Consider the following 63,142-nt stretch of genomic DNA (forward strand, 5'->3'; position numbering starts at 1 on the left):
TGTTTTCAGGCTGAAGCATTTTTGAAACACTTTAAAAATGTAAACTGTCCATAAATGGAAACTAATTGCAAATCTGCAGCTTGAAGCAGAGGCAACAAGAAGCATAACCCCAGTGCAATTTATTTTAATAGGTTTTGTCCGTTTCCATTTAAAGCATTTAAATAACCACACTGGTACCTCTACACCCACCTGGTATGCACCTGCTGCTACCCCAGCCCAGCTCTCCAGCTGCCAAGAGCTCCAGATATTTCAGACCTCAATGTACAGTGTTTCTTTCAACATCCTGCCTGCTGGAAGCCATCGTCCTGCAGCACACCAAGTGTTGAGGCTCTGGACTGCTTCACTGAGCTTCAGTTGCTTGAGACCAGGCATCACCAAGACCAAGCTGCCATTGTTCACTTAGAGGTGTGGCTTGAGGTACATAATTTCCCAGTTTAGCTAGGAAGGCAGCTCAAACTCTGACAGAGTGGGATCCCACATATGATGGTAGGGCTTCAAGAGAAAATGCTGCTGACAGTGGGCTCACTCTGTTTTCCCATTATCCAAGCTGCATGCATGGTGACATCAGGGTGATGCTCCAGGGCTGAGACTGGGAAAGAGCAGGGGGTTGGCACGTGGTGGTGGTTTTCATCTGGTGTCCCCTGCCAAGCCCTCCCTGAGCTGTGAGCCATTTTCTCCTCAGTTAACTCAGTTTGACAGTTCCAGCTGGTCCCAAGCCATCATAATTAATGCCACATCTTCCCCATTTCTCTCTGGCTTTCAAATACATGCCCAGGCTCCTGCCAGCTCTCATCAGCCACTCCCCTGGTGCCAGCAGAGTAGTATCAAGCCAAGGAAAGGACCAAGTGGTGCGAGGCCAGGTCTGGATGGGACTGGTGGGTCACCTCCCACCTCAGAAGTTTGCTCTTGAGTTGTTGCAAAAGTGAGATTAAAGCCTCTCTGCTGCAAGGCAGCTTCCCTGTCCTCTTCCATTGTTTTCTGGCCAAGTCAAAGGACCATGGAGAACCTGTGGGTGTACTGGCCTTGCTCCCCGTCCTTTATCAGAGTTGTTTCCTCCTTGAGATGTTTCAAGCTCTCTACCCAGAGGACCTCTGCCATGCAAGAGGGTTATCTCAGTGCAGCCACCTTTGTTCCCCTTTATTCTCCACATTTACTCTCTCTCCTCCCATCTTCAGAGACAGTGTAATGAATAAAAAACCCTACCTGATTAAGGGTTTCATTTTAAGGCACTGTAAAAAAATTGTGGAGTAGAACATGTTTTGCTGTGTTTTGTAAAAGTGGAGATAAAATCTGTCCAAACTCATTCCGCACCTGGAGCTGAGAACTGCTCCAGGACTTCTCTGCAGGCATTCAAAGAACTGATTTATGGCTCACAGGTTTTAGGTGAAACATTTTGTTCTACCTGATGGCAAAAGTGAAAGAATAATCCGTCCAAACTCTGGCTCTTCCCAGGCACATTGAGGAAACAGATATATTCCTTTCACGTTTGGGGGTTGATGTTTCAACATCAAGTTCAATGCTTGGATTTTAAGATTTCTTTGGCATCTGGCTGGGAATTTTATTGGGGTTGAAAGATAGAGCTTGTGGGTGTTTTATTAGCTGGTCCTTTACCTTTGAAGGGAACATCTATTGTTTATCAGTTTAAGAGAAGTACAAACAATACATTGAGTTCTTGTTTAATAACTTCCCCCAATGCTCCAACACAATAGCAACTTAATCTCAGCATAGGGTCCTCTCTGGAGCTGGAGAAGATTCCAAAACCATGGGAAAAAAAGCATGCAAACCTCCATTCCCTTGGGCAGGAGAAGCCTGTGACAGAGATGGTTGCAGAGGGGCTGCGGACACTGGTGGTGGGGTCTTGTACAGTGTCAAATAATTTTGACTAATAGCTGAATATGTAAAAAAAATTATGTCTGGGTCTCCTCGTGGATAATTCACAAGCAGTAAATTAAACATTATTTTGCTGGGAACATCTTGCCTCATACTTTTTGTCACATGTATCTTGTGTATGTTGCCACCTGGAAGCTTAATTTTGTGCATGTATTTGATACCAACATCTCTAAAAAATCCAAGGAAAATAAGCTGTGAAGAGCCAGTGAGCTTTTAAAAGCGGAATGCTTTACGGAGATAAAAAATATGGCACTGAAAAGACGTCCAGCAGATACTACTTCTCTTGGGCTAGTTATGGTTTAAGATTTATTTGTTATGGGAGTAGTGAAGTTGGATCCAAGTTATTAATCCAAACCAGAGGGAGAGTGTTCAACTGAGAAATATTTTCCTACCAAACTTCCCCCCAACATCTAGAAAAGCTGTCTCCCTGCTCGTGCAGTTTCGTTTAGCTGTACTTTGTATCTCAAGGGACCTATGATTTTTTAATTTCTCAGCAGGATTTAATCTTTAAATTCTCTTCCTTTGCAGAGGAAGAAAGAAAGGAGAAATCATGGTGCTTGTGAGAAGGACCACAAGTGAAGGATCTCTTGGAGGGATCTAGGACAAAGCCAGCCTTGTTGAGGGCTCCCTGAGCTCTGGTAAGGTGATGATTCCAGATAACACAGTCTCACTTGGAAATAGGTGTGACCCCTCAGTTCCAGCATCCTCATAACTGAGACTGGGCTGAGCATCTGGGTCAGGAATAACGATTCTGTGGGAAGATTAGGGAATAGGAAGACAACAGGAGTTGAATGGAAATATTTGTTTTGCCCAAGGACGCCTGGAAAAGCTGCAGCAGGCTCATTAGAAACCAGCTCAAGAATTGGTTTAATCTGCAGTCTCCTTTGCTCTTCTGGAAAGGGGGTGTTCCACCTTCTCCCCACTGCAGCCTAGTTCCCCAAACACTACCTACAGAACAGAGATGGGGGTGTTTTGTGATGTTTAAGTTAACTATTTTTAAAATATTTATTCATTACACGTCTGTTGGTGCCTCATTAGGGTGTTGGCTGAATGAATGATTTAATCTTTAAAGAAAAAAGATGGGGAATATTTTCTCTTCCTGTCTAAGTGCTGATTAAAATTAATCCCAGCACTGTGGGGGGCTTATGCAGTGGAGCCTGGGCTCTCCGCATTATCTGGGTACCACACTAGCCCTTATTAGCCCATTTCTTACAAATTAGCTTGTATGCCCTTAGTTCTAGAATTTGCACATCAGACACCTCATACCAGCCCCATGAGCCCTGCCCAAACCTTTAGAGAGATCCAGCCCAAGCACTTCCATGGAGATACTGTACAGAGTAACTCCCTGAGGGTGTGTAAGGGGCAGGAAGGTGGGGGACAAGGGGGCATTTCCTTTATTGATTCCCCAGAGGCCATGCTGCCTCTGTGCCCTCACCCCATCCAGTTCACTAGTGTGTAGCCCAGCTGCAATCTCCACTGCACTGCAGAGGTGGGGAAAAAAGATTTTGTGCAAAATGAATGATGGGTGCCCCTACTTGTGTGAACCAAGGATGCAGTTTGTATCTGCAGCATGTCAGAAAATGCTGACAGGAGGCACCTTTCTTCTCCTACACCCTTGCAAGGGCTTAAATTCTAATGGCATCACATTTTAAAAAATTAATGGTGGCATCATTATAACTATATGATTTGGGTTTTGATGAGCTGACAGTACTTGACTCATCCCAGGATACGACTGCTGTCACCACCTTCTTGTGATGTGATGATACACAGCCTGGGAGGATGCACTTCTTTTGTGTAAAATGGCAGAGGTGAGTGACCTGGAACAGCTGTGAGGAGCCATCCTGCCTGGCAAATCTCCTTTTTGAGAATGGAGGAGAAGGGGCAGTGATTTGTTTCAAAGTTTCCAGCAGGTAACACTGGGCTCTGTCTGCTCTGCCCCTGCAAGTTCCTCTGATGGGGGTCAAAACTTGGGAATGCCAACTAATAAATAACCCTGTTTTTAGAAGCTTTGCTAAGCTCTTTTTTGAAAAAAAAGTCCACAGAGGCTGTGGATAAAAGAGCTATACTCCCCACAGACAGGCTGTGATCAGCCTTGCCATTTGTGCTTGGAGGGTATTGCTTTTTTAATAAACCAACATGATTTTATGGTATTGTTCTCATATAAGGAAGAAGAAAACAGATTATTGATTCTTTACTCACAAAGAGGTTGCTTTGCAGCCTCTCTGTAATACCTGCAATGATTTTGCAATATATATAATGATTTGAAAAAAGGGACAAGGACAGTTCACCTGTGCTGGTGACCATCCTAAGCAGTGCACTTTTATTGTTGTAGGAACACACCGTTCACCTTACAGACCCGTGTAAGGATTGTACAAGACCAAACAGAGTCAGATCTTGTGCCACTTCCCTCCCTGGCTCTCTCCCTCACTGCCCACTGCAGCCCACTGCAGCAGCATTTGGAACAAATGTGTTATCCCCAGGAAGCCTGTAGCTGCTGGCAGTACCAGAGGAGATGGAAACTCCAACAGCACCTCTGCCATCTGTGGCTTCAGTTTTTATTGAGTAAAACTGGAACTTGGAGATGCCTCTCTTGGTCCTGACTCAGTGGTGTCCTTCATTCTGGGAGCCTCCCTGCCCACGCTGGATGCAGATATAGGATACACTGCAGAGTGAGTGTGCTAGGGAGGGAGGTGAGAAACAGATCTGCACTTACCTGACCAATTCAGGCATGGCCTAAGATATTTTCCACCATCAGCCAGGAAATCTGTGAGACGGGGAGAAATTGGATTTCAGCCTCCCTGGTATGAAGCTGGAGCCCTAATCACTAACCTATCTCAGAAATGTAAATTTTGCAGAGTAACTCCTGCAGACCTGGTTTGCAGCACTCAGCTGGAGACAGACCTCTCCCTGAGATGATTAAAATCTGATTTACAAGGCACAGTGGACAGATGGCATCTGTTTTCTGCAGTCAGTGGTCCCTACAGAATAAAAGAGGCAAACTTCAAGGCCATAGCTCTGCAAAGACAGAGAAATTATTGTCTATATCCATGCAGGTGCCTGCACTGACACATCTGCTCCCACCAAGCCAGCAGGTACCTGCTTACCCTCCTTCCCCTGCCTCTCAGCACCCAAATGTTTCCTATTCCCAAGCCATTCCCCTGCCCCACATCCCCTAAAAGCAAATGTGAGGGCAAGCTAGGAGGTGGGAAAAAGCAATTAAAACAGAGGACAGTGTCTGGCTGCTTTGTGGAGCATGCAAGAAGCAGCTCCAGCAGGCAGGGGCAGGGAAGGGATAATGCTGCAGCAAAAAAGTGTAGTGTCTATCTAGACCAATCAAAATGCCTCAGGAAGATGAGATTTTTTGGAAGGGTAAGTGCAAAAGCATCATCAGGTGGAAGAAGCAGGGAAGGGCTGAGCAGATTTTCTCTCTGCACAGTCTGGGGCCAGGCTGGAGTGGAGCCCCAGGATGTGAAGCCCCAACCCAGGGGCTGTCACCACAGAAGCACGACTGTGCCTTTTTGGAGCTTTTCCCCTCCAAATCTTGAACTGTAATCAGGCTTGAAAAGGCCATGCCCAGCTGAAGTAGAAAGATCTCCCACACATTGGTTGTTTCCCGTTTCTGGAAGAGGAGTAAAAATAAAGGCAGAGAAGAGGCTGCAGCTGATACCATGCCCCTGCATGGGCACTGAGTGCTACTTTCAGTTAAGCTCCTCAGCAAATTGCTCTGGCCTTCGGTAGAAGCCTTTGATCTCTGCCCTCTTAGTTTATAATTTTGACTCAAATGGGCAGGATTAGGAACACCTAATTATGGCTCTTTCCCTGGGATGTCATGTTTCATGCTCAGATAATAAAGCAAGAGGTATCTGACCTAACCTGTCCGTTCTGTGCACAGATGTTGTGCCACCTCTCCCCAACACTCCAAATCAAGTAAAACCAAGTAAGACTGAATTGCCTTAAATTTAATATAATCACCAATTCCCTGCTCCCACACTATTTATTGTTGGCAAGGAGTTGAGCTGACAGACCTCGCTGAAATGAACAAAAGCCATTTTAAAAGATTTGTCCCAATTGTGGCAAATCTCAGCCTCCTGGTATCTTGTTGGCACCTAGATGCACTTCCTAGAAGCCCAGATCTGCAGCTCAGCTTATTAGACCCCTTTTTACCCCAAGATTTAACTCAGAGGAGCCAAGAACTTGTTTCAGGGAAGGTCAAGGCAATAAACCTCCAATTGTTTATGTGCATAAAGAGCCCTGGGATGTAACACGCTTTGCTTACTCCAAACTTTCCCCAGATGCCTGGAATGGGCAATTAAAACCAAACAACATGCAAAAATATGGCAACGTTTACAGTATAGCCTGCACCACTCTCTATCCACTCACCTCATCCTCAATAAAAACTCCATCCCTGCTTAGATGCAGCCAAACATAAAATCCAAGGGAGCAAAGCTCACTCAAAAAGCAGGACTGGAAGAGGTGGTACCATACCTGCTCCAGCAGAGAGCCTGGCCAGCAGCACCATGGAGTCATGCTAACCTCTTGCCAGGGAAATACCCCAGTATGGGCGCATCCTGTTCCATTTCTGTGCAGAGTCAGGATTCAGGTTTTCCTTGGCCTCTTCCCTGTACCTGGTTTGAAACCCCACCACATTCATCTGGCTGGACTGGGGACAGGATTGAACCATTGTCCATGGAGAATTTCTCTTTGCTTTCCCGGCGCTGAGCATCTAGTGGGAAAAAATCTTCACCCACCACTTTCAGGTGCTTCCTGAAGGCATCATCACATGCTCCCTCCTCCAGACAGCTGGGGAGAGGCCAGGCAGCCCCTTTTCTGTGTTAACAGCTCTGCAGACTGACATGTTAGTTCCTGGTATTGGCAAGACAACTCATAGATTGAAAGAAAAGAGCTGATGTCTCCGTCACCAGCAACACCAACTACAGCCTCCCATCCCAAAAGGAAGTAAAATGGCGAGTCCGACTGCCTAACCTGGAACTTGGATGGGGACTGAGGAGGAGAAAAAGCTCATGTGGTATCCAGACCCAAGCCATGATCAGAAGTTGGAGGGACATGCATTGCCTCACCACCCCTTGCAGGGGGGCACAAGCAGCACTCTGCCTGTGGCTGGCAGCATGGGGTCCCAGGAGGGTGTCCAGGGTGCCAAATGTAAGAAATCCCTTTGCACTCATGTCATCTCTTGGATTAGTGATGCTGGGTGTGGCCCAGGGGAATAAAAACTGGCTCAGCTCAGAAGAGGAGGAAACATGGGGCAGGACCTTCAGTCAGGAGTGAAGCAAAAAACCCATGGAAATTCCCAAGGACCATATGGTGATAGTCTGGGATTAGAAAACTACTCCTGTTTGGGAGAAACTGTTCCCATCTTTGGCTCACCTTGCTTATAAACCAGTGGATTTCAAAGCCTCAGAGCGTAGTTGGATTTGTGTTATCTGCCAGTTGGATGCACACAGCTCTAAGAGATGTATCTTTTTCAAATCCATCCCAGGGACAGCTGCAGGCCCATTCAAAATGTCCTGAACTTTATGAGTTCTCTGGAACAGAGACAATCCTAGCAAAGCAGCAGCTATCCAAAATAGCTCTAGGGAAAAACTCCTGGACTTGACCACCATTTGAGATTTGCAATACAAAAATCCTGTGGGTGCTGTGCATTTGGTCCACATTTGGGTCCACACTAGAGTGGGGAGAGCTCTGGGTCTTGTGGCAATTTGTTCTTCAAGCAGCCACTTGCTCTGTCTTGCTCCCAGCATGGAGCAACACTCTGCTTCCATAAATCTAGATTTTTGTTGGAAAGAGAGTAATGTAGGGGAGAAAGGTGGTGCTGGTGAAGAGATATAAAGTACAGCTGGGAGGATTAGGCTGCAAAGGAATTAGGGACTTAATGATGCTTTAGCAGCTTGAAATCTGTCAGTTCAGAGATGAAACTTTTAAGACGCTCTTGGCAAGCACAGGGAAAAGGCAGCCTGTTGAGCCGATGCCACCTGCTGGAGACAGCACTCGGACACCAAGATTCATGGCACCAGTTAAATTCATGGGTTTTAGTAATCCTTGTACCCAAAATCCCTCTTCTGAAGCTTGAAAACCTGAGCCCATGTCTAGCGGGGCAGAGACCTCGGGAACCCGCACAGTCCCACTGGCATCCCCAGGAATGTTTTGTTTCTCCCAGGTTCCCTGTCTCCTTTCTTCCATTTGCCTTATCTGGCAGGTAGTTATCCTTCCAGAGGTAATTGCTGCAGGAGCTATATGGGATCCGTAAGTTGCTGATGCTGGGGGATTTTTTACAAAGAATCATAAGACCTGTATGCTATTGTTGTTGATATTGGCATGATTATTACAGCAGCCAAAATTGCCAAAATAGGTTGCAGAAATGGTTACAGCAGCACAGAGATGAAGACTAAGTTATCATCTCTGAAAACTTAAGGGTTTTTAATTGAGAAGAAATCATATGTTCACAAGATGAAATGAGAGAGTTACAGAATAAACCCAAACCTAAAGGGAGGGAAGGAGGAGGGAGGTGAGGCTTCAATGTGGAGATTACCCCACTGGGATTTGGGAAGCAGCCGCCGACAGTGCGGCAGATCCATGGGGGGGGCTCAGCACTTCCCTGTGTGTGTACATGGTGCTTATCTAATAAGCCATTTCTTGAGCTCCAGTGATACTGCTACTTATATCATAAATTCAATGATCTTCACTTTACTGGCCATTAATCTGCTTCTTTTCCTGACAATTTTATACTCCTTTGATAAACTGTTTGTCTAACTGCATGGAAGAAACAATGTCAAGAGCTGTACCTTAGGCGTTTGCCCAGCTAATGAAGAAAATCCATCACAAGGAGAGTTTATCTATTGCTTTTCTGGATGTAAATAAAACATCAGGCTAATTTACTTCCATTAATCTCAAAGACTGTTGCTACAATAATAGCCCTATGTCAGACCAGACCTTTTTTCCCCCTTTTTCACATAAATATTTAAGTAAGTACTGAAAACATAAATAAATTGCTTTCTAAAAGCCAGATTATTTTTATATCCAGAGATTTAACAATGAATTTGGATTTACTTGCTAGCTCTTGCCTTTCAGGCAGCAGTCAGCCCACGCTTCCCCTGTGCGGCACGGGGATGCTTGGGTGGGGTTTGCACCCTGTGGGGTCTCTGAGGGGCACCTGTGATAACCCACCTTAAGGGCAATGAAGCACAAGGGTGGGTCATCATCTTACCCACAAGTGCCACCCCACTGGTGTCACCCCTGGCCATTGGGAGGGTTCAATAAGTGCTGGGGCTGCAGATAAGACCCCTTAGTGTCCTGTGTCCAGCTCTAGAAGTGGCCCTTAAATGCAGTAAGTGGGCATTTAGTTTAAGAAGGGTGAGACCAGCAAAGCACTGGAGCAGGCTGCTGGGGATGCCTGGGGATCACCAGTTTTGGGGAGGTTAAGATCAGAAGCAGTGACACAGACCATGTTTGCATGTATGAGTGCGTGTGCTCAGGAGGTTGGAGCCAATCTGACCCCTGCCTTCCAACCCCCAGCCCTGTTTTCTGCCAGCTGAAGGGCTGTGCACAGCCAGAGAGCTGTTAAACATGGATCATATCACTTGGATCATTGTGGAATGAAGCAGTTCCCTCCTGGTGGAGCTCCATGGAGGTGTGTGCCCATGCTCCCAAATGCTGTTCTCAGAGCTCTTTCCAAGGTGCCAAGAGTGAGCAGGAGGGTGCTGCAGGGATTCCCCGCAGTCAAGGAGCCCTTGTCTTTCCACTGCTCTTTCCCTTTCTTAGCTGTTGTTACTGCTGTCTTAAAGACAAAGCCATCCTGCATCCAACTTGGACTATCTTTTTTTTGTGACCACACCCTAACACAATGTGTGTGGATATGCAATAAAATTTGGTAAAACAGCATCCCTGCTCAGATGAAATCTAGCATTGTCAAGCATGGCCCCACACAAATGTTTATACTATAAAGTAGTTATAACCATAAAAGTAAGTTTGTCTTGGGAAATACACCACGTTGATAGCTGGAGCAAACCAAACCCAACATCACATGGTAAAGGCTGATGCCAGCAGTCCGCAGGATTCCTCTGAATAGCCATGACTGCAGTTTAGAGCCTGTGCTGGTTACATAGGCAAGCCCATGGAAAAACAGACTAATCAGAGAAGATTAATGATCAGTCTCAGCAAGATCTTGGCTTTTGCTTCTCTCATTTATCCATACATGGCTCTTTGTAAAATCATGAGGGATTTATATTCACATGTATAACTGCTTACAGATGTTCCCACATGTGTTTAGGCAGCAAACTCACATTACAACTAAAGAAATGCAAAAACAGTCCCACTACCTTGTGCAATGTTAAGGTCAAGCAGATGCAACCAGAGGCAAGGCAAGAGCTGCTGGTCCAGCTCAGCAATGACCACGGCTTTGGCTACTGCACAGACCCCCCCATCTCCTAATTCTCACTGAGACCTTGGCTTACATGGGATGAACACCTTTAATGAAATTTCTCACTTTAATGAGAAAAAGAAAGACCCTGATTGATGCTGTACATCATAACTAATGCTCTTGTTACCTCACAGTTTTTCCCCAGCATATTTTTTGGATTTAATTATGTTACATTTAGTATCCTTTACTCTTACACCACCATGCTTTTCATAGGACCCGGGATGAGTTATTTTGTTCTCTTTCAAGTTTACAAGCTAAGCTCACCTCCCAGTAATAAATCCCCATGATTCAGTCTTTAGCAAGGTTTCCATGACCGTCATCCATCTCATGGCACAGCAAATGGGGTGATAATTCACAGGGTGGATAGAGTGCTGGGGGAAACGAACTCCCTGGTTAATTGGAGGGCAGGACTCCGGGAACAAGCTGATGGTACTTTGGATGCTGCTGTGCCTGTGATGCTGAATGCTGATGCTTCTTGAGAGCATTTGTGCTTGCTTGTTGATTCATGTGGCCCATGTTTCACTTCATCCTCTTTTCAGCAAGAGGGAGAAGGGGAAAAAAGGTAATTGCCTGTGTTATCAGCATGGGTGTTACAGCATCCCCTTGCAGGTTCTCAAACTGATGTAGTGCTGAGAAGGATGAGGCAGGGAAGGTATCTAGACCCAGCTTTTCCTCTCCCACAGCATGAGTGTCTGTGTTCTCCAAAGCTATTGCAATGGGATAGCTGGACCATGGTGCATCTGGGTACCCATGCCAGTCTCACTGAGATTTTCCAAAGGCACAGGTGAATTGGAGTGCCTGAAGCATGGATGCTTTGCCTGTAAAACTGGAGAAATGGGGGCCTTTAAAAAGGCTTCTGGTGGGAAACCATAAACCCACAGGCCAGGAACTGATTGCTCCAGGCATGCCTCAGCTGGGAAACACACTGTGTGGAATGATGGAGCCCATCCCTGCATCTTTTTTCCTCCTGTTCATTTTGATTTTCAATTATTTCTCAGCCCTGACACTTGAGGACCTGCCTAGCTGGGATGCTGCTGTGCTTCATCAGAGTGGGCTGCTGGGCAAGAGCCTGAGGGGTGACAGGAACAGGATGGGCTCTGCTGGAGGTGCCAGCACGCTCAGAAAGCATTTTGCACTTGACTGCCTTCTGCTGAAATAGCCTGGCATTTTTGTTAAAACATGTTTCTGCAAGCCTGCGGAAGAGCTACATGCCCAAGAGAGCAGCCAGGAGTGTTTTTCAGAAGTGGGGTAGTTTTGCCTTTAATCCCCTGGCAGTGAAAGGAAGGAGTGAATGAGAGATTTAAATCTTCAAATCCAACATTGAGAGCACTGGCAGCAGCCCAGGCCCACCAAGTCACATGCATGGATCACGGCACATGGCACACAGCATGTGACTCTCACTGGGGATGGTACCATAGGCTATGTGAGGGCAGCTGCTGTGCAGTGCTGCTGAGTTCCAAGGTCCTGCCTACTCTCAGCTTCAGGTAGTGGCTCACACTCACTCCCAAGCACACATCACTTCTTCTGCAGGGGAAAAGGCAGAGCTCAGATCTAGTGTCTTGTCTTGGTTTAATCCACTTAGAAAGCTCCCCTCTTCTTTCCCCCACCTCTCTGTCTGGGATGTTTTGGAAATAGTGAAGACATCATCAAAAAGCCCAGTACAAGTCATGGAAAGACTGCCAGTGACTTCTTCCACTGCTTCTTTAACTCTTTCCAGGGTCCCTGTCAGCTGTTCAACTGTCCAAGCCTCCAGTTCACATAGTTGCTGTGTGTGTGTTTGTGTGCATGTGAGTGAAGGCATGTGAGTGAAACCTTACAGACGTGCCCTTCCTTTAAAAATCCTTGCTGAGATGGATAACAATCATAACTTGATCACTGTTGCCTTTCTCAAGCAGTTGTTGGTTGTCCTAGGAGACATCTCTTCCCCATCTTTCCTACTCCCTGTGATTCCATCTGCTCCTCCAGACCATCTTACAAGATGAGAGGAAACATCTTGTGGAGAGAGCCAGCACAGAGCCTTATAACATCCATGCCAAGGGCAAGAGGTGCATCCATGGCTGCTGGGACGTGCAAGGCAGGCCCTGTGAGCCAGCCAGAGATCGGTTCAGCACGGCGAGTCCTCAAACACCGTCAAGTTGCGCTCTTGGATGTGGCGGAGCAGGATCTGTGCCCTCCTGTCAATGGTCTGGAGCAGGGGTCTCAGCCCCTCGGCACCGCCCTGGCTCTCCCAGAACTCCCGGTCCAGGCGCAGGGACCGCAGCAGCAGGCTCTGCAATCTGCCCGACCGCAGCGTGGCCACTGCCGCCGCAGGGAAGCTGCAGTGGAGGAGCAGAAGAGACAGGGATGGAAGGGTTATCCAGGGAAGGCTGAGCAGAGAGGAAGGGAGCAGCAGGGCAATGAGCTGCTTCAAGAGGAAATGGATGTCTACCCAGAGGAACACAGGATGAGGAACCTTCTGCTTAAAACTCTACCCATGCTGAGCATGCAGGATAGCTCTATCAGATAGAGACCCAAACAAATTCCAAAACAAGAGGCCTCTAGCATGCCAAAATGCCTCATGGGCAATGGTGCAAGAAATGCTGAAATACCTGATTATTCATTATTTTTGTGCAGCTGGCAATTAAAGAAGGGAAATAGGCTTTGGAGCCTGCCATCAGCTACCCAGAGCAGAATAAAGCGTTAGTTTCAGGGTAGGGGCACATGAGATATATTTGTGAGCCTAGCCACCCATCCTGTTCTGGGTGGGAGATGGTCCTGATTCAGAGGGATGCCCCATCAGGGAGGCCAGAAGCAGCAAGAAGGTGAGCACACACAGGGCTGCTGGACATCCCTGTGTGCCAGCTCAGCCCTTGCTCAGCACATGCACATTCCTACCTGTCTATGCCTTGCAGGAGCCTGAAGTTGAGCTTCTCCTCAGGGTGCTGTGGCCTGCCTGCATTGTCGATGAACACCAGGCGGGACGGAGCACTCCTCCGGATCTGCCAGCAGGATGGGAAGGAGAAGTTCACTCAGTGCAGCATCACCAGTGTGGAGGTTTAGGCTGCTATTTTAATGCAGTGAGAAAGCCTGAGAGTATTTGGGGGAAAGCAGATGCCAATGTCTATGTCCCTCCATGCCCGGGCACATCCCCTACCAGGGACCCAGCATCACCATGGGACCTGAATTCACTTTGCCACCACCTCAGCCCTGCAAGTGCCTCCCAGGCACCTCCATGTTAGTTCCAGAGCAGCCCGTAGATAGCGGGCAGACATACCAGGATGTGGACCAGGACCAGCTCTGCTGGATTCCGGCACTTCTCATGGAGCATCTCCTCCACGCAGGGCTCAGAGGGATCAGGCTGAAACCCACAGCAGTAGCGGTCAAGGCGGTCATGAACCTGCAGGAGACATTTGGGGACCTTAGCAGGGACATGTGCCTGGGATGGGGAGGTCCTGTTGTGAGCTGTTCTTGTACAGGGGAAAAGAAAACATTTCTAGGGATCCTCAGGAGACGTGCAATGGAAAAGCTGCATACACTGGTGAGTGAGAGGAATGAAAGCACACATGCAAAACCCCTCTGGCATGAAGAAGGTGATGACAAAGGTGATAACAAAGGTGATAGTGACTGGCTTTTCAGATGGAGTTCAGATATCTGGTACCTCCACATTCTGTATCTGCATAGAGTGAAGGGGTTGTGCTTCCAGCTGAAATGAAGGGAAGATGTGCACGATGATGAATGAATAAAAAAAACAACAAAGCACCCAAGGAAACCTAGAGTCTGAAACCTCAAAAAGAATTTCTTTTTCCGAGTGCTGATGCTCTGTATGACAGTTTCATCTGCTGCCTGTCACATATGCAACCTTTCATCCATCCCTATGGTAACCTGAGTAGCTCTCAATGGAAAGATGAATGGAAAAGTATCAGCAAGGGAAAAAGCAGTCTATGCGTATGCAGAGCATGCCTGACATTTAAACTGGGCCACGGTGACTTGCTTTAGCTACATTTGTGTTTAATCATTTGCAGGTGCTGCTAAGGCTCCGTGTCCTCCAGACTCTCAAACCTCCTGCTTCCCATCCCAGTTCCCTGCAGAAACCCTGGAGCTGCTTGACAACTTCCAGTGTTTCAACCACACCCTTGTAGGAATGAAGGGCTTAAAAAAAAAAAAAAAAAAAGACATAAAACTGTCAGACCTGGCCTCACTATTTATTTGGCTTCCTCAGCTTTGTCAGAAGCAGCTGGTATGTCCTCTGGGGTGATTTGTGGGGCAGACAGAACCTCATTGGCTGTCAACAGATCTCCCCATGTGTGTTGACATGACCCTGTAGGCGAGCTGCCTCACCTCATGCTGCTCTTGAGGCCTGTTTACAAGCCCCACACATATATATGCTCTTTTAAATTTATATGAATTATGTATAAATGTATAAAATAAATATCTTTTCTGGTTGCAGCAGGAAAATGTCTGATTTTCTCACTGATTTTCTCAGCATTGGTGCAAGCCCAGGAGGCAGGGCTCAGGGTGCAGAGAGGCTCCTGGAGCCACTGGGAGGGCTGGAGCAGATCTCAGGTGATCCAGAAAGGATCTACAGGTGACAAGAAGACAGAATCCAAGTGACCCACAGAGGCTGCCTATTCCCTTCACCCTGGTAATTAGCACAAGGCGCCAATTATAGGCTGTGCTTTGACACAGAGTTCAGTCTGAACCCAAACACTGACCAAGCACTGGAGAAGATGCTGCAGGGAAACACAAATTGTGATCTCCATGGCCGTTCCATTAATAACTCTTTGAGAGGAAGGATTAGTCCCACAGTGAAGCCTCTTAAACCTCTCTGTTTCCTGAGGTTTAATGAAGAACTCAGGTCAGTATTTCTCCATTGGGAGACACTCCAGTTAAAAAAGTACTTGAGCATCTTGTCAAAAACCACATGGAAACAGAACAAAATAACACATTTCCTCCACACACCTCCTCAGTCTGTATACTGGAGAGCTCAGCACACCAGTTTCTCTCACCTGCTATGTTATTTTGCAGGCTGCACAGAAGGTGAAGACAAGCTGAGAGAAATTACAGAGACATTAAATAGGTTCAGCACTCCACTCACCCGCCCAGGAGCACCTGTGAAACCAAGGTGGATTGGTGCTGAATCCGTAGAGGTGTGAGATGGAGGCAGATCTGGTGTCCAAGTGGAGCCTCAGGAGAGGGACCAGATGGCTGTGGAGATGCTAAGAGTGCCCTGACATGTTGACAAGCCCTCCCTCCCCTGGTCCTCCCCTCATTTTTTGGTATTAATTTCTTGTTTCCAGAGCCTAAACATCTCTAATTTATGGGAATTTTGGTATTATTGCTAGAACACAAATACATGAGCCACACCTCCCATCCAAGCTCAAACACTACCAGAAGCTCACCTTCAGCCCCTCTTACCCCATGCTGGGGCATCTCCTTGCATCTGATAGGTTTTCCAGTTATGATTCAGTCTGGGATGGCTTCCCCTAGGGGAAGTTTCCTTGCTCTCCCCCTGGCTGGGAAGAGGGTGTCCCAGGGCAGGATGTGGCTGCAGAGTTGATTTGGTTTTGGCCCTCTTTAAAGCACAGGACAAAGCCATCAGCAGCTGCCCCTTTTCTACCAGGCTTGACATTTTGTCCCCACTAAAACTTTGCACATAGTAGGGGGTTTCCTTATGGCAAATACCAAGAGAAATCAACATAGAAGAAGCCAAATGTTAAGAGAAATTGAAAATAACTACCAAGATTTCAATGCCAATGTACAACAGGGCTCAAATCTCACAACTTCTCCTTCCCCAGCAGGGGTGTGAGATGCTAAAGCCATTTCTGAAAGATGCTACTCCACTTCCATAATATCCTGCAGACTATTTACTTTTATGTGACTTTCCTGCATGGGAGGATTCAATCAGAATTATTGAGGAGAACCTGTGGATTGCCCTTGAATTTATCATTGCATTGCTTCAGCCCTTGAGGATGGACTCTGTTTAGAACTACATAGTTTCTTCTGCAGCCTCAGCCTTTCCACTGCACTTAGCGGTATTTTGGCCTAGGGAAGGGAAGGGGATTGCTTAATCTTCTCATTTCTCTGGTTGTTTCAGCTAAAATATTTTCAAGGCAAGCCAGCTCTAGCTCTGCCAGCCATAGTTGTAAAAAAGGGAGAAAGAATAAGGAAAACATATTTTAGTAGCTTGGAGGTTTTTTTATTTCTTCCCTTCATTTTTTTTGTATTAATACTTGTCCTTTCAGGCAGTTTTCTCTTGTCTGATAACCAGCCCCCAGGTGCCTAAACAGGCTTTCTTTTTCTCCACAGAAATCACTTCTGCCTCCTCACAGCTGCCCTCCCAAGACCTGATAACTCTCTGGGATACTGTTGTAATCTCTTGTAGCAGCAGGGTATGATTTTTCAGATAGAAGATTAAGTGCTATTAATGCCAAGGAGGAGGAAGGCAATGCTGTCCAAAGGCAGGGCTCCTTATTTCCAGTGCCAGCAGCACATCCCTGAGTTTGGATGTGATGGGGCTGATGCACGACATGCTGCTTATCCCTAGGGATGCCCTAGGAATGTCTTTAGGGATGTCCCAAGCCTCTGCCAGCACCAAATGAACAGCAGAAAGCTTGTCCATGAGGACACACTCACTACAACCTGCCCTGTTTCCCCTGCAAGTCCCAAACATGGACCATACTCAGTCCAAAGTGCTTCTGCACAAAGTTCTGCTGCTCTCCACCAGCTGACTAGCGAAAACACATCCCAAGAAACCACAGCCTACGTGACCTCGCAGAGCAGAAGGAGACCATGGTCAGACAATACAGGTACAGGGAAACCTGGGTGCCACAGCTGACAGGACAGGCGGCCTCAATCACCACAGCCCTACCTGGAGAAGAAAGTCAAAGAGGGCCAGGCGGCTCCACTCGCTGTGAGGGATGCTGGAGCAGGGAGTGTCCCTGGCCACCAGCATCGGCCTGTGGTGCTGCAGCATCTCCTGGTACTGCAGCCATCCCAGGGCACAGGAGTTCTGGTCGTTGTTGGCATCCTCCAGGTGCTGGAGGTCAGGAGCCCACCAGATGATGGGGCGCAGGGCGCCGTTAGTGTAGCTGTAGGGCAGGAGGCGGCTGCTGAAGCGCCGGGCCACGGCGGGCAGGCTGCGGTTCAGCCCCAGCACCCTGTCCAGGTGGAAGGCCAGCACCTCGTACAGGTCCCCGGGACGCTTGATGAGCCCACAGCTCCCATCCTGGCAGTCTCCTTCTGGGCTGGCTGCCGAGACATCCCCCTTGGCATCTCCCTTGGCATCCCCCACAGCACGCAGCTGCACTCGCATGATTTGCCCGTGGGCAGGGACACGGGTTTTGGAGACCACCTGCCCACTGGACAGCAGCCACATCTTCTGGCGGTCATCAGCAGAGAGCCATGGGGCCGTGTCCCTCTCCATTTCCCGCCGCCTCCTGTTCCGGCCAGAGGCCTGCTCCTGCTGCAGGCGTGTGCGGGGCTTGGGGAGCCTTTTTCTGTGGGCCTGTCCTCCAGACAGGGGAGCGGCCACCTCCCTCGGGGGCCCTGGGGGGAATGAGGCCTGCAGTGGGAGCAGGGAATGCTCTGGTGGTGGGGGCAGGTGGATGAGAGCCAGCAGGGCCAGGGCCAGCAGCACCCCGGCAGCTGCTGGGGCTGGGGGCTTCATCCCCATCCTTCGCCATGGTCGCTGGGCCTGCAGGAAAGAAAGGTGGAATGATGCAGGAGTGTTACTGCAGGCAGAGTCCTGGCAGGGTTTGCTCTAGAGGAGCAGCCCCTCTGCTTGTGTGTTCCCTGAAAGAGGCATTTCACAAGCACTCACTGCCTCCACAGCACTACAGCAGGAGGGTTATGGCTGGTGCCATGATTTGTGCCAGAAATCAGCGGCAGTCCCTTCAGAAGCAAATAAGACCAAGAGCCCACTCCCCACACAGAGGTTGCCATATCTGCAGCTCTGAGGTACAGGATGACCTTATGGGCAATAAACTCTTCATGGTCAAATATTTCACTTTAAAATATTTCACTTTAAAGACTCGAGAAATGAAAGAAAAGAAAAAAACCAGAAAAAAGAAAGAAAGAAAAAAAAAAACCACACCACCAAAACAGAGCCCATTCCTGTCTAGATGTGAACACTTCCCAGTTCCTAAGAGATTTTGTTTTTCAACCCTTACTCTGAGCACCCTCACTGGCTCCTATTCTGGTTGCACACTGAACCCATAACTTAGATATCTCAATGTGTGCTGAGACAAGGCCTCTGGAGCTCTGCCCATTGCTGTATTCAGCAAAAGCAGGGCAGCTCCAAGTGTCAGTCAGAACCTGGGACTGGCTATGGTTCAGAAAAAAGGGTGTAAACCCCTGGAGGGCTGGAGCACCTTCTCCTATGAAGACAGGCTGAGAGAATTGGGGTTGTTCAGACTAGAGAAGAAAAGGCTCTGGGAAGAACTTACAGTACCGTCTTGTGCCCAAAGGGGCCTATGAGAGAGCTGAAGGATGTGGAGTGACAGGACAAGGGGAAAGGACTTTAAACTGAAAGAGAGGTCTAGATTAGATATTAGGAAAAAAATTCTTAACTGTGAGAGTCTTGAGGCATTGGAACAGGTTGCTCAATTAAGCTGTGGAGGCCCCACCCATGCAGTGTTCAAATCCAGATTGGATGAAATTCAGAGCAACCTGGTCTAGTGGAAAGTGTCCTTGCCCATGACTGGTGGGTTCAAATTACATAACTTTGAGGTTCCCTCCAACCCAAATCCTTCTATGAGTCTGTGATACAATCTATGCTATATGTGAATCCTAAAGTATTCTGATTCCCAGCACTAAGGAACTGCCTTTAAACAGCTGGGGCTGCCCTAAGCACAGGATATTCCCATTTAAGCTGAGTTAGAGGGCAGTGGTGGGGCAGCACCGTGACATTCTCCAAGCCAATCCAGTCCCCAGACCATGCTGCGTCCATGCCTCATTCACTCAGGTTTGGGCAGCCTCACACGCTGCAGGAGGCTGCAGCCACAAAAAGCACCTTGGTGCCATTTCTCTGCTTTCAACAGGCATTTCCAAGCAGCTCAAACCCACATTGGAAGCCAAAGTGATGGTCAAGTAGATACTTTTTTCTCCAATTATTTATTTTGGAAACATGAGCATATCCATGGCAGACACAGCAGGACAATATATTGCCAAGGAAGGGATAAGAGACTGTTTATAAGAGGAGAAGTTTGAAAAAAAGAGCTAAAAAGCTGGGGAGGTGAGAGCCAGCAGCCAGAATAACTTCCAGAAAGCAGCTGGGCAAGCAAAAGAATTTCCAACCGTGGGGCTTTCAGGACCGCAGGCTCCCACTGACCACAGGGACACACCATCAGCACAACTCCTGCCCCACAAGAAGCTGCCCCAAGCGACTCCAGTGCATGAGCTTATAAGCTGCAGTATGCTAAAATCCATCAGGTTTCATGTCCTCAGCTTGGGGAGACTGCTTCAGACAGCTCTCTGGTGAGGAGCTGCACCCCTTGCAAAGACACTACATCAGCTGAGGTGGGTAAGAGGAGCCACCAACCCGCTGGCCTCACCAGGGGTGTTCCATCCATGCCTCCCTTTCAAGAGCAGATTTAATGCAGTTTATAAGAGCTATTGATGGTGCACTTGGAGTGATTCAGCTTTATAGCTCTCACTTAATTGCTTCTCTACCAGAAATACAGTGTAGTGCAGCAAAATATATCTGCTGGGCTGAATCCTTTTTTCAGACAGGGTTTACACCAGCCTCTCCCAGGAACCAGGGGCTGTCTGGTACAGGACTTTGGGACCTGCCAGGGGACCCCTGCTCTATCTCTTTCCAGAGCAGAAAGGACCTAGTCTGGGGTGAGACTGTCCAGAGAGGGATGTCCTGTCCTAGATCACCAGCAGGGTCAGTCAAGGCCTGGCATTAACTGTCCCAGGCATCAAACTACATGGCTAAATCATTGTCTTGGGTACCTTTCTGGGGAGGGGATGAACATGACCACACTTCTGCAAGGAGCTGGCTGTGATGCCTCTCCAGCTCTTTCCCACTTGGATGGGATAATGATTTGCTGTGGAACCACAGCCAACACCAAGTGGCACAGGCAACGCCCAAGGTCAGCTACTCAAAAACTTCATGCTCGGATTTCAAGCACATTCTGCAGAGTGCAGACACACATTCTTTCCCAAACATCTGCAATCCATGTCTGACCTCCTGAGCAAGAGTTTAGGGGAGGTGCAATGTCTAAATCCTAGTTTAACCATAGTAAAATAATTCTATGGCATATAAAGGGCTGGTCCTGGTATCCTGATATCCACAGTCCTTTCAAATCATCACTCTAAGTGCCTCACAATCTGTTCCTTTGGCCTCAAAGTATGCTGCATTAATAGCAGTGATATCTATGGAATCAATCCCAAAGGATAGGGATATGTGTAAATCTCAGTAATTCTATCTGCATCCAGCCAAGTCCCTTCCCAATCTGTGCTTGGTTGGGCATGTTTTCCCAGCACCTCCCCTGTCCCACCCTTCTGGAGAGACACAGCCCATCTCACTTTCACCAAAACCCCCATAACCCTTTTCTTCAGCACAGAGGATTTTCAGGGTGATTGTTTTTGTTATCCAGTTGATAACCCTCTGGTTGCTTATACCATCTCTGGGTGTCTAAAAAGCCTGTCTGCCGTAACTTCCAGTATCCTGGGGGGAGAATGCATGTGGGAGCCACATGGAGAGCCTTCAAAACACTGCAGGAAAAATCCTTTTTAACCCACAGCCTGAGAACAGAGTATGCCAAATGGATGGCAACGATTGCTGGGTTTTTAATGTCAAGTCATTTTACAGTCCAAGTGGTTAAGAAATCATTATTGTCCAAACCCAGTTTGTCTTCCTTGTCAGTGAGTTTGGGTTTGGGCATCACAAGTTAGAGTTCCATCGCTTTCCCAGCCTGAACTTGAAACCCCTAGCTGTGAAGTTGGACAAGGGCCAGTGCAGGCTCCCTTCCCCAGTGCTGCTCAAGGTTTCCCTGCCACATCGACAACAAAAAGAAACAAAAAAGGTGCAAGTGCAGTCTCTGTGTTATTTCTGGCGATTGATATTGCAAATTTAATTAATAACCTAGGTGATAAAACATTGCAGAAAAATATTGTATTTACAAGCCCTGGGTAAATACTTTTCCAGAGTCTTTCTCTGAGCCCATGTTCTAAAAAAATGCTGCAGTTTAAGCTATGGCTTTGATTCAGCCCGAAATGCAAACCATACGTACATCTCTGCGTTGCCAGGCTGACGTACTGACAGTACAGCTTGTCTTTGCCAGAAATTAGGTCCTTTTCCCAGCAGGCAAAATCCATGAAAAGGCTTAAGAGAGGTACTACTTGTTCCAGGATGCCAGTAAGTAAATAATATATATTCTCACTCATCAGAGGGACACACAACACAGTCCAGGCTCTGAAGGCACAGTGGAGAGCTGTGAAGCTTTGATGCTAGGAGATAAAACTTTCTAAGTCTAGTTGGGGGTGAGGTGGGGGAGGGCTATCCTTGACATTGTATTCCCAGGATGCTTGAACCTTGGCAGAATTTGAAGCGGAGAAGCCTGTTTTCAATTTCTTTTCAAAGTGCATCAAATTGGCTTTGTCGAGCTTGAAAGAAAAGAAAAACAAACCCCAAACTTCATTATCCAAGAATGTAAGAAACAGTCCTGAGACTAGAAGGATGCCACGGAAATACGTGGCTGCTGAAAACTGGATTGATTCCTGCTTTCCCCTGGCATTCAAATGAGTCCTCCCATCCCTGCACCAGCACTGCAAGACCCCTTTAGCAGTAAATCCCACTGTCCCAAAGAGGTGCCCAAAGAAGCCAGGATGGCTCAGCCATGGCCATGTCACTCTCAGCCATCCACCTGCCCTAGACTCCCAGGCTCAGAGGACTTTGCCAAAGGCACCCTGCCCATGAGCAGGTTAAAGGCAGGCCTGTGCATTTCTCTGGGTGCACACTGAGCGGGTGCATTCTGCATGGGGGGTGCAACACACAGGGCTGTGCTCACCCGCCCAGCTCTGTGCTCGCTGCCCGCCCAATGAACCGCAAAACCGCCTGGGCAGCAGGAGGTGCAGCCTGCCGTGACCAATTTTAACAAAGACTGCTTGAAAAACAAGTGGGAAACCTCCTCTGCCTGCCCCCCACCTCTGGGAATGTCTCCAGAGCCTTGCACCCACACATGGTGCTTATGGCAGGTCCCAGTGCAATGGGGGAGCAGGCACATCAATCAGATCTGGGATTGGATCAGCCTCTTCTTTTTCATACTGTGCAGGAGGTTTTCTTGGTTTGTTAAGGGCATGGCACATGGGCTGGAGACCCATAACTATGCTGAAGACATGGAAGGAGACAAAACCTCTCCATGCCGGGAGTGACTCTGGGCAAGTCTGAGCAGAAGGAAATGCTTGGCAGTGTCTGTTGCCCATCATTCAAGTGCCTAAGTGCCTTCCTATATTATCCTGATCAGGGAAGATAGATGGCTCGCAGAGTGGGAATTGACTAAAGACAGCTATTAAATGAGGACTACCAATCCCAAAGGTAGCTCTGGCTCAGAGAGGCTCCCAGGAGGCCAGGTCTGCTGTGTTCCCTCAGCACATGGGGACAGCTCCACTGACACTCACCTGTACCCATACCGCCATGGGGAATGAAGAATAAGACAGCCCTTCATCTGGCCTCGCGATCCATCAAAGTGGCTGTAATTCCTAGCAGACCCACACCAGCTTTGTGTCCTGGCTTTTCTTCCTCCAGAAATTAAGTTTTTTTCCTCAAAAATGCTCTTTCAGAGGGGAGAACCATGACCACACTATATTTCTGCACTCTGCAGACACCCTGAAGACCATCCTGCTTGGCTCCAGGACAGGGATGTGGCAGGTAGGCCATGCCTGTCTGCTCAAGGTGCTGCTCCATCCCCACTTCCATACAAGTGGCTTGGGAAACTCAAGCCAGGCACTGAGAAAGAGGGAAAGGGGGCTGCTACCATAAAGCCTTTGAAATGGAGTCATGGCAAACATTGGGTAAGGTGAAGCTGGGGAGATGGAAATGTGACACATCACCACATGGTGCTGGGTCCTTCCCTGCAGAGTCAGCAGAGTCCTCAGAGCTGGCACACAAACCTCCCCACCAGCATGTCCAAAACCAAACCAGAAAATGACCAAGTTAAATTGCCTGGGATGAAACCTTAAAACATGCTGTAATTTGCTAAATTTCAGACAGTCTGCAAAGTTTCTGGGATCATTTATAGCCTAAGTGTGACACAAGCATGTGCTTTGCACTAGCAGAGGGCAGCACTTCGGCAGCGGCATAAATGGATGAAACAGTCTTGGCACCATTCAGTCTGAGCACTGACTTCAAAGGGATGGTGCCAACACACCGCCTTTGAATTCTCAAATAATGTTGCCTTCACAATTCTTCCCAGTTATCACTATGGCCTTGGAGCAGCAAATTATAAAAACCTGGAAACCTTCAAGCTCCACAGCCTCCCTCTAGTAATAACCTGGCATGTCCTTGGCTCCAGGCCCTGCATCAGCCCCTCAAGCTTTTTGCTTCCAAGGGATGAAATGTCCTGTTTCTTGCTCTAAACCTAGACTAACTGTTTCTGGTTTTTGGGAGGCTCCTTGCCCTGGACGTACAGTAATTTCACGACCATAAGGCGCACCAGACTATAAGGTGCACCCCCGGGGAGTCAGCAAAATTCGCAACTTTGTAGATCAGATAAGGCGCACCGGACTATAAGGCACACTTCCAGGTTTGGGGAAAAATTTTAGTCAAAAGGGTGCGCCTTATAGTCGTGAAATTACTGTACTTCCTTGCACAGCCATAGGCTGAGCACAGCCCCTTCTCACATATCCGTCATCCAAAGGACCATTTTGAACAAAATCTTCAGCCATAGCTGTAAACTGCTCTATTTAACAGTGCTGTTCCCATTGCACTGTCTGCTCCCAGTGGAGTAATGCGCCAAAGAAGTACAGCAGAAACACAGCCTTGTAATCCCCTCGCCCTCTCCAGGAGTAGCTTAAAAGAGTGGCAAGACTCCCAGCATCCCATATGTCCTGTTCAGTATATCTGAAGAAGGAAGACCTGGAGCAGGAGACACACCTTGAAGGAAACAGATAGCCAGCACTTGGCTGGAGGACACCACACCATGGGGTGCAGCTGATGCAGCCAAGGTCAGGGCTGCTGCTTGGGGGGACCCAGAGGGGACACACACCTTGTCCTGCACTTGGTGTGGACTAAACCCCTGCAGGGTACCTGCAGGGACTTGCTTATCCTGTTATGACACTCTCCTTACCCCAAAATTATGTGATTTTCGCTGAGCCAAAGGAAAGATTCATAATTCTCCTCACTCCCACTGTGTAAATCTCAGCTTGCAGAGAGTTAATACTCAGCTCTGTGTGGGATGGACAGGGAGTTTTTCATCCTGGTGCTATGTACAGCGCAGCTCAAGACCACTCTGGTTTAATCCCAGAAGTCAACACAAAGCACCACAAAAATAAACAGTCTCCAGTATGCCACACTTCCTCTGCTTAAAGTAAACTAAAAGCTTTCAGATGCCTTATCTTTCTCCTGTTGAAGTTCAGAGTAAGGGCTTTTACTGCAGACTCTTGCACCTAGCTGGATCTTCTACCTCTTGGAGACACATTCTCCCAAGAGATTGATGGCAGTCTTTCAGGATACATCACTGAGATGTACAGGTCTGCTGTCATTTGCATGTGCAAACATCTCCCTTTCACCACTGATTTCAAAAGTGATGTCAGCTTGAACCCAAACCATCCAGATCACTGAGAACCTGAAACAGCATCCCATGTTTACAGGGGACAGTAAGGACTTGGGCAGCCCTGAATGCATGACCATCCTGTTACCTTCATGGGACAAGAGAGGTGCTCCTCATCTTCCTTTGTCTGCCTCTGCTCATTCCCCTAACCCTCAGACTTACATGAGAGCAGCACAACCTAGAAATTCCTGGCAGGGACATCAAAGAGGGAAAGCAGCAGTTTTGGGAGGCTGTTGCTCCCTCACTCCACCACTGCTGTGCAGGCTCCTGACAGGTTTCCCTTTTCCCCCTCCCCTCGTCCCAGTTTCCCAGCCAGCCTGTTGCACTCAGCTCCATAAGTTTTCAGAGCAGCTTTCCCATCTGCCTGCTGAACCAGCAAGAAGGGGGCCCCTTCCCCAGTGAAACAGATGTGGCTTGCCTTTGTGCAACATCTGCGCCTCATGTCCCGCTCATTTTGAACAGTCTTGCCTTTGTTTCTGAGGGGTTGTACAGGGGATGCTTTGGAGGAGGGCAGCAGCCTGTGGCCCATGGGCTGAACTCCTTCCCTTCAAGTGCCACACACAAACTACCTCCAACCCTGACTTAGTTTCTTCTGGGGAAGAATATGCTTTGCTCCTGTGGCATTCTGGAACTGACAGTCCTGCTCCTCAGCAGGTTTCAGCCACAGACCATAGCTTCGGAGCTGACTCCTTTGGGATTTCCAAACCCAGGGACATAATAACTGGAATCTGGGAGCCATGGATCCCCTTCCTCACAACTCACCTCACCCCAGCAGCTTCTCTTGCTGTACCTCTAGGCTGCTCACCAACTCTGGTTTGGCATCCCCAGAGGGGCTGTGCTGCTGCAGCTCCTCCACACGTAACAGTCAAAGAGCAGAGGTGCTAGAAAGCCATTTCCCTTTTGCAATGTCTTCTGGGCTGTGATTAATATGGGGAGGGATACATTACAATAAAATCACATTTTATTTCCTCCTGGTCTCAATGAGTTTGCCAATACTGCTTGTGAGTACCTGGAATGCTGCTAAAACTCTCACACATTTTGGCATTTGGTTCAGTTTTATTTATTTTATCAGGGGTCATGTTTTTTCTATATTTTGGGGAGGAGGGATTTTGAGCCACTTATTTTTAGTTATCATTTCTAACTTGTAGACCAGTACCAGGCAACAGGAATGATACTTGGTGCACAGTGGGGACTCACAAAACCTTCTTTGGGGTGTTGGCAAGGAGTAGCACTGAATTCCCTTGTTGGAGTTTCAGTGGAGGTTGCCCAAGTCAGGCAGTTGGGTTTCCCTGAGCTGGCTGTCAGGCTTTTCCCTTCCTGGAGAGCAGAAAAGTGCATTCGTGGGATTCCAAAGGGGAGGGAGAAGGAGGAGGACAGCGGGGCCTTTCAGCCCTGTGGGCTTTCTTCAAAACAGAATTGTTCATACTAGCCCTGGCCTCAGCTGAAGAAAGGTAACCCTATTTTCCTCCTGTTAAGCCATTACATCTGAAAGAGAAAAAAAAGGGGAAGAAAACTGCTTGCTACTTGGTTCTGAGTGCTGCCTGTGTCCTGCAGACCCCATGCTGGGTAAAGCCTCCTGCCAGCCACCCCCAGCTCACTTCTTCTCCTATCAAAGTCCATGGGATGAGCAAGCACAGCAAACGTGGTACGAGCATTGGTGCAGCCAGGCTCACAGAAAAGGGGCTTTTCCTTCAGGGCAAGGCAAGTAGCTGCAGGTGGACTGGAGTTACTGAGCATTGGAAATGGAAGGGGCAATTGAGGCATTTGGAATCTATGCCAGAGGATTAATACAGTGTAATCAGCCCCTTGTATTTAGAGTGCCTCATACCAGGAAAACAACAGCAACTGGAAACTACTTGCTGGCAGATTTTGAAGCCAGAAGAAAGAAGATGTTTCTGTAATGCAGTCATCCCCAGCAGTCTCTGCTGCGGCAGGTCGGGCATGTGCAGCGGCTGGATCCAACAAGAAGCCGTCTGCAAGCGTGCTCTCCATACCAACAGGGGAGCTCACAGCTGGCATCTCTCTGGCTTTCTGCAAGGGGTCACCCTCCTGGTGATTTCGAAAGGAGTCAAAAATCATCTTGAGCATTTTGTTTGGGGTTTTGCTGCAAATGAAGCAGCAAGACAATCAGCTGGGGGGCGTAGCCTGGATTTATTCCTCATGGCCATCAGTGCCCTGCCTGCAGATGCCCAGAGCAAACCAAGATTATGGGCAAAATCAAAGCAGCCAATGCAGGAGCTCACAAAGGGGAAAGGACTGCAGAAGCAGACCTTCCTTTGCCAGGGCGAAATGGAAATCCTGGCAAAAAGCGAATACCCCACTCTCACATGGGAGACCACACCAGGTACCTGGCTCAGGCTGAACCTTTGAAAAGCTTCATAGTGAAGGCTTGTACAGAAAAATGTTACTGAAGACAAAAGGCTGGTGTGGGGAGAGTTGCCTTGCTTTTCCCTTTGACAGGGAGGAGTTATCTCCAAACCCAAAATGGATAACATGAGCACCAGTCTTGTCATTTTTTCCTGCTGCTGAAGTTCATTAATTAAGAAACCCAACGCAGCCTATGCAAACTGTAGGATGGAAAGTGTAAAGCTTGACACTAGTGTCCTCTGTACACACACACACACTCCAATGAAAGCTGGCACAGCAGCATTGTCCCCAGAGATGCTCTGAGTCATCAGCACACTCTCTAGGACATAAAAGTGCTTCAGTGACACAAATGAAAAGACAGTTTCTGGCAGCAGCATCTCCTCAGTTCATCCATCACAGGTTTGCAATCCCTGCCCAGCAGAAGCTTGGCAAGGGCTGAGGTAATGAAGCAGGGACAGAGGCCCCGCCCCACTGCAAACTCCCTGGCATGATATCCCCTTCTCCCCTGGTGGGACAGGGGTAGTGGGGCACGGGGGGACCATCCCAGCTCAGCTGAGTGCTTGCTCAGATGGGTCTGCCAAGGGACCCAAACTGGGCTCCAAACTGGAGCACTGAAACTAGATGACAAAAAACACTACCCTAAGGTTTGGAACATGCTACAGATGTGGATAAACCTTCTGATGCTGGGGAAACACAACATTTCTTGGGAGGGACGTGAAGTTTTCCCTTGCCAAATTGGCTGATTTTGTGGTTTTTTGATGAAAGTGCTGTTCTTTGTCAAGACCAAACAGAAAGCACAGAGCAGCTCTTCGTGATCTCTGCACTTCGCAGCCTGCACTCCACGCTGTTCGCCTGCCTGAAGCAGTGCCACCTGGCCACTTAAAAGAGGTGGGTTTTGGCTGAGGGAGTGCAATCACCTTCCTGGCTGACAGCAGTGCTTTAGCTACAGCAGCCCCAGGCACTGCCTTTAGAAGCATCCTGACAATCTGCTCTGTCCATCCCTAGTGCATTCTTACAATCTACTTGGTCCATCCCTAATGCATTTAAGGACAGAAAAGTGCTGTAGTGATTCCCTGCCTTCTTGCCTCACCATGCTCTGACCCTCCGAGTGCTCCCGCCCAAGCTGCTCCCAGGACGGAGATACCGAGCATACACCGCTGTATTCCTCATCCCATGGGGCAAACCCAGCGTTGCTCCCCACTATGAGCTCAGCAAGGAAACCCCTAAATCCTACCATGTCCCGCAGCAGCAGCAGCAGCCGACGCACTCCTCCTCATGTGCTTCACCACCTCCTTAGGCGGGTGCCGACCGCCTGTGGCACTTCCATACCACACCAGGAACCCACACAGAACACCAAAAATTTTTTTAAAAATAGTAATTAAAAAATTAAAAATTATCCAACAACTAATCAGCCCGCTTCCTCTCCGCAGGGCAATAATCAGGGCCGGGGGCTGTCACCCAGGGGTGCCCCTCCGGGCTGTCCTCAATCCCCGCTGCCTGCTCCGCAAGGGCAGGCACTGCTGCCCCCGGTCCCCACACTCCGCTCCCCGCTGGGCGGGAGGACACCCTTCAAACTTCAGCTGCGAGTTTTCAAACTCTGCCTCATCCCAGACCCACCTCCCTGTGAGGAGGGGAGTGGAGAGGCTGGGAAGGGGGGAACAGGCATTTGAAAAGTCTCTTTTTCACAATAAAAGCCCTTCTTGCTGCTTTTTTTCTGGGTTTTTTTGTTGGATTTTTTTTAATACAGAGGGCAAATTTGAGCCAGAAGGAGATGAAGACACACACGCTCCTCCCGAGCCCATTTGTTCCCAGTGACGCCAGTGCCAGCCGGGTAGAGGGACCACTAGAGCCCCAGGGGCCACAGAGACCCCAGAGCCAGGAAAGCAAACCAGAGGTCTGTGCAGGAGTGCCCAAGAAAATGCTCTTCGCAGGTCTTTTTTAGCATTTCTTTGCCTTTCAGTAACGTTCCAGCAAAAAGCTGTGCCACATCAGTACCTGGAGTGCACGCAGACCTGGGACAAGATTTATCTGTCTAAAAGGCATTAATGCATTAAAACCACTTTTAGGGTGCTCAGGCGCCTGTTTTTTCTGGGGCACACAGTGCCTGCAGGCAGCCAGGAGAGGGGCACAGGGCAGAAGACCTTCACCACAGCCAGCAGTGCAGACTGCAGCACGCTGAGCCCTGCAGCGCCCAGTGCAGTTCCCCCACCCAGCACCTGGTGTAGGGTGCATCCTAAGTGCCATTTCCTCAGGCCTCTGGGAGAAGAGGGTCTGGAGGCAGTGTGTTTCAAGAGGCCTCCATGGCCAAGAAGGACACACAGGCAGCTGCCAGGCTGCAATGCATTTGTTTTTCATGTAACTTTCCCCTTCCAGATGTGGCCAAGCAAAACCCATCTGTCCCTCACTGTGGCACATGACACTGCCAACTGCTGCAGCCCCTCACCAGCTTCAGCCCCAACCAGCCCACCTGGGGACAGGAGGAAACCCTCTGTCTCAGGTGTGGGGGCTTTCCAGCTCCCTGACATGTGCAACTACCTCTTCCAGGAAACCATAAAACAAACCAGATTGATCAGCATTGTTCTTTACTGATATTCATATCTTTAAAAAATCTGATAAAGGCACAGTACAGGCTATTGAGAGGTATAATGAAGATGTGGTGGTCCAAAAAGAGAAGAGGATGACGCTGAGGGAAACTGGGCCAAGTCACTTGACCAAGCAGCGCGGGATAGGAGGAGGCTCCTGTGCCCCCAAGCCCTATTCTAGCTCACTGACCATCCATGGTCCACAGTGACATTTCACAAGGGGATGTAGCACGGTGGGTGTATGTAAACAATGATGGCAGCTCGGTGCTGTTGACCAGTGTGCTCTTGTGCCAGTCCCAATGCCCCAGGGCCTTCATGCCCTCTTGGTTCACTGAGTGAATCTTATTTTAATATGGTACATCTCCCTATCCCTTCCACTGCTACTCAAAACTATAGCTAAGAAAATAAGTGATTTGAAGGTTACACACCAAAGCAGTGTGTTTGCTTTTGGCTTCAGCACACCCCACTCCATGCCATCCTTGGGCATGAAGAAGGAGGGTGCAGAAACCAAGCCCTGCATCCCTTCCTTGCTGCCACCACCAACCTCACTTACCCCCACCTGTCCTGGACACTGCAGCGCTGGACATCCTGAAACACTTCCCTTCAGGTCAGTTCCCTGGGGGCAGATAATAACCTAATACTTTTAATACAATTAGCAACATGAAGTAATTAGTTATTGGCCTCGGCACAAAGATGGCCTGTACAGAGGCAAAGCGAGTGCCAGGGGAAGGATCTGCAGGACTCTGGAGGCTGAGCCCTGTGCATCACAACTTGTCAGTGACACCTCATTTCAGAAGCGTTTGCTTTCATCTCTCTTTCTTAATTTTGAAATGATTCAATTTATATGCAATTTTCTGTCAAAATGATTCCTGTCAGCGCAGCAGCACTGCGAACCTTGACTGACAGGCCGAGCGCTCCGGCTGGTCTCTCTGGATTGCCTCTCCCTACAAATAACCCTTTAAAATGTATGCCTGACATTTGAGGAATTTGACACCAGAAGCAGGCTTGGAAGGCTGCTGTGGCAAACAGACTTAAGTGATCAGTGGCCAAACCAGTAAGGTAAATCTAGTGGGTCTTGAAACAAACACTCCAATCTTGGCATTATGAAATTTTTAAAAAATTATTTCCCCCTCTTTCCCCTGCTTTTTAATGACATTCACTGTGCAAAAATCAGATTTAAAAAGGAGACCTAAGAACCAAATGCATTGTATGCCAGTTTCCTGAGGAGGACTCCCCAAATCCATAGGGCTGTGACTACTTAGAACCTGAGCTGGTAGTCCTAAGCCCACCACTGCAGCCCCCAGATCCCATAAGTAGCATCCCTGCTACTGCATTCTGGAAAATTAGTGAATATGTGATCAGTGGAAACTGCTTTTCTTCTCTCCTTTTTCTTTTTTATCCTGACCTCCTCTGCTCACATTCTCACAGGCATTCATACTCACACATACAGAGATTTCCCTGACATTTTCTGACTTTAGCTGAGGTTGATCCTTCAATCAGACAGACACCACTTCTGCGGGATGAAGGACAGTCCCCACTCCAAGAAACTCTCAATAGGTGGAGGCAGCAAAGGGAGATCGAGGAGAGCTTGGAGCTGAGACTGCACCCAGCTTGCAGGCAAAATGTGAATCTCCAAAACAGGCACGTCTCTCACCAGGTGCTCAGCCAGCTGACCTACAATTTCCAATACCAAAGATCTCCCAAGCCTGATCCCTCTCACCTTGTACTCAGGCAGGAGGAAAAGCTGTTCTGTTTTTGTTGCAAGACACAGGACAGCAGTGTAGGGGGCTCAGTTTGCTGGTATCTCCTGGTAGATCCAGCCAGGAGCAAGTACTTGGAAACAAGAGAGCTGAGACCTCTTCCTAGTGTTCTCTAAGCAGGCCAAAATCCAAGGAAACCAATGGAGAGCAAAGAAGGCTCTGGGTGCTGTTGCACACGCAGCAGCACCTCTGTGCTCCCCACAAATTACTCCACTGCAGGCACTTGCAAAATCTTCTGGTATAACCCTGACTCCATTTCATAGAGACTGACTTGCCTTTCCACTTGATTGTCCTCATAAAGAAATGCCTGCTTGCAGAAGGATGAAAATCGGCTGATTTTTTTTGTTCTTTCCCAGAAATGCTTTTTTCTTTCCCTTTCTGTCCCAGTGGACCTGCATTCATTTCTCCCTTGGGAACTAAAGACAGGCAGTGGAAAGGGGACAGATTTCAAGAGCTGTCAAAGAACAGAAAGCTATTCTGCCTCTCAGAAAGTAAAGCTGAAAGGTTTTTTTTCTTCCTTTTAGAAAAGTGTGAGGCTTTAATAGGTTTGAGGGGCTATGAATATGACTTTTTCACATCTGCCAAGATAATTATAAGCTTGAATGAATTTCTGAGACCCAAACCCTGCCCAGATAAATCATACCTATCAAGCACTGATTAAAAACAAGCTGTTCAGAAAGCCTTCAAATTTCTCTTTCCTTCCCACCCCACTATCTCCTCTATCTGTTAGTAATGGGTCTCAATGCTTTACTAAGGAACTGTAGAGGAAATTCTGGTACTTCGCCTTTTCTCTGAGGAGGTGTGAAAGAGATGGAAATGAAGGCTATAGGAACTCTGCAGAATGAAGAGAGATTTGGGCTCAGACTGGATCTGGCACTGAGACACAGACGAAGCTGAGAAGCAGGTAATGTGCAAAACTGAGTTTTGCATCTGGTTTCAAAGCATGACATGAACTCATGCCCCTGCTTTGCCAAGCAGTATTCCTACAGGGGACAAGCAAGGGTCCCTAACTCAGAGAAAGACCTGGATGTGGGTGATTTCTTTCAGTTCATTGTGTGTGGGAACAGCTCTTGTATCTCCGGTTTTCCTCATTGTTCACATGGAAATAAGCCCACCCAAGTCATTTATGGAATGCAGTGAATTTTGATAAATATGCTGAAGAAGCTGCACGCCCCCAATGCAGTAATTAGAGTAAATTAATGCTGCTGGGATGCCTTTGTCACCGTTTGTCTGACTCAAGACAGAAGGTAGGGAGGTCACATCCTGAAGGGAGAGTAATCCTTTATAAGCAGTGTTTAAGATGCCAGAGAAAACAATAACATCTGTAGAGGAACCACACGTTCCCTGAGTGCACAGGCTTTATACTTCCCACAAATACCTATTGTATCCTCCTTGTTGTCATGACTCAAACACAAGCATATGGAGGAAGGGACAAAGAGTTATTAAGTCCTTCAGAGGTGATTACTCATTCCTCCAGTTTAGCATTTTAGAGAAATGCTACAGACTCTGAATCGCTAGTCAGAACACAGTATTGTTTCTACAGAGTATGAGTTGAGTCAAATGAGTTAGGGTTCTCTGTTTGCTTTTTAATTTCTAAGGGCTGTTTTTAAAGCTCTCCCATGTTCAGCCAGGAAAAAAAAATCTTACCACCCATGTTCCATGTCCAAGACGCTTGATGTGTTATTACCATCCTCCACCAGCTTTTAGAAGCAATTGAACTTCAGCCCCATGTGAAAACAGTCATGACAGCCCAGCCATGTCGTAGCATCCCAAACCCATGGGAGAGAGTGAGCCTTCCAGGTGGCACAACATGGGTGCCCCAACAGGGTTCCATCAGCAGCTGGTATAACAACTTGAACTCCAACACTGACTTTCTACCTGTATTTTACCCATCTTCAGTCAGTCCTTCCCAAGGCAGGGAGTTCCCTTTTTTAAGCCTTATCTTTTCTTCCTCTCTCTTTCTACTTTTTAGATACAAACTCCAGCACTTCACTGAATCCAAAACACCCTTCTTTTTGACTATTCCCGTGTAGATCAAGAGATTCAGATGTCTATCATTTAGTATCCCACTAATCCTGCACCATCTGCAATCTTCAATAGCAAATAAATGTGTGTGTGTCTGTGTATCCTTAACTTGATCACTGTTTGAAAATTAGGGATGTTGGATGAAGAACAGTTCTACCCCATATAAAAGCTGATGTCTCATTTTGTGATCTGTTGTTGTGACAGTTTCTCATCTAGTAAGTAAAGCAGTCCCTGTAAATGATACCATTTGCAAAATAAAAAGGGCATCTAGTGCTGTGTCCATTGCTTTGGAGACACCCAGATGTGCCCTGCCAGCACAGATGCTGTTCTCTCCTCGAGAAGATTATGAGTCTGACCTCAAAACCATGTTAGTTGGAAATCATTACACTTGTAGTTCCTCACTTCTTCTTAACTAAGGCTTTGTCTAGCCATCCACATGTCCTGATGTCTTGAGAAGCTACCTAGAGCAGAGGCTAGACAGAGTTAAAGGAATAAAGTAGGCTTTTTTTAAAAAAGGCATTTAAAGGATACCTCTTAGGCAGTACAAGAGCCTGGCTGTGGCTCCACCCAAGACGGATGCCGGATCATAAGTTTTCGCACTTTTATAACTTTTGGTCTATTACATATTGGGGTTAATTGTCCAATTACAGCTTCAGGTTATGACATCCCATCCTCCCAGATTGCTCTCCTCAAGTTTGCTGTCATTTATACTTTTTGGGTCCAAAGCTGTGTCCTTGGTTCTCAGCTGGAAAAGCATGGTTTTGTCTAACTAAACTGTGAGGAGAACTCCCTAACACTTATATGAAGTTCAGAGTCACATACTAATGCAGTACAGAGTCCGGATAATATGAACACTAAAACTTAAGGCATCACTGCTACCACACTTACGGAAGGTGGCCAGCAAAAGTCACTGGAAACTCTATATCATCACAGAAAGAATGCCTGAAGAGTTACAAAATTAGTGCATAGATTACTTGGGCTTGGAGGGGCTAAGATTTAGTATGGGGGTTCAGAGAGATGCATGGCTGATTCCCTTGGCTTCCTGAGCAGGAGTTGTCCAAGTTCATCTTGCTCTGGAGGCGCTTGAGAAAAGGAGGTGTGGTGAGGCTACGCAGGGAGCAGCTCAGCTCGTCCCTGCCTGCTCTTGCACCTCACGGACAGGGCCAGGGCGAACAGTGGTTCTCACAGAGCTTCTTCATGGTTTAAAACTGCAAGTAGCTTTCAGGAAGCCTGGAAGGGAGTACAGACAATGCTGGGAGGGAGCAGAGTGTTGCTGCCTGAGATTCACGTTAGCAGCTACTGGTACTGCATGGCCTGCCTCCCCACAGAGTGTGACTGTGGCTCTCCAAGACCTTGCCAGAGGTCAATTCCTACCTCTGCATGTGAACAGGCCAGATCCTGGGGGCAGAGCCTACCTTGCTGGGTTTGCTGTGTGCCAGTGTCCCAAGCCCAGGGGACATCAAGGTAGCATATGACTTCACTTTCCTCAGAGCATCTCAGCAAAAACCTCCCGCAGGATCACACAGGAAAAAAAAGGGGAAAATGGACACAGACTGATGCATGGAACATTTTCACCCCCCCAAAAAATAAGAGAGAGAAAACAAGACAGAAGCGATCTGTTTCTTTTCCTGGAAGGAGTTATTGGCACATGCTTAAGTTGGGACCACAAAGACACTCTATTGGCGGTGTACACACCTTCGCTCTAGGGAAAAGTCCTCTGTCACTGTGATGCCAGGATGGGGGAAAGTGTATGCATTAACACATGGAACATTCAGGCAGTATTTAATCTGAGAGCTTTGAATTGTGACTGCTGAAAATAGGGTCTGACCAACATATGGGCTCATGAATCTTTCCTGACAGCCCTGCAGTTACAGAAGCAAGAAGTGGAGCCTCCTGGTTATAAATTGGTCATGAATAAATTTAGGTTGACAATTAGAAGGTTTCTAATAATCAGAGGATTAGGTTCTGGGAACTTTCAGACAGGAGAGGGAGTGGGCTGTGAACCTTTGTCACTCCCAGTATGGCAGGATAGAAGAGGAGAGGAGGGAACTGAAGGGCATGGGCATTTCATCCTGTCCATGCCCCCAGGGATGGCTTTCTATCTTCTGCTAATGGTACAAAGCAATAGCCATGGAGCTGGATTTCTCTGAAGTTTTGAGTAGAGTGGCCAGAAAGAAAGGTCAGATTGTCAGAGTCTAGCCTGTCAGGCATGTTGTCCTTCCAAGGACCATGAAAACAATGAATTTCCTGTCTGAGCAGTGACCACCCAGAGTTGTTGGCAGTGCCTTCGACCTTGGGCACTCTCATCCTGTGGCATGGCACTGGGACTTTCTTCTGACCACAATTTCAAATTTTCGATAGGATGCTAGAAATTATTTTGCAGCATGGAGTGTGTGGATGCTTTTCAGTCTCCTGTTGGAATAATTGTCCTGTGGCACAATGGCCTGCATTGACATTTAAATGTAACTGCCTCCTACTCTAGACCTGCCGCACTGCCAGCAGAGATCTGGCATGTCCAGTATGAACAAATCTTCCTTCCAAGGTCACGTTCAGGTGTGTAGGAGTTGAGGAAGCCTGCTCACATCTGGGATGAGGATCTGTATGCATCACCAACAGAGCAGCTTGTCAGCTTCTCCCTGGACCTTGAAAAATGCTTCAAGCAAGCAAAAATGATGCCACTTTCAGCTAGTCAGACTTAATTTATTTCATTATGCCATGAACTCTAATTTTTTTTGCATTATCCACAGAGACTTCCAGGATGAGCTAAGACTCACATGTGCAATATGAATGAGACAAGCAGTAGAAATATAAGATAAACAAGGAAGGAACCCCTCACTGTAAAGTTATTGCCCAGGAAGGGAGAGAAGGAAGAAGGAAAAAGCCTCAAGCCTATTTTCCATCTCTTCTTTAGGACATTTTTACATAGCACCTGACTGTGGCAATAACAGAGCCAGCAATGGCCCCTTCTTTTATAGATAGAAGGCTCAGTGGCTATAAAAAGTCTTGACTTGTTCTTGTGAAAAATATTCAGTTGTTGTGCTCTCCCACTGTGTGTCCTTAGGTAAAGTTCCAGCAAATCTCAAAGATAATATTCTTTCATGCTATTTAAATATGCAAACCATTACTTTTTTGAAGTATCTCTCATTTTCATCAGAGCAGAATTTCCTGATAAGATTCTGCCACATAAACCTTTATCAGGGCACAGTGCTCCAAAACACCACTTGTACTCCACTAGCAGCCCAAAGCGGATGCAAGGAAACATCTGAGCTCTGCTAAGGGCCTCTTTTCACTATGTGCGAGGAACAGTTACAGAACTAAATAATCCTGAAAAATACCCTCCAACCAGGGATCACCAGGGAAATGATAAAAAGTACTTCCTTTGTAACAAGAACTGAGTCAATGCAGTTTAGGAAGGAGGAAGTGGTTCTGTGCTGGTGCAAATGGTATGATTTTTATGTTGGTGACCAGCACAAACAGCTGACTGCAGGTGGAAGACTTCTCTAATTTGGATGCATATAGTGGTCTGAAAGCTTATGGAGGAGGTAGAGAGTCTGACAGAAAGACCTGCCTGGAGCCCACTCAGTTTTATCATCACTGAAAGGGAGATGAGGAAAGATGACCAGCTTTGTTTGTCTAAAACAAGAACATAATACAAGGACAGCTGCACAAAGTGAAGCTTGGGCCACATTCCCACTTAAGGACACCATGAAAGTTGCACAGCCCCCAGAAATGAAGCTTGTGCAGGGAAAAGGGTGTGGCTAGATCACTGTACACACGGGGCCGGTGTCAAGGCAGGGACAAGGACTGCAGGACAACCAGGGGTGTCGTGTTTAAACTGGTAAAAGCTGATCTTTCTGCTTCAGTGAAGGAAATCCCAGTACAAACTCAAAAGTACCTGAGTGTGACAATAGTATATGCAACTTCAAACTCAAAACAACATTAAAAATTCTCAAATTAACCCCCTAAGCAAACCAACCCAGCCGCCCTCCATTCCCCCAGAATTATAAAATGGAATAACAAAAAACTGAAGACCTGACATATGTAGATCATACAGTCATCCCTGTAATTTGCTCCTCTTACTACATCCTTGCAAGCTGTACTCACTGATATACCAATAATGCTGTGAATAGAAATTAGCACTCCATCTAGATAAAAGGCGGGCACGTGGAGCTTTCAGAGACATTTTATCAGTTTGCACAAGAGAAAAGCAGAGAAACTTTATGGGGCTGGAAACATTTAAGGTGGACTATAATTGAAGCAAGACAAAATAAATAGAGCTATAAATTAGACCAAATTTGTCACAAGTCCAACAGTAAATGCAGAGATTTCTCTTTCAAGTCTATTACATCTCAATGAAAAAATTGAAACACATTCACATGTCAAACACACTAACAGACATGCTAGTCAAGAACCAAAAGAATGCAAATACAGCATTTTTTTCAAGAAGAAATATGCATCACCAGCAAATCAGTTGGCCCAGAACTGTGGCTGGTTCACAGTAATTGATTTTACATCTTTTAACTACAGATCATGCCAAGGGGTCCTAATCCTACTCCTAGAATTGCTCATGTCTCCCAGTCTCTGCAGCACAGAGATTAGGACTGGGTTTGCCAAGTACTGGTATTGGTTTAGGAAATACAGCAATTATCTGCTGATCTTAGCAGGATGCCCTGCTCTGCCCCCAGCAAGCCCACTACATATTCTGTATGAAATGATATGAGAAAACACAGAGACTTCACTTTAAGCTCTTTCTAAACAGCAGACCCCATTTCTTTATGCTCAGCTCCACAAAGTAAAATAAGAAGCATATCCATAGTCCAGCAAAGTACACCTTAGTCAACGATAAAGGCAAAACGAAGAATTGGCTAAGCACGTTCACTGCTCTCAAGCGTTTGTGCCGCCCCTTTTGTTCGGCCCCATTCCTCGCACGGGAAGGCAGCACAATTGCCTGGCCTTAGGAAGAACCTTACAAAGAGCGAACGTTGCCATCGTGTGGTAACCTTCAGAAACAAACTGCACTCCTGTAGTTATTCGTCTTCCCCTTCTGTAGCTTTATAAAAAGGAAGAACCAGCCCAGAGGGCTGGACAACGCTCGTGCGGACTGAAAGGAAGGTGGCTTGCCCACAGTAATGATCTGCAGGTTTTAGAGAGGTTTCATGAGCTGCTGAAAGGGGCACCAGATGTTGCTGACAAGGATCACCCAGTCAGAAATGCACAGTGCAGGTACCAAAACCCGATCTATTCTGTTATTGCTCTTTACCCGTCCGGACAAATTGCAACAAAAAAATACTTTGACTGTTTGTTAGGTGGGGTGTTGCAGAGCCCAGCTTTCAAGGCAGAGAACCATCTCTCTCTTCAGAAGTGCCTAAATCTTTAATGTCCCACTTTTGTGGTGCAGTGCTAGAGCAGACACAACCCTCCACGTGTGTTTTACACCATTACCAGATCACTCTTCAGGACAATCCCAGCTCCCAAGGATTACTATAATGAAAAAGCTTCAGCTGCCTCAGCAGCTGCCAAGTGGTAGGAATGAAAACATGGATAAATTGCTGCAGTCATAGGCAAAGATGTTCTGGGGAAGACAGTACCTTTAAAAACAAGTAAATGGTGTAGAAAAAGCATTTCTGAGCTACTTATGATTGAAGGCACGTCTATTTTCTGCACTTCGATCATTTTTTCTTTCAGTCTTATATAATCAAGCTTAACAGTAGTACATAAAAAATCAAGAACCATGAGGGACAAATCTTTCACCTTAAAGGACCTCCAGGTTGATAGAACTTTGATGTTACTTTCAAGTTAAAGAGTTTCAGAGTAGGTGGATTTAATCACTTCAAAATCCAATTTAAAATCAAGGTCCCCAGACACTTGAACATGGCTTTTAGTCCGAATTTGCATAATTTCTGATTTTTGTTTTCCCCTTAGCAGCTATATCCCTTCCTATCAACCATGTGCTTGAACTCTATTTCCAAGGGTACATAAATAGCTCAAGACAACACTGTATACTTCTTAGGGTTTGGGTATGCCTAATGCTGGCTGAAAGCAGCACTAACCATGTAAATAGTTAAAGCACACATTTTTAACAACATATACTTATCAGTGTATTTGACAACATATATTTGAGTATGTATATGACAACATAAAGGTCTCACAGCCTTTATTTTTAAAAATATATACTTCTTCCAATTTATATTTGACAAAAAAGTAATTTGCTTTTAAATTACCAGATACCTCAGACTTACATGATTTCTCCATTCAACCTGAAGAAAATACATCTCCTGCCAAGAAACTACAGGAGGAAACACAGGAAATTACATGGATGCTGACACTGAGATTTGAAAACATTATTTTATGATGCAAAGACTAAATTGAGCAGTTCAGTGTTTCAGACAAACTGATTTTTAGGTCGTGCTCTCTTTTACTTGATTAAATAGTGGAAGTTATATGCTGCATAGCTCAAGGAATTGGAGTTAACCTCAGGTCTTGACACAAAATCCTATCCTTAAACATTCTGAAAAGCAAGCATACTGAAATACATGCCAACAATTTCCATCTCGTTAATACATCACAAATTACAGTAATTTCACGACTATAAGGCACACCCTTTTGACTAAAATTTTCCCTCGAACCCGGAAGTGCGCCTTATAGTCCGGTGCGCCTTATCTGATGTACACTGATGTACAAAGTTGCAAAATTTGCCTACCCAGAAGGTTGTGAGCCATGGGAGGAGCCGGCAGTGCCACAGCAGCCGGATGGAGGCGGGCCCAGGGGCCCACAGCACCACCCCTGCCAGGTGGAGGCGGGCCTGGGGGCCCATGGCTGCCGGGTGAATGGGGGCCAGGGGGCCTGTGGCTCCCCCGCTCCCGGGTCCAGGCAGTCCCGGGGGCCAATGGCTGCTGGGTTGAGGCGAGGCCTCGGCCAGAAACCACACAGGGGGAGCTGGGGGCAGAGCCTTGCTGCAAAAAAAAAAAGTGCGCTTTATAGTCTGGTGCACCTTATGGTCGTGAAATTACTGTACTGTAACTGAACTTACAGGGCAACTATGGTGTTTGACATATGAAGCATCCAATACTCCAGGTCAATACTTTAACAGTGTGAAGTTTTTTAGAAAACACTTTAGTGTTTGAACAGCAGTGTATCAATTCTTTCAAACACTGACATTCTTGTATTCTAACCAGAACATATCCTTTCAGCATGTATCTGAATTTATACATAATATTAGTGTAATTATACACTCAACACTGTGTAATAATTTTGTATTTGGCTGAATTTGTATTGGTTGAATTCCCAACCAATTCCAATAGCAGACTGCTTTTAAACGTCAGGATCTGACCTACTTCAAATAACTGGGAATGCAATTATTTCACCTGGCATTGGGTATAGAGTACTGGGCATAGCATAGCAAAAGCATTTCTGCATGTTCCTGGGCAATACTACACTTGGGATATTAAAAAATGAGACAGACAACAGTTCTTGGTCAGAAATAAAAACAAACATATGATGACAATTTAAATCAAATGTTTGTAATTTTAAAATCAGAACAAGGACACACAGTTATACATAATGACAAGTTCATTTTATTTCTGTGCCTTCTGTGTCTTCGGTGCTGGTGCCTTCTCTGGCTTCTTAGCCTTGGGTGCCTTCTCTGGCTTTTTGCCCTTTGTTTCCTTCTCTGGCTTCTTGCCTTTTTTAGAAGCCATCCTCTGGAGCTTCTTCATTTCATGCTTGATGATTCTGTTTCTCTGTTAAAAAAAAGAAAATGTTTACACTTTATCAGAATGAAAAGACAAAAGTTCAAATACTGTGCCTTAACTGAAATTCTAAGCTTTCAGATTCTGCCTCTCTTCATTATCACCCTTTACCATGTATCGTATCTGAAATGTCAAATTCCACCTAAAACTGTTCCAATCTACCAAGTGGACATTATCATTCTAGCTGCTAGTTTAGGCATCTCAATATTTCTTATGATTTTTATTAGAGGTGAATACTAAGAGCAACCCACCCAGAATATTTGATTTTAGCAGCAGGCAATTCCTTCCTCAGCTGCAACTTGGGAGGACTGATACATGGATTATACAAGTTCAAGTCTGACCGACTACACAAGAGAAAGTGATGAAACACAAAGAAGCACGGAAAATTAATGGAAATGTGGGCATTCACACCCACAGTGTCACCCTGTAACCCAAGCCAGCTACTAACACTGGAAGTGACTCTAAATTGAGAGTCACAAGCATTAACCTCATAAAGAAGCAGCACTCAAACACTTACCATTCTCTTCGCTTTCATCACCTTGTAGCGATCAAAGTCAGTCATCTTGGCTTTCTGTGTGAAAAGAATCAGTCATGAAACTCTGATAATGTACAAGTAGTACAACACAGCATTCCAAAAGTAACTCATCTTCTCCAAATGAGGTTTAGCTGCACTTCTGGAACTAGTTCACAACTTAAGGCCTTTGCACCACCCCAAGATGCAGGAAAAGACATGCACGAAAACAGGCTGTTACAGAAATAACTGAACAAAACCACGTTCACTGTTAAAATACAAGAAGTTTAAGCTGTTAAGTTAAAAACCTATGACTTGTCTATCTTTAATCCTAGCTTGCTATTGAAAATGTGCAGCCTTTAGACTGCAGCTAATTTTACAAAACAGGAGCAGTACATGTACTCCTCATCCAGTGAAACACTTTACCTTTTCTCGGGCTTCAATCTTCTTTGCCCATCTTGTTGCGGACCATTTTTCATTTATATTTTCCTTCTCCCAGGCAAGTCGCACACACTTCTGACGAGCACTGCATTGGAATAGTCATAAAATCATATTCAGAGTCTTTATTAAAGAAAGGTTCTCCCTGATGCTGGCCTCCCAAATTTCATTCAAGGGAAGATGACTCTACTACAGTCCTTCAGACACCTTAATTCAAGTCAATGTCACATGTATCTCTGTAGCCTAATTAAATTTTGTTAAATAAGTGCTTCACTAGAACTGACAGAATCACAGGATGGGTCAGGTTGGAAGGGACCACAATGGGGTCACCTGCTCCAATCTCCCTGCTCAAGCAGGGTCTTCCAGAGCACATTGCACAGGTTTCCAGAGGGTTCTTGAGTAACTCCAGTGAGGGAGACTCCACCACTTCTCTCGGCAACCTGTTCCAGTGCTCGGTCACCTGAGCTCCAGGAGATCCTGAGGAGCCCAGAACTGGACACAGCACTCCAGATGTTGGTTGGCCTTACCATGGTAGGATCACCTCCATTGCCCTGCTGTCCATACTCTTTCTAACGCCCCCAGGATACCATTGGCCTTCCTGGCCACAAGGACACTGCTGGCTCAGGGACAGCTTGTTGTCCACCAGGACCCCCAGGTCCTTCTCTGAGAGCTGCTTTCCAGCAAGTTGGCCTCAAGCATGTACAGGTGCTCGGGATTATTGTTCCCCAGGTGCAGGATCCTCCACCTGCCCTTAATGAACTTCAAAAGTTTCCTCTCTGCCTGTCTCTCCAACCTGAGATCCTTTTGAATGGTAGCACAGCACTCTGGGATACCAGCCGCTCCTCCCAGCTTTGTATCATCAATGAACTTGCTGAGGAGGCCTCTGCCCCTTCATTCACACTCATTACTGATGAGTAAGTTAAACGATACTGAGCCCAGTACTGAACCCTGGGAGGACCTCCAACCAGACCCTGTGTCACTGCATGAACCTCAGGGATCTGCTCCCAATCCACCTCCCTGTTCAAATGACCAGCTATCCAGCACAGCTTCAGGATCAGAAGCACTGCCCTTTTTTGGCTCTAAATTACAGAAATTCATACATTGACTGAGCTAAAAGAACATAATGCAATTCCAGTGTAGTTCTGTAGGCAGGGAACCTATTTAATGCTTAAAGGTGAATTAAGCAGTAGCAAAAGCAAAGTTGCAGCAGCATTTACATTGCTTTCCCCCCCACCATCCACCACAGAACTACCTGTGAGATGCCTCAACTGTTGTGATACTTCCTTTGCTCATGAACAGCAGCTATCAGCCAACACTGGCAATGAAAACCTAAATATATTTAACTATAGTATCAGTCTGCCTGTTTTTTACTGTTAATCCACTACTGTTTGAACTTTCTAGTCTTAGCAAGGATCAGTCATCAGGTGACAGCATGGGTTTTTTTACACAGGTCAAGAAAGATGCCAACTCACCTGTGTGGGAACTTCAGGACAAAGTCAGTCAGCTGCATGCACTTGAAGGGCATGGCCTGCCTCCTGACACCACTGCAGGGGCCATCCACCAGTGCCTGAGAAAGGGAAACAAATGTTGGGGTTCGCAGTAGTTTTCTCATTGCATTTGATTTAGACAGCTGCTTCCTAATAATATATGAACAGTATCTTAACAACACTGACGCAAAACTGAAACGTGTATTATGCAGACAAAAGTGGAGATTGTTAAGTTTTGCCTTACAAGCCAAGCTTTACAGAAAGAATTTTAAAGGCCTGCCTTTGACAAAAAAACCTAACTGAATTTAAAAAAAAAGGCACACAAAACTAAGATGTGCACAGGAAGAGTCCCCTGGCCCAAATATTCACTTTACACGAACATTAATGCCATTCCATTCATAAGAAACACAGTAGAAAGAGGGATGTATCATTTGCTGGGGAGAAAAAGCATGCTCCTAAAGATTTCAAGTACAACAGCTGTTAAATCCTATTCTTCTATCAATCATTTATTTGAAAATAAAATTTCTATTTAAGTCAATATACACAGCCTTAGCATATCAGCTTCTGTTAAGGCGGAAAGGAGGAAATACAGGCACAGCACCCACAACTTACCCTATTTTGGTCAATAACATCCACGATGGCCACCAGTTTGCCAGCATGTGGCCCGAAGGAGATGAAGGCAACTCTGCCTATTTCCACGAAGCGCTTGAACACCTGGGAGAGCAGGCAGAAACGGACAGAGTTAGGTGAGAACACACCCAAGGCCACTTTCCGATTCGAGGCTTTGAGAGCCTTTAGAAGAGCTCCCCCAAAAAATCACAGAATGGTTTAAAGATCACCTACTCCCAACCACCCTGCTGTTGGCAGGGACATCTTCCACTTCACCAGGTTGCTCAGATCTCCGTCCAAGCAGGTCCTTAACACTCCTAGGGATGGGGCACCACACTATCTCTGGACAACCTGTTCCAGTACTTCCAACACCTCCACAGTAAAATTTTTTCTCCTACTATCTAATCTAAACCTACTGTCTTTCGGTTTGAAGCCATTTCCCTCTGGCCCCGTCACCACATGCTCCTGTAGACAGTCCTACCCCATCTTTCCCCTAAACTCCCTTCAGCTCCTGCACAGACGTCGCACTGCACGAAACCCCTACGCTTCAGCAAAGAGGCCGCGGTCCCGCCGCGCTCCGAGCCCGGCCCTGCCCGAGCCCGCACAACACGCGGAGCGCAGCCCCGGCCTAGCGCGGGTGAGGCGGGCGGGGGCTCCCCGCCGCCGCCGCGGGTGCCGGTGCAGGGAGGCGCGGGCGGGAGCGCTGAGGCAGCAGGTGGGATGCAGGGGAGCGCCAGGGAGCGCAGAGGAGCGCAAGGGAGCGCGGCGAGGCCGTCCGGCCGGCGGAGCGAGGCATGGCCGCACGTACCATGATGGCGGCGGCAGCAGAGAGAACGGGGCGGTTCCGCCGGCCCCCGGAAGCCGCCTCGGTGCCGCCGCTGCGCGTGCGCGGGGCGGGGCGGCCGCGGGCACGCGCGCCGCGGCGCCGCCGTGCGCATGCGCTGTGGCGCCCGGCGCGGTGTGCGTTCGTGTTGTTCGCCATTGCTGTCCGTGGTCTCCTGTGCTTGTGGTGCTCTGTGGGACTCCGCGGCGGGAGGTCTTTCCAGAAGAATCTGTTCTTCCCTAACCACCTGCAGCTCCCAGCCTCCTTCGTAGGCAGTGCATTAAACCGTCCCTCTCTGGGGTCCTCCACCGCCCACCGTGAACCTGCCCTGTACTGCGAAGTGCACCGAGATTACCTTAATTCAGAATGTTCTTTGATCTTAGAGGTTGTATACTTCGTGCCACTTTTGGCTGGTAGAGTTAACTTTCTTCACAGTGATTGGTATGGGGCTGTGTTTTGGATTTGTGCTGAACATGGGGTTATTATATGGACATGTGTTCGTTATTGCTGAGCAGGGCTTGCACAGAGCCAGGGCCTTTCCTGCTTTCCATACTGGCACACTGGCGAGGAATTTGGGAGTGCATGGGAGGCTGGGGGGAGACATATTCCAGACCTTATGACATCATGCTTAGTTTATAAAGTGGGAGAAAAAAGAGGAAGGAGGGGACATTTGGAGTGATGGTGTTTGTGTTCCCAAGTCACCACTAGGTATGATGGAGCCCTTCTCTCCTGGAGATGGCTGAACAGCAGCCTGCCCATGAGGATCAATGAATTAATTATTTGTTTTATTTACTTGTGTGTGTGGTTTTTACTTTCCCTATTAAACTGTCTTTATCTCAACTCAAGAGTTTTCCAGCTTTTGCCCTTCCATTCTCACCCTGATCCTGCTTGGGGGGGAGTGAGCGAGCGGCTGCCTGGGGCTTGGTTGCTCGCTGGGGTGAAAGGACCACAACTTTCAAGCTAATCATCAGGAAAGGAGACCTTATCAGTGGAACAGGCAGCATGTATATGTATGTGTATATGTATATGTATATGTGGCTTGCTTTAAACCATCAGGATTTTCTTGCTGAGAACATGGCATTCAGGAGATAACAAGTCCTGTCCACTTCAGGTCAGTTTTGCAGTTTTCAAATTTCCACCCCCTAGAACAGCATTTCAGAGATTTCTTACCCCTCTGTTAACAATAGCTTTTCTACCAGCATGAAAATACTGGGGGCGGGTAGGGGGGAGCACACTAAAAATAAAAAAGTACACTTGGCTTAATTTTTCACAATTTTATGAATCTTCATCAGCAGGCACTGAAGAGTATAAAAAGATAAATAATCTCTGGTTTGTACGCATTCCCAAGTGTTGTCAACTTCCCTGTCTCTACCAGACATCCTTTCAGTTCTAGATGGCAGGACAGGGATCTGGCCTGTTGATCTGGTTCCAGCTCACACTTAGGGAAGGAGTCTGCTGTGGTCACTGAAGCTGCTTGGCTGGAAGTTCAACACCTCCAGCTTTCCCACCTGAAACTCCCAGGAAAGGTATGACAGAGCAGGCGGGTATCCTGGTGACACTGAGGGAGACTATATACATAAGGACAAGAGGAAACTACTAGAAAAGCAAAAGGGATGGTTCACAGGGGGAATTTTATTCTTTGAACAGATGCTGGGCCTATGCAAGTATGTCTGGAAGTCCAAATGGTTTCTGAACAAATTTATTTGTTCTTTAGTTGACAGCTCTACAGAGACTAACTTCCAAGTGTGTCCCATTTGTGTAAAACCACATCTGAATGGCCCTGCCACTCACAGAGCAAATGTTGTGTAGGGCAAGTAAATATTCCAGAATACAATTTTCCACAGAAATTTGGCAAGTAAATAAAACATTTTGATGCTCTCGTCCAACTGTCTGCGGTTTTTTTCACCCATAACTGCAGTTACAGATCCATCACACAAAATATCTCATGCCAGCCTCTGTAATGTCCATGCACTCTGAAGTAAATTTTATACTGTATCAGATATAACTTTGATGCCACAGAGCTCTTCATCATTTTATAATACCTTTTACTTTATTGCTACTCCAGTAAGACTGACATGACATAGCATTATAGCAATAAAGAAGGGTCAGAGCTGTATTGATCTGCTTGAAAAATCACTTTTTTCTTTTTTTCATTTGAAAAGATATTTAGCTCCCTTCAAATCATCTGTCAGCCTATGAAGAAAACACAAAACAAAACCCCAACCCCACAACCAAACATAAGTAAGAAGGTGATGAAGAAACAAAAGACTGAAATTAATACCATTATTTATGAGTAAAAATACTGGCCACTGTTCTCTTACCTATCCCCTAATTAATGCTGGGAATAGATAAAGCTGAGATAGTCCTATGATTTAAGGGAATGTGCGGTTTGGGGAAGAAAGCCTGGGCTTTCAAGGAAGCCAGCTGTTTGCTGCATGAAGGCAGCAGCACTTGTAGGAAAGCTCTGGAGTCAGTATGTTTGGCAGAACCATCTGCCAGATGGATCCCAGTGCTGCTGAAGGACAGTGGAAAGGCTGCCATGATTGCAGCTCCAGCAATACATTCCTGAACCCACACAGAAAAGGTGTTTTGGTGGCCTGGAGACTGGCTGCTGTTACTGTTGCCTTTGAAAGAAGGACTTAACATGTTAATGGAATGTTCAGATCTAAGATTCTATCCAGACAGCTGAAATAGCACATACATGTCAAATCAGTACAGACTGCCACTGTCTGAGGCCAACAATGTGTGGGGTATACAGGTCAGGGTTTCAGTATGAGAACCTGCTAAAAGCATTTCTGTGAAAACTCCAGTGTCATTGGAGGCAACTATGAGATATTTAAATTTAGGTTCAGTTACTAAATTGTGAAAGCATTTTATTCTACCTCCGAAGCAAATCTTATGTACCAGACTAGAGGCATTTTGGGGTCTCCATGGTACCTGTTTGACACAGGCTCAGATGTTGACAGTTTATTACACCTTTTTGTCATGGGGATCAATCAATTTGGAAGAGCAATAAAAACAATTCTATCACAGCTCTTCCTTTTCAATTCTTATCATTATCTAGTGCTTGTTCCAGTTTCAGTAATTAGATTACAGTAATTTCATGATTATAAGCCGCACCATTTTGACTAAAATTTTGGTCCGAACCCAGAAGTGCAGCTTATAATCAGGTGCAGCCAATATATTGATGAGGTTCAGAAATTTGCCAACCTGGAAGTGCGAGCCTGCATGGCCCCGAGCTGAGCCAGAGCCCGCTTGGCCCCAGCGGGGGAAAAGCGGGGCCGGTCCGAGCTCGCCCAGACCCTGCAGGGGAAAAGCAGGGTCGATCCGAGCCCACACGGCCCCTGCAGGGGAAAAGTGGGGCCGATCTGAGCCCACATGGCCCCAGTGGAGGGGGTGGCTGGGCCGATCTGAGCCTGCACGGCCCCGGCAGGGGAAAAGTGGGGCTGATCCGAGCCCACACGGCCCCAGCGGAGGGGGCGGAGGGGGCGGCAAGGCCAATCCAAGCTCGCTCGGCCCCAGCAGGGAAAAGTGGGGCCAATCTGAGCCCACCCGGCCCCGGCAGGGGAAAAGCGGGGCCAATCCGAGCCTGCATGGCCCCGAGCCAAGCCAGTAAACTCCGCAATCCCGCGATTCTGTTACTAAATGGCAACTTAGTGAAAGTTGTGCAAGCATCCTCGCTGCGAACGAAAGTGCGGCTAATAATCAGATGCGGCTTATAGTCATGAAATTGCTGTACTTCAGGGCTTTTAGTGTCAGCACTGCACGCAAGGACAGTCAACATGTTCCCACCTCCCACAGTTGTTACTGGCTTGTTGATTTTATATTAAACAATTGCCACTGTGATCAAATCCATCACTACTTGAGCTCACCAGTTAACAGAGTCAATGAACAAAAAAAATAATGCACAGCTGTCAGGAAAAGGCAAGTAATGCCTTATAAAGCAAAGTGACATGCTTTCTCTGCTGCACACTGGACAAATTAGGTTTACTGAAACAATTACCAAAATATTTCAAAAGCACTCCAATTCACCATACCACAGATTCCTTTGTGCCTCATCTCTATTTATGCTTCTGGTCCAGAAGTAATTTTTGCTGTATTTATTTTTGAAAAATTGGGGGCAAAATAAAGTTCTGCTTAATAGCACTATAAAATTTTTGTTTTGTCTTCATGCAGGTTCATTCATTCTGGAATAAATATGTGTTCAACGTGAGGGATGTTCTTCCGATGATGCGATATAATACACAAGTAGATGAGGAAGAGGAGACACAACAGTGCCATAGCTGTGAGGAAGACGAGGAGCCCAGCAAACATGGAAGGTTTCAGAGGTAACTGGATCAGCTTTCCTTCTGCTGGAATCATGTTTGTGAGGCTTAACATGTAACCAAGTGACCATGCTATACTGCTGTTACCAACCTGAAATAAAGACACAAGAGTCCTGTTCCCATGGAATTTTCAGTCATAGAGAGTGGACTCCGAAAGCTCAACTGCTATTAATGACAACTGTCCTTAAAATTAGCAAGGAGAAATCTTTAGTGGGATATACAAAGATACAGAACCATTTAAAATTACCCTTTTTCTGTGGTTTCAGAGGATGGTAATAAAATTGGGCTAAAGAAGTGAGACACAGGTACTGGATGGGTACAAAGATGTGTGGTCTATATGCAGACAGCCAGTTAGGCAATTTTGTGTGCAAGAAACACATTTTAAACAAATAAAAAACCCCGTGACTACTATGCCAATTCCTAAAATTAGCCCCTCACTTTAGCCAAATCCCAGGATGTCATTTGAGTTCAAGCAAACAAACAAAAAAAACCCCCACAAATAGTCTCACCAACATGGACAAAGGGGAAGCCAGGATAAAGTTCCCAAAGCAGGAACTCTATTTATCATTTTTATTCCGTGTTTAGTTTTGTGCCTGCAAATGAACCAGAACTAGGCTCTTCCATTTAAAAAATAGGCATAAATGAAAAACCAGTTCAAAACGGATGAAACAATAGCAAAGGGGGTATGTTTGTTTTTGCTCCATGGTCCTCCTGCTTTGCTGTCTTTCTCCACTTCTAGTTTAAGCAGCAGAGTTTACCAGTTTTCCACCACCCCTTTCATTAAATCTCATCCTGGCACTTGAGAAGCACAGGATCAAAAGGTAGAATATCCTTTATGTTCCTCTCACCATGAGGTTTAAAATTTTCAATTTTTGCAAATCATCTAGCTCTGGATCTTGCCCAGATCTTAACATTAGGCCAAGGTTCTTTTCATTGTTGTTCACTAATTGTGTGTTCACTAATTAAAAGGAAATATATATTCCTAGCGTAAACAAAAAACCCACCCTCCAGTCATAGTGAGATTGTGCTGTTATCTCTGGGGTAACTTAACTGATCAGCCAGCATCAGATCTTACTATTTTAATAGGGGCAGATCTAATTAATAGAATGTAGTTTTGCCTTTTGAAGTTTCATGATTACCCAAGTGTAAAATCTAGGCAACAAAGGTATTAATTTTAAATTAGCCTTTTGGGGTTTTGTTTTGCTCAGTATTTTTATAGTCTTGGCTTAATACAAGAAAATGTGTTTCTGGCTGCTCCTCTCTGCTGGGAACAATACAATAAATATTTAAATATCAAGACAAATCCACACCCCATCCCCCTGCCTAATCCAGATTAAGATCTCAAAGTAAACTCTATGCTGTTTTCCTGGTGGAATAGCTTAACATTGGACGCTCCTTCAGAGGTGCTAATGATTGTCCACCAGAGGTCAAAATAAGGCAAGAAAATCGTACTTGATTCCTTCATGCAAAAGTAATAAATATGACTGTTCAGAAAATATTGCTTTTGATTTCTCATTCACAGCTTTCCAGCATCCCCTGCATCAAAGGGGATTTAAGAATACACCATCAAGATCTACAACCTATTCTTTTGTTGGTTTGCATGCAAGTGCTGAAGCATTTCCAAACTATAGGACATTAGGAGACAGTCGTGGACAGAGTTTTAAAGTAAGGCTTTGTGCAGTAGCAGAGAGGAAAATAAATGCATCTATTGTAAGCCTTCTCTCTCTGTCAACTGAAAGGCAATACCCCATCAAAATACATTCTTATTCCAGAGAGCCAGATTATGGCACAGATGGATAAACTAGGTGAGGATGAAAACTGTCCCAGTTGCTTCATCACCACTGACTGACTACTAACTGCTTTGCCAGTTCCTCCAAAGCTCTGCCAGGAGACAGCAAAGCAGAGTTCTGCTCTCAGGGTTAGCTCAAACTGACCTTGACTGGTGAGCTGCTTTAGGCAAATCACTGCCTAGAGCAAAATACTGGGAAAATGTGTAGAACACACGTGTTTGATCTTTGCTTAACGCTCTTTAAAAGAATCTATATAGCATCTCCAAGTAACACTGTGACCCCTGAAAACAGGCTGAGATTGCTCCTGAGGTTTGAAAAGTAGCTTTGTCTTATGCCAAACATTTGACAGTCATTTATTAAGGCTGTTTATAACCATTCTGGTTTTGCAGGCTGCTGCATCTTCTGTCTCCTCCTCGATCTCTTGGATTAAAATGACAGTAAGAGAAAATTATTATTACTCACCTCCTTTTGAAAATGTATCTGTGGCCAAGTTTCTGCATTGAAGTTGTAACCATGTACAAGCAAGTAATAAATGAAATTGGCTGAGAAACAGTAGGATCTAGCATATATTTCTTCAAATTTAGGCAGCATAAACTGGAGCTGAAAGCAAAAAGTTTTTTTTAAAAAAAGACATGTTAATTATGGAAAAAGCAAATGCTTTGGGGTTTTGTAACTAGAGAATATTTGGCTTCTAATTAGAAGCTAGTAACATTTTTCAGAAACACCAAGTAAAGGTGTAGACAGCTAGATACAGGGATTCAGAAAGACTCTGAAAGTGACATAGCTTAGGTAGTAAACAATGAAAATAAACATAAAACATGTAATAACATAAAACTGTCATCTCTACAGCACTGTAGAAATGAGAACTGTTAGAACTGTGAAATGAGATTTTGAAACCTTATTCCAAGTGTTAAGCATGACAGAAATACTACATGGTTTGAAGCACAGTGGAAAAACAAATGCTGGGTTGATACAAACCTTCTGAAAGGTTCTGAACACATAGCCAGTCCATATTATTTTTATATCCCTCTTTTAGTGGTTTAAAATGGAAAAATCCCAACAACGCCAAAAATCAACCAACCAACCGTCTTACCTGTGCCCAGCTCTGTGAACAGAAAAACCGCATACTTGAATTGAAGTCATCTAGGGAAAAGTGCCCAGATAAATTCAAAGCATTAATTGTATAGTAGAATCCAGAGAAAGCCTATAGAAAAGGAGTGGATGACAGGTTACTTTCAGAACTACAGAAATCCAAAGCAAGCCAATTCAAAAAGAAACACTGTGTTTGCAAACCTACCACAAAATTCCCTTTTGCTTTTGGCTGATGTATTCCATTAAATGGACAGTCCTCTCTGTCTCTGCAAGCAGTGAAGTTAAACAATAAAGAAACCATCTCCTGGCACAGACCTGGGTCTCCTGTTCCATGGAAATTCACAAGCTGATTTGGGTAGTAATTTGCTGGTCTCAGAGACTGTGTACAAAGGCTGCCAAGGAAGTACTTCATCATTAATGCTGTATTATAGTTTTGAGGGTAACAGGGATTATCCACACTGGCACCGTTGTTTGATTTCTGGGGGGAAAAAGATTCAAACAGAAACAAACAAGAAACCCTAAACAATAAATACTAGTCAAAAGCAAGAAAGACCTAATTTGGCATGAACTACAGGAATCTTTTTAAACTGCAGATGCGTGTATTTTTGTTTACTGACATGACTGGTCAGCACAACAATGCTGATCACACTAATTCATAGGAACTCCTTTCTCCGGAAGTCATTGGCAAGATCAGCAAAATATTTAAAAGCCTTTTTGTCAAATGGCACAGAACTCTCATTAATTTTTAACAAATATGAACATCTTTGTATGAAATGTGTGTTTGGCCTGAACAAAGAACAGCTGAGCTCTTACTGGAGTTTCCAGACTCCAGCAAAGGGAAGAGAACACAAGCCTAAGACCCTGCTCAGACAATTACTGAACACTTGCAAGAGCAACATAGCAAAGGGTCTTAAACAGACCTGGAGCAGCAATGCCAAAAGTCTTTTCTCAGCTTCATCTCTCCCATAGCACTGGTAGCTGTGAGTGTAGACATTGTAGTTGTAACCATACAACTTCACTTGCAAGGTGCTATTGAAGTGCTCCTCAGGGTCCTCGGGGATAAATGAAATTTGAGTGGAAGCTCCTCCAAGGTCCAGTGCACCCACAGTCTCTTTTCTGTAAGGATGGACCCATGTCCTCCAAAGGTTTCTCTACATGTAAAATTTTTAAAAAGGAAAATTAGAAATATCATCTGCTTGTTCTCTCCTCAAGCTTTTCTACTCTTTACCTCTTGAAACTTCCCCCCTTCTCTGTCCTGCACTCTTTAAAAAAAAAAAAAAAGTAACAATGAGGAAAATGTGCAGATGTTTTTACATAAGAGAGATGTATTTTAACAGAGTGAAATGATCTTGAAAGATGGGAAAACGAAGGGGGCATAGTGTTCAACTCAATAGGACAGCACCACAGCAATGTCTATCCTAGAATGTAGGGAATTGAAGTTCAGATACCCATGAGAACTTGAGCAAATCTGGATGGAAATGGTATCAAGATTTGCTTGTTTCAAGGCAAGAAGAAATATTAAAGGAATAGAATACTAAGGGATCACAGAGACAGAGACTGAAAAGAGAGCAAAAATGGAGTGAAGAATGCAAAAAAGTCAGATGACAGCTCTATCAAAGTCAAAAGAACAAGGACCTTTAATCTGCACATTTCCTCCACTGAAACTGGAGTCTGATCCATTCAGATAGCATTTTTCCCTATTACCCAAAATATTCCCCAAATTCTGTCACAGTGCTAAATACAGATTTTCTATGATTGTCTATGTCAATATTTATCCAATAAGCACGATAAGATGAATGTATAGACAAGAAGGGAAACAATGGGGTTTATGGGCTAGCAAATATACTTACAATAAAATTCACAGTGAAAAATTCCCATTAAAAAATCCCTCACAGAATTTGACTGTTAGCCTGTTGTCACAAGAAAGGTCAGAATTTCTCTCTTCTATTAGTGATATTCCACATGTATTTCTTCACAGAACACTCTAGACTAAACCGGTTTCACAGCATCTTGCAGTCCATTTTTATGAATTTGCCATACGGAATTTGATATTTGGATTATTAAAATTTATGAGGTAGAAGACTGTCACCACCTTGAAGTTCATGATGCCATCTTTGTTGCATGAAATGCACACAATGAGAAAAACTCCTACAGAATGGGTGATTCCAATACTTGCTTTCTTAATGTTGCACTTTCACCATGAGCTATCACTCACAGCACCAACAAGTAATTCCTTCTTATTTAATGGCCATGATCTAATAGGAGCCATTCAGTCAGGATAGCCAGAAATTCTCAGCAGTACTGGTTAAAATTCATTTCAGCCTAGTAAGACAATCTGGCAGAAGTGCTGTTGATGCTGAGAGCAGCACACTCCTGCCACGAATGCAGATGAGTTGTTGCAGATCATCTTGGTACAGCTTTTACTCTGAATGAAATCAAACTGAATACCTGTACCTAAAAAGGGATCTTCCAACACCTCTGACTGCCTCTCTGCTATGAGGCTCCTGCCTGACCCTATTCCAGCTTTGAGAACATCATGAGTATGTTTATATTGGTATCTCTTGGTCTGCACAAGACAGGTGGTGTCGCAGCTTACTGCTCACAGCCTGCAGCTTTTCAGCAGTCTTGGAATGAGCTGTGTATGAATGATTTCTGGCTCAGCTGAGGCATATTTGACCACCTTCAGTGCTTCAAGCAGTCTTGTCTGTTCAAGACAAATGAGCCAACCCTGCCAAATAATTTAAAGACCCCTAAGCCAGGCAGGTCCTTCAGCAGTAGGGTGGCAGGGACAGCAAATAAGCAGAAGAAAACATCTTTAGCTGGCACCACTGTCAAGACAATCAACACCTGTCACACTTAACATACCAATGCATTTAAGAGGGATCTAACTTAGTGGTTTTAGGTAAGGCACGCAATATCATTTAGAGAAGAGCTCTTTTTTGTGGATCGACAATTTTATCTTTGCCATATTCCATTCCCATAACAACATATTCTTTGATTTATGTTTGCCCTTTTACTGCCACAAAAAGACCCTGTTAGAGACTTCAGGGGAAAACAGAAGTTGCAACTATGACACTTTAACAGGCATGTCCTCTCAAACTTCTCATTTATAAGAGAGAAACAGTGAAAAGAAAATCATGCAGTTTTTTCCACACACCTCTAAGAAATTGCCCATTAAATAGTTGGCCGTTATCCATCCATACACCCCTTCCTCTCGCCCAGTTATGATCTGCGCACCCCTAAATTCAAAAGGTTGTGCTCTGAAGTAGTTGTGAATGCTTGCAAGGACTTCATTGGCTGCCGATTCATTTTGCAACCTAAGCAATTCACAAAACATGAGACACTGAGCATCTGGAAAGGCAATTTCATTGTTTATTGTTCACTGACTAGCAATGCAAGAAAACTCCTACAATCACCTAATAAATGAAATAGACATCGTTTTCCTAAAGGGGAAGCTTATGATAGGGAACAACCAGTATCCAGTGTTGTTTCAGCAAGGAACTCCCTCAGTGCGTACCAACTTCTCTCTTCACCATGCAAGCTCATGGGTGGTTTTTTCCTCCTTATATATACCTTTATTCTTAATGAACTGGGTGTTTACATGACAGCTTCTGGTTAAAACAGTCCTGGAATCTCTTTCAGCTCTGTTTAGCCACAGAACAAATATAATAAAGCAAATTTGCCAGGAATAAAGCTACGGACAGAGCCCCGGCATCACATCGGATCACATCCACACTCAGAATGCAGTGTCTAGCTTCAATCTGCCTTTGCTGCCCATGGATGTGCACAAACATTATCTGTTCACATAGCACTGTATTTTGTGACAGATGTGAAAGAGAAAATTAAACTCTTGCCTTCTCCAAAATAAAGCAAGTTTTTTTTCAATACAGCATAACAGAGGGGGTTTATGCAGGCATGCTTTCCCTATCAAAAAAGTTAATTAAATTAAATTGGCTGGGCTCCATTTCCTTTTGAGATGGCCAATTTCCAGTGGGTAAAAATGCATCCAGTACATTTTTCACTTTCTGTTTTCACAGACTGCTATGCTAGTATGCATACAGAGTAGTTCAAGTTTCTGCCATACCTCAGCAGTCTCATGCCAGCTGTAGCCCCCAGATAAACAGAAGTGTTTTTGTGCAGATGGACTGGTATTCTCTCCTTGACTTTATTCAGACAGTCATCAAGAGGCTTGGCAAGAGCTCCAGGGCTACTCTCATAGCTGGATATACCAGGGCCTAAAAGAGAACAAGGAGATAGATTTCATCCTGCTTTGCCAACTACAAATTATCCCAATTAGCAAACAGGTGTTAAGAGAAAGGCATTTCCCCCTTCCCCCACTCTGCTGTAACTGCAAAGAAGGGTAGGAAGGCTGAAAACTAGGAGTGCTTATGGAATAAACAATGTGGTGCCTGTGCATTTCAATGCACAGAAATGGCTTTTGAATTCGTAGAGGTACAAGCCTGCTCTGGTGCATGAACTAGCAAACAGCTTTCCAAATTTCCAAAGCTTTCAAAGAGCAGAAATATTTGAACAATTAACATCAAAGTCCTGTCTTGCTCAACACTCCAAGGACCATCAGGATCTCAACTTGTTCAGGCTCAACTGGGGTGTAAATTCCTAACTAAAATTCCCAGCTGAGGAAGTTGCACGGCGAGTAATCCAGGCGCTCCCATAAGGCCACTGCCTTGCAGAGGACAACTGCAAGGACTCCATCTACCTCAGCCACATCTTGCACAGCCTGGTCCCAAGCTAAGCAAAAGGTGGCTCTACTGAGTTGAAATGAGAAACCATTTTTGCTCAGTCACATTGCATTGATAGAAACAGAAGAAAAAAATATGTAAGGCTTTACAGATTCCACAGTCCAAAACCCCTTTTTTGACTGTGAATTTAAGCATAAACATTACCGCATCATCATTAGATGTTCACAGCCCTGGTTTTGAAATAAGACTTTCTGAAAGTCTTAAGTCTAGCACAAACAGGCCTGAAGCTGGAAGGAAAGCATCTACCAGTGGAAAACAGAGCAGCAACATCCTCAGCAGCTGCCATTGTCTCACGCTTCTTTGGTGGCTGCAGCTTCCCATCTTCCAGTTTTCAGACAGAGCAGGTCACAAGGCAATGATCATTTTCTTCTGGACAACGGCCTGTTCTATCAATGCTTAGAGCTCTACCAGGTCAGATTAAATGCACTATAAAGAAAGGATTTGGATTTGGGGCTGGTTCTTAAACACAAAGGCAGAGGTAATTAATAAAGGCAGAAATTAAATCATAAAACTGCCACAGAATTCATAGAGTAGTTGATCATTTGACCTTCAAGTTCAGTAGTTATGTGAAAATCTGCCTTTTATTATGCCCAGAACCATCCCCCAATGTAAGTGCTGAAGACTGTGGTTAGAGAGTCACTAAAGAAACACTGACAGATGTGTTCAGCACCATCACCCACAGCTTAGCTGGGGACATCTCCCATGAACCAGCCCTCTGTCTCCTCCAGTGCAGAGTTATACAAGACTAGAAGAGTGTACCCTGGTGATTTGGTACACTCAGGAATGAGGAGTACTTGGCTGACCATGTCTAAGGACATGAACCCAGACAGTTTGCAGCAATTTGGACTCCTCTGTTTTGTAATGTATTTGTAATCCCCAGAGGTAAAACAAAATCTAAACCAATTCAATCAAATTCACAAAGCACTGCTATTTTTTTCAAGACAAAGAATAATGCAGTTTCTCTGTGTATTTTTTTCTCACCAGAATTCCTACACGGAAACATTCCTAATGAGTCAATACATGAATTAGCAGAGTGCACCCCTCACATCAGCAGGCTGGCCACCATTCCAGCAGTTTGTAAGGACATTTCATCATTAGAGACATGACAGTGCATTACTTCTGTTCATGTTACACTTTCTTTCCTTTCCTTGTTCTAGAATTGCTAAGAATGTCCACATATATGTTTAATACTGAAGATAGAAATGCTGGTGCTGTTAAGAAACCATTGCCTTCTACTCCCTGTTACTCATGGGCCTCTGTGGCTACATCTCCAGCATCTATTTCCAAACACAAAGAGGGACACAAGACTTGGCAAGATCATGACTGAGAGACAAGGAAAAGATTCTCTTTAAACACCGCAGTTATTATCAGAGAATGAAAACCTGATTTCCCTCCCCTATCTGACCATCTGTTTTCACAAAATGTGTGGCATTTTCATAACTTTGAAAGCTGAGTCAGAGGTCACTGAAGTTGACTGAGAGTTTCTATGAAGGAATCCACAACCACCTAACCATACTGGAGTGCGATCAGAAGTCAGCCTAGTCTGTCTGTCTGCAAGGAATCAATTCAAAGCCTCAGACAAAAGACAGGACAGGTAGCCAGTAGTACCTGTGGGACATCTTCTAGCTGTGCACAGACCTGTGCTCAGGTCTTCCTGAGACAGAGCCCACAGCTACATATTTGATAAAACTGTGACACCCTGTCAGAAATAGTTCTGCCAATTCAGCTATTTTATTCAACAATTTTATTAGCTATTTCCTTCTTCTGTAATGTGGAGAAGCTTAATTAACAACTAACATCTAACAAGAGCTGGATTCTCATTCTTCTAAAACTTTTTTCATTCCAAGCTATTTTAAAATACATATATAAGACTTTTATTCTGAAAGAAACACAAGGACTGAACATTTACAGGTCCTGACTCTCTTTAGATTGAATTCTGTCTGCATCAATCATGCACTGCCATGGATTAAATAAAATTTTGCTACAATTTCCTTTCTCTGATGCAATGATTGGAGCACCTTACTGTATCGGTAGGAAAAGAACTAATGCTAACAGATACAGACATAGTCTTGACAGTGTTCCCTCCACAGCACTGAAAAGGGAACAGAGTGAGAGAGGAGATGAGAGGAAGAGGGAGGGGAGAGGGAGAGGGATAGGGAGAGGGGAATAAAGAGTACAAGCAAGGCTAAAAACAGCTAAGGAACTTTCCTTTGAGCTCACCTTTCACATTGCACTTGAAGGTTTGGCTCACTACTCCTGTGTTGTTCTCTTTTTCCGCGGGCCACTCATAGACATAGACGGTAGTCCGAGAGGATCCAGCATCAAGGACTATTCCATACTGGGATTAAAACAGTGCATTAAATGAAGAAACAAACAATGACAGCTTGAATGCTCATATGCAGCTGCACTTCACTGCACCAGCAGACATTTAGAAAATGCATGCACAGTGTATTATTTACAAGAGAGATTAATTCCAGTGTTAGGAGCTTAGGCATGAATCCAACAGCCAAGCACAGAATGAATCTGGCTGCAAACCAAGGAACATACTACATATCTTCAATAATTAATTCAGTGGGGATGGAGAAAGCTCTTCTCCTTTCAGTATCAGGTTCAAAACCCACACTGACAAATAGATAACGCTGTGTTAGGACCTGATTTTGGAGCAGGTTCATTTCCCTTTATCCCAGTCCACTCCCTGAACACTGAAGGGTTTGATATCTAAGCACAGGCTTTAGATTCAAGGACGCACAAGGGAACCATAAAGCTATGAGCAAAGAGGTAAAGTACATAATAGTCGACAGTAAGAATGATGTAACAAGTCTGGTTCTTTCCTAATTGCCCCATAAACCTCTCCCTTTGAGTGGTTTAGTCCATCTGAGAGTTTGCCTCTGAGAACAGGCTGTGCCAGAGTATGAGACAACACAGAGGGCAAGAGAATCGATATTACCCCATGATTATATATTAAATAAATGAGAAAGATTTCAATTATTTACCCCAGGTCCCTTGGACTCTGAGATTAAAACACAGGTTTCTCCATCCTGTCCCACTGCTCACCAGACCAGTCTTTCTCTCTTTCCCATATTTTATGGCAGGAGAAAACTAGTAAGTGGGAAGGCAATCTCATCTCATAAAGGGAAGCAAAATGCAGTTTTGGTATCCTCTTTATGATCCCTGAAAGTATGTTTAGCTCTTCCAAAGTCACCTAATTGTTAGGAGTCACACAGTATAGGGTTCATTTTTCTGTCAGCTTCTTTCTTTTGAAACAGACAGATGCCCAGGAGCCTGACAATACTGAAAAATGAGAGCCTCCATCTGTCTGCAAAGTAGTAAGAGTCTCTGTAGCAGGCTGATAAATTTCATCCCACTGCCTCCCTGGGGGACCAAAAAGTCCAGCTGGGAAGGACCACTGTTTCAGGTGCCAAACCATTCAGCTTCCATACCTGATTATTCCCAGCTTCTACTGGAATCCTAAAAACTCCTGGCTCCCAAAGAATGCCAGCAATACCAGTCTAGTCTGGTATGGAGAACTGCTAGATAATGAAAATTTCATTTATGTTTATGCAGACAATATTTACCCTGATCCACTAAAAGATTAAAATCTCCACAGATACTTTCAAGCCACTACATCATTAGGTTCTGTTCAGTAACTACTTTAGCAAAGGTAATTTGAAGAGACGAGCACCCTGGAGGTACATAACACAGTAATGGTCAATCTGCTTAAGGACTACTAATTAAATCTAGTCTCAAGTCAACTTAAAGTGCCAAACATAAGCTTTTAACTTAGCTACTTTTAGAGCTAACTATCATGCCCAAGGAGAGCTGGAAGATACTGGAAGTATTTTTACCTCAGTTAACTGTGGGCTTTTAAAGCTACTTCCTACTTCCCCTGCATTTCCCAGCCTCCTTCTGGAAATAAGAGATTTCCATCCCAAAGACTATTGGTACGCTTACCTGAATCAATGTGTGACTGACAACTTTTTTTAAATTTTCTTTCTCCCCCCCACCTCCTCCTCTATGGTTCCTGTACAGCCTCTTCCTTCCTTAAAAGAGATGCTCATTTTTGAGAAGGTCTCTTGGGCCCATTTTGAGGTGACTTGTGAAGCTCCTCAGGACTTGTGTGAGTTCACTGTGTACAAACTGGCCCATGCAGCCTCAAAGAGTGGTGATCAGTGACAACTGTGCCACATGTTAGGACCAAGATTAATCTTTGACTAAAAAACCAGAAATGACACAGGATGCTGCATCTTAAGAAGGTGAGAGAAATTCTACAAGCCTAGTCTTAGCAAGCAAAGACAAACTGGCTGGATTAAAATTTTCTAGGGACATTAGATTTCTCTCCGAGTTGCACATTGGATCACCTTTGGCTGCCCTGTAAGGACAAGCAATGCCTTCTTGCTTTGACATGCACTGTGAGAGCACAGGCAAACTCTCACCCAGGCTAGCAGCTATTAAAGAACAGAACTACTTTTTCTCCCTTCTTTCCTTTCTGCTTCAACTGTCTCACTGAGTATTTCCATCATCTCAAAGGGCAGGTGATTTCCTAATATCCAAGAACTGCACCATCTACTCAAATGACTAGATTAGTCAGACAAGACAGGGAGACAACATTAACCCAGAAAAGCTTCAGAGTTCTGTTTTATAGTCCAGAAGAAAAAATAAAGAAGAAAGAGGGAAACAAAGTGACTTGAAAGAAAATGCCTATTATGGGAATATGGCTTTGTAGGTACATCCTGAAGAGTAGTAATCCCAACAGATAAGCAAGCACAAGCTGAAGGATCAATCATCTTTTCAGCCTGAGTACCATTCCAATGGGAGGCCATAGAGGTGCACAAACCCTTAAAGCAGGCACAGTTATAATGGGTCACCTGCCTTGCAATCACTTGGGGAGCTGCCAAGAGAAGCTAGCAAGCTAAACCAGTTACAGGGAAGATGGAGGTCACGAGAATGGATCTATGCTAGATGCATGCTTCAATTCAGCTACATAGGTTTGAACAACTTTTAATCAAGCACAACATCCACAAACAATGCAAAACACTTCCTAAGCACCAAAAGAAACATGAAAAATTTAGGTATTGAAAACCATAGCACCTCAAGGGGCAAATTAAAGAAATACAATAATGAAGTGGGTTCTTTTTCTCTAGGGTTCACAAAACAGCAATAGACAAACAGATTTTTTTTTTTTGACTGGTACAAAGGCTTATTACATTCAGCATTATCATTGTTTACAATTGTAGACTTCTCCACTGAGGACGTTTGTGTTTCCTTCATCACTCTTCTCACTTCATGGTGTGTATCAGTGAGTCATGAGTTCTTTCAGTGCCTCAGCCTCATGCAATGAGCAGCCCTTCCTTCACTAATCACCAGCTCAGTCTTCAGATAATCCAACCATGAAGGATCCAAAATATTCAATTTTGCAACAACAGTTTAAAACACCAGTGGCATAGCATATAATTTATCTCTTGAGCCACAATGGATGCTGTCAATATACATCTTGGGAAAGAGCTTTTATGCCACAGGTAACACAAACAGTAATAACAAGAACAAGGCCATTTACAAAAAATAAATCTGCTTTCATCATGTTTTTGCCATAATTAATTTTAGTCAACCATAAGTTCAGGACACTGTCATTTCCAGGCTCCATCATATCAGCCAGGCACTGGAGGGTTTCACTGGCCTACCAAGGTCCTCCTTCTGCTGCGAATTTCTTGTGAATGTAAATTATTCACTGAGGATGGCTCAGTGTCTCAG

The 63,142-nt window shown here is 45.6% G+C and overlaps 3 protein-coding genes across 5 annotated transcripts in view; all 3 read right to left on the reverse strand.

The window, feature by feature from the left end:
* Positions 1 to 5,539: 5,539 nt before the first annotated feature.
* GASK1A (golgi associated kinase 1A) lies at positions 5,540 to 29,004 on the reverse strand. Its single transcript, XM_033081057.1, has 5 exons — positions 28,679 to 29,004; positions 17,172 to 17,996; positions 13,578 to 13,700; positions 13,199 to 13,302; positions 5,540 to 12,639 (listed from the first exon to the last, which is right to left on the reverse strand). Exons 1-5 carry the CDS (start codon positions 28,679 to 28,681, stop codon positions 12,429 to 12,431), a joined length of 1,266 nt encoding a protein of 421 aa, XP_032936948.1. The 5' UTR covers positions 28,682 to 29,004; the 3' UTR covers positions 5,540 to 12,428.
* A 12,305-nt stretch (positions 29,005 to 41,309) lies between these two features.
* Positions 41,310 to 45,490, reverse strand: RPL14 (ribosomal protein L14). 2 transcript variants are annotated; one of them, XM_033081109.1, is made up of 6 exons: positions 45,413 to 45,490; positions 44,608 to 44,709; positions 43,981 to 44,075; positions 42,497 to 42,596; positions 42,077 to 42,130; positions 41,310 to 41,550 (listed from the first exon to the last, which is right to left on the reverse strand). In XM_033081109.1, the coding sequence occupies exons 1-6, from the start codon at positions 45,413 to 45,415 to the stop codon at positions 41,386 to 41,388; spliced, it is 519 nt and encodes a 172-aa protein (XP_032937000.1). In that variant the 5' UTR covers positions 45,416 to 45,490; the 3' UTR covers positions 41,310 to 41,385. The 2 variants fall into 2 exon arrangements, with proteins under 2 accessions (XP_032937000.1, XP_032936992.1); XM_033081101.2 differs by lacking the exon at positions 45,413 to 45,490 and adding an exon at positions 44,839 to 44,994.
* Positions 45,491 to 49,091: 3,601 nt separating this feature from the next.
* The window catches only part of ENTPD3 (ectonucleoside triphosphate diphosphohydrolase 3), a 20,003-nt gene continuing 5,952 nt past the window's right edge, over positions 49,092 to 63,142 (reverse strand). For both annotated transcript variants that reach the window (XM_033080312.1, XM_033080304.1), the window contains exons 4-11: positions 59,615 to 59,732; positions 56,719 to 56,869; positions 55,792 to 55,951; positions 53,555 to 53,785; positions 52,840 to 53,112; positions 52,636 to 52,746; positions 52,005 to 52,142; positions 49,092 to 49,843 (exon numbers count right to left, since the gene is read on the reverse strand). In XM_033080312.1, coding sequence (XP_032936203.1) covers positions 49,610 to 49,843; positions 52,005 to 52,142; positions 52,636 to 52,746; positions 52,840 to 53,112; positions 53,555 to 53,785; positions 55,792 to 55,951; positions 56,719 to 56,869; positions 59,615 to 59,732 — 1,416 coding nt within the window. In that variant the 3' untranslated portion in view covers positions 49,092 to 49,609. The remainder of the gene's footprint in view (positions 49,844 to 52,004; positions 52,143 to 52,635; positions 52,747 to 52,839; positions 53,113 to 53,554; positions 53,786 to 55,791; positions 55,952 to 56,718; positions 56,870 to 59,614; positions 59,733 to 63,142) is intronic.

Source organism: Catharus ustulatus, chromosome 1 (assembly GCF_009819885.2).
Source record: "Catharus ustulatus isolate bCatUst1 chromosome 1, bCatUst1.pri.v2, whole genome shotgun sequence".
NCBI classification, from domain to species: domain Eukaryota; kingdom Metazoa; phylum Chordata; class Aves; order Passeriformes; family Turdidae; genus Catharus; species Catharus ustulatus.

Excerpts from the sequence above, each read along its gene's own strand:
- GASK1A (XM_033081057.1), bottom strand. Across the intron at positions 13,701-17,171 it reads TCTTTGACTTTCTTCTCCAG|GTTCATGACCGCCTTGACCG; the intron begins GTAGGGCTGTGG and ends TGTCTCCTGCAG. Across the intron at positions 12,640-13,198 it reads CTCCTGCAAGGCATAGACAG|CTTCCCTGCGGCGGCAGTGG; the intron begins GTAGGAATGTGC and ends CCTCCACTGCAG.
- RPL14 (XM_033081101.2), bottom strand. The coding sequence starts at position 44,868 with ATGTCCCTGCCAACAGCAGGGTGGTTGGGA. Across the intron at positions 44,710-44,838 it reads CAACAGCAGGGTGGTTGGGA|GTGTTCAAGCGCTTCGTGGA; the intron begins GTAGGTGATCTT and ends CTGCTCTCCCAG. Across the intron at positions 44,076-44,607 it reads ATGTTATTGACCAAAATAGG|GCACTGGTGGATGGCCCCTG; the intron begins GTAAGTTGTGGG and ends TCCCTTTCTCAG.